Source organism: Pogoniulus pusillus, chromosome 10 (assembly GCF_015220805.1).
Source record: "Pogoniulus pusillus isolate bPogPus1 chromosome 10, bPogPus1.pri, whole genome shotgun sequence".
In the NCBI taxonomy this organism is placed as follows: Eukaryota; Metazoa; Chordata; class Aves; order Piciformes; family Lybiidae; genus Pogoniulus; species Pogoniulus pusillus.
In genome coordinates this window covers 24656441-24728529 of record NC_087273.1, presented here as the reverse complement: position 1 = coordinate 24728529, position 72089 = coordinate 24656441, and the positions used below count along the sequence as shown (strand labels likewise).

General features: G+C 41.2%; 1 non-coding gene across 1 annotated transcript; it reads left to right on the top strand.

The window, feature by feature from the left end:
• Window positions 1–39203: 39203 nt before the first annotated feature.
• Window positions 39204–39276, top strand: TRNAK-CUU (transfer RNA lysine (anticodon CUU)). Its single transcript has one exon. It is a non-coding gene; the product is annotated as a tRNA-Lys (tRNA).
• Window positions 39277–72089: the final 32813 nt, after the last annotated feature.

Genomic DNA, 72089 nt, shown 5'->3' with positions numbered 1-72089 from the left:
GTAGCCAGGTGGGGGTTGGTCTCTTCTGCCAGGCAACCAGCAACGGAAGAAGGGGACACAGTCTCAAGTTGTGCCAAGGGAGGTCTAGGCTGGATGTTAGGAGGAAGTTCTTGCCAGAGAGAGTGATTTGCCATTGGGATGGGCTGCCCAGGGAGGTGGTGGAATTGCCGTCCCTGGAGGTGTTCAAGCAAAGTTTGGATGGGGCACTTAGTGCCGTGGTGTAGTTGATTGGCTAGGGCAGGATGCTAGGTTGGACTGGATGGTCATGGAGGTCTCTTCCAACCTGGCTGACTCTATGACATCTGAGAATATATATGCATGTGTGCGCATGTGCTTATGCCTATTTGTGTATGTAATCCTCTGGTCTTGAATCTGATGCCTTCCAAATATTTACAATTTACTTTCACAATACCTCTGTGAGTCAGATGTTGTTCTGTACAATTTTTACAGGAGCAAATCAAAATGCAGCAAATCAGAGAAGTCACCTTCAAGCTGATAACAAGGCTGTGAGTCTTGTGATTCCCACATCCCTTCTATTAAAAGTAACACTTCAGTAATGGCAAGACAGACAGGAAAGTTCCTCTAGAGAGGATTTTGCAGTGTTGTGGTTTTTAAAATCTCTAGTCCTCCTATGAGAAACTGCAGTTTGGGGTTAGGCCCACAGCCACAGCACTCACAGAAACAGACTAATGATATCTGTAATCCATAGACAGCCTGAGTCTAAGGATAATTCATTACTTTCTCTGTGACTCCTCTGCTTGGAGAAGACTACTGGAAAATATATTACCAACCTTGCAGCAAATGCCTCTGTTTGTTATGAGTTTCAGAAATTAGACTTGTGATTTCTCCCTCCCCCATTCCAGAAAAAGGGGAGTTTTCTCCAGGGGGGTCATCAGATTGAAATCACCTTGACACCTCCCTCCAGGGAAGTGCGTGTGCTCCTTTCTGACCACAAGTTACCTTTCTGCTATTGCTCCTGCTCAGTTGCTGTTCTGGCTGCCCCTTTTATCCACCACCAACAGCTTTCCTGATTTCAGGTATAATTTCTTTGATAAATGCTCCATGATTTCTGATCTCCGTTTTGCAAGCACAGTATGGAGATAATTCTGCCTTGCACTGCAGATACTACAGCAGCTTTCAAGTTCACTACTCCCTTTAAAAGAGATCACTTGTCTGTAGAGCTGGCCCTAAGGACAAGTAAACTAAGTGCTTTCCTGAGGATCCTGATTTTGGAGGAAAGGGAGGACTTGCATAAGCTGCTGCACACTGCCTGTTAAAATCAATCACCATTAGGCATGCCAGAGGAGCCAAGGTTTCCAGATTTTTGAGCCTTACAACTTTTTGAAGTCTGTGCCTCCTATGAAGTAGGAAGCCTAATTTGGCCCTGAAGCACAGCAGACACAGCCACAAGACACTGAAGGAAGTACATGCTCACAGGCACTTGCAGGCAGCCCAGGCAAATGTTGTAGTGAGACAGCTACAGGACAAGAACAATAGGGAGAAGAATCAAGCCTCTAACCCACAGGGCAGGCCCTATTTGTTGTGTGGAGACACAGACAAAGGTGGGATCACTCTCAGCAGTGACACAGAGAAGCTGCAGTGGGATGCCCAGGTGGATTACTTGTTCTATTTTGAGCACAGGGGCTGCTCCATTTGCTTTGTTTCTGACCTGAAGTACGTCTGCTAAACCATCACATTCCCAACTCCACATGCTGATCTGAGGAGGTTTGATGAGGAAGACTGAGTTAAAAAAGTAGATGGCCTGTGAGGCTGATTTATTTCTGCTAAAGCAGACCACCAGATCCTCTGAAGCTGTCTCAATTACCTCTATGTAAAGGCTGTTATTCTTCTCCTACAAGTAGTAGTCATGTTTGAGTGGCCCGATTTGTGCAGATTTGGCCTGCCTTGTCCACTTAAAAGATCATTAATCACCACTCCAGTTTATAAATCAAGGAGGCCAAGTTGCTGAGAGCAATTGAAAGGCTGAGGCTCCACCGAAGTACTTAGCCAATTCCCAGATCCAGGCTTAGCATTTCTTTCTCCCTGCCTCTAGTAGTCAGACAATTCATCATCCTTCTGCTATTGAGGCAGAACGAGCCTGACAGGGGAATGCCTGAAAGCTAATCAATATGATCATGCTGAGGATGAGAGTGTGTCACAATTTATTTTGGTTTCAAAGCCTTTTAAATAAACACTTTAAGATTTGGTGTTTGGAATTTGTGTAAGACAAAACCAAAAGAGAAAGTGCAAACCAAACCCAAGATGCAGCAACAGAGGTAAAAGATGATGCTGCAGATACCCTTTTTGCAATAGCTACCATTGAAGAGGAATAAAAATGTCAGGCAAGGAATAGGACTGTTATGATTGTGGATTATTAGTTTTGGGTACTACAGTCACATAGGATCACTTTTCTTTTACAACAGTGTCAAGTGCAATTGGCAAGCCAGAAGTCAGAAGGAGGTCTGCTTCTATACACATCAGCCTGTACTGTGCTTGCATGAGGACTAATGGGGTTACAACAGAAAATTGATCCACTCTATAGTGAGGGAACTCAAAGAGAAGGTTTCTTTTCCCATTCCAAGATAAGTTACTTTCACATATTTTGAGCACAGCCTTTTTTTTTTTTTTTTTTTTTTTTTTGAGAAAACATAAATTGTTCACTGTAGAGAAGCAAGCCTGAGTGACAACTGTAAGTGGAATAGACAGTTTCCATTACCCCCTCACACTTGCTATAGAATAATTTGCAAAGGCTGGGTAAATTGTGTTTTAAGAAGTGTAATGACGTGTAATAATTTCCTGTCAGCATGTCAGTTACAAGCAGAGTGAGTTGGAGAACTTTGGGATAGGAGATGGAAAGAATTGAGGGCAGTGGAGAGGGAAGACAGAAAGAAGAAATAGGAAGGTGTTTTGGGATCCCTGGCTTCAGAAACAAATCAAAGCATAATTGTGAAAACAAAACAAAACAAAACCAAGGAAAAAACAACCTCCTGAAAAAAAATCAACACAGGTGGAGTGCTAGATAAAAGCAAAAGCTGTACAGCAACCCACCCAGATACTAATTCCCATTTGCTTTCCCATTAATCTTGCATAAAGATTCCAGGTCAAAGGTCCAGCTACGGGGAGTATTAAGCGATTTAGTAGGACAGGAAATGGCTCAGAAATCAGAAAATGGATGATCAGGAAGATTTCCTTTTCTTGGGCTGTGAAAGGCATCTATATCGTAATGTAGACAAAACATTTCTACTCTCATGTCCCTCCCTGATGAGTGGAAAAAAAAGACAACTTTTTTTTTTTTTTTTGAAAAGGGGAGGAGGGAAAGAAAAATATTTGGAATGTATTTGACTGCCTACATTTGTCTGTGAAAATCATGCACAGTGTAGAAGAGATCAGTAAATGCCATGGCTTATAGATCAATCTAAGATGAATGAGTCAGTCATTTTCACACACAGTTTCACTCCTCCTTATTTTTAAGAGAATATTGTGTGAGATTTTATGATTTTATTTTGTTTTACTCTACTGGAAATTCCATCAGGAGGATAATATTTGCTTTAATGCAGCCATGGCTAAATCAAAATTCCACTCTGCATTGTACACATATGCACCTAGAGTTAGTCTACTTCAGTACTTTCAGTTTTAAATATGCCTCACAAAGGTTTCTGTACATCAAATGTCGAATCCACTGGTTAAACTAGAATATTTGCCTCTGGACATGCAGAAAGGTAAACAAATCCTTTGTTTTAAGGCACAACACTTTGTAAAACTGATATTTAAATGCTCTGGGTTTGGTGGGCTTAGTTTGGCCTTTTTTTGGTCCACAGAAAATGAACAGCTATTACCTCCAAGTAGGTTTAAATGGAGACTTTACATGATTTTTTTTTTTTTCCCTAAGGTTTAAGAAGGTGCAAGAGTAGCAGTATCTTGGCACCAGGTGTGGAACCACTCAGCACATTGCTGAATGCTGACCGAAAGGAAGGAGCTGATGTCTCTTAATTTTGTGACAGTGCATTTATCTCCACTAAGTTTGAAACCAATTGCATTGGAATAGCTGTGTTATGCATGCCAGGCAATTAGAAGTCCATGATAATTCTTCTTTGTCTCCAAGCTGCACCATTGAAGAAGAATCTGTGGTGTCCCTTTCTCTTCTTCTATTCAACAAGTATCATCTTGAAATAAAATTTCAATACAACATAGACACAAAATAATTAGCACTTTCCTCATGCCACACAACAGCAAATCAAAACGTAAAACAGACGTGACCCTGTAAGCGTTATCTCTCAAGACAAAGTTCCAGTGAGGAACAGCTTTTATCTGAGGGCCTGTTCTCCCAGAATCATTTTTTTTTTTTAGTCCAATTCTATAGAATTATATCAATAATAAATTGATTACTTAACCCAAATTTCCTTTAAAGTGCTACAATACAAAGCTATACGTACAGTTAGGAGTAAGACATGTACTTTAAACCTCCAGAGTTAGCCATCATAGAATCATATAGAATCATAGAATCAACCAGGTTGAAGGAGACCTCCAAGATCATCCAGTCCAACCTAGCATCCTGCCCTATCCAGTCAACTAGACCATGGCACTAAGTGCCTCATCCAGGCTTTTCTTGAACACCTCCAGGGATGGTGGCTCCACTACCTCCCTGGGCAGCCCATTCCAATGCCAATCACTCTCTCTGTGAAGAACTTCCTCCTAACATCCAGCCTATACCTCCCTTGGCACAACTTGAGACTGTGTCCCCTTCTTCTGTTGATGGCTGCCTGGCAGAAAAGACCAACCCCCACCTGGCTACAACCTCTCTTCAGGTAATTTAGACAGTAATGAAGTCACCCCTGAGCCTCCTCTTCTGCAGGCTGCACACCTCCAGCTCCCTCAGCGTCTCCTCACAGGGCTGTGTTCCAGCCCCCTCACCAGCTTTGTCATCATATTCTACTGAGGAACAATTCTGGTGTCTGAGTTCAGAAGCAACCAAAATTAACTACTAGTCAAATGCAATGATAAATGGGAGAGTTGTCTTGTAGTGAGGTGTGCACGCAGGGGATATCTAAAGGAGCCAGGGATCTAGTTTACTTCTGTAAGCAGCTTCACCAAAGAGGTGGTGATTCACTGCAAACTGGTTTCCTGTCCCTCCTTTGAAAAGGCGTTGACAATCTAAAAAGGGTACAGCAAGTAGCCATAGAAATGATCCGTGTGCTGTAGAAAATGCCACATGGCAAGACATTGAAGGAAATCAAACTGTTTAGCTAATCAGAAGAAAGAAAAAAGAACTTGAGTATAGTTGCCTAAGCATTCTCTGGAAAGAAAAAACGTTATGGACTAAAGTGCTTTCCCATCTAAACAGAATTTGTCTATCTACTTCAGACAGAATCTGAAGAAGACAGAAAAGATCATATTAGTGCTAAAGTACATGCTTTTATAGCACCAGTAACCACTAAGGGAAGTGGTGGATTCTCCACTACTTAGTATACTCAAAGCATTGTCTGAAAGTCTGCCTGGCAGATATGCTTTCATCAGACATAAATCATGAGGTCTAGAAAAAAAAGCTATATGATCTAATGGCTCTTTCCAGCCCTTAGATCACATGTAGTTATAAAATATGTTATAGGTTAACATTTAACTAATAGCTTTGAGACCTTCTTTGGTTTCTCATAATTTATTAGGTGTTTTAAAATAGTTAGTGAGTATCATGACCTGTCTCTCTTTTCCCTAAGAGTCTGGGGTCAGCTCAGAAGTATTTCTCTTTACTTTTAAGAGTAGTTTTATAGGCAGCTATAGTCATGCTGTTCACATATGGTCATACTGAACTGAGGAGGAAATCACAGTACAAGTCCAAACATGGAGAAAGTAGTAAGTTTCTATTGTTTGTAATTCCAGAATTTTCCTTCATTGGATGTTGCCATAATTACTATTGTGACTCTTGTTGATGAAAAGCTCAATGTAATCTGGCAGTGTGTGTGCGCAACCCAGACAGCAACCGTGTGCTGGGCTGCAGCAAGGGCAGTGTGGCCAGCAGGGCAAGGGAGGGGATTCTGCCCCTTTACTCAGCTCTCCTGAGACTCCACCTGGAGTGCTGTGTGCAGTTCTGGAGCCCCCAACACAAGAAGGACATGGAACTGTTGGAGGAAGGTCAGAGGAGGCCACAAAGATGATTAGAGGGCTGCAGCAGCTCTGTTATGAGGACAGGCTACAAGAGTTCTTCAGCCTAGAGAAGAGGAGGTTTTGAGGAGACCTTGGACTAGCCTTTCAGTATGTGAGGGGGGCATACAGGAAGGCTGGGGAGGGACTATTTAATAGGTCTTGTAATGACAGGATTAGGAGTAATGGGTTTAAAGCAGAAGAGAGGAGATTTAAACTGGATGTCAGGAAGAAGTTCTTTACAGTGAGGGCGGTGAGACACTGGCATAGGTTGCCCAGGAAGGTTGTGGCTGCTCCCTCTCTGGAGGTGTTCAAGGCCAGGTTGGATGAGACCTTGAGTGACCTGTTCTAGTGGGAGGTGTCCCTGCCTATGACAGGGGTTTGGAACTGGATGAACTTTGAAGACCATCCAACCTAAACCATTCTATGATTCTATGAGTTTGTGGCTATAACTAGAATTTATCATGTGCTAGGCACTCTTCAGATACAAAGGAAAGCACAAACCCTTTCTGGAATTGCATATTAACCATTATTGTGTTTCATACTGCTCTGGTCTGCAAGGATATCTGAAGAAGGAAACTTTAAAATATTTTCACCTTAATCTGTTGGAAGTAATCACTGTTTGCCAAAGAGAGATAAACCAAATCCTTCTCTTCCATAAAGATCACTTTCACCACACATAGAAATAAGGAGCATGCAATCTTGACAGATAAGCTGATCCTTGCCTTTGTTACAGAGTAAGCTAGGACACATGGTGTGCACTGGTCTGTGAATTGCCCTAGACTGACAGGAAACCAGCAGATGCTTGTCAGGACCTACACTGATACTTTCACCCTTTCATGATGGCTTGGGGCATGACCACAGTTCAGGCAAGGCACTGCTTTGTCCCTAGACATAGGGTGACCGGCAGCAGAGCTGGAGTTCAGAATTGCAGGCTTTGTCCCTCCAGCACAAGCATAATTCCTTCTACAGCCACCTCTATTTTAACACAGGTAACCTCAACTTGGCCAGCCCATCTGGGTTAGCTAAATCTACCAGAAAGTTGGAATGGCTGAGGTCTGTTGTGACTCTCTGAAGAGACTTTACTCCTGTAGAGTCATCAGCAACTGTATCTCTCAATGTCATGTGGACCTTCATTCAGCATGAATTTCCCAGTTGTGGAAATACCACTGGCAAGATTCATATACTACTCACATTGATCTCCTAGCCTTTTAAGAGTGACTGTGTCACATGCCAGGAGAATGGTGGATATTAGGACTAGCTGCTATACTGATTTTGTGGCATCCATTTTGTTTACATCTCAGGGTCTGCTGAAGGGAGAAGATCAATGCCTTACTTCATCAGCACGCATTTGCCTCAAAAAAAGACAGGATTCCAGTTCACATCAGAAAAAAAAACACAAAGTGCTATTTTCTCCCCTGGGTCACATAGACATTTTAAACAAACAAGAACCAGACCTGCTCTGCAGCAAGATCCAACATTCCTGCATGGTGAAGATGAAAGGTTAGTTCAAGTTAGCAAATGAATCACATAGGACAGAGCTCAGAGATAAAAACTCTGGACTGCTGATAGGAGGATCAGTGAAGTCTGCTGTGCCATGGCCACTCTGTGTGAAGGTGATGACCACTCATGGATCATAGAGCATCCAGAACAAAGGGCATGATAAAGGACAGCTATTTTATACCATCTGTACGCTTATGAGGGGAATCCTCAACTCAGCTCCTGATGTACAAGTCTTGGGCATAAATTGAGCTCTCTGCACAGTTCCTGCAGGCATATCTGCAGAGTAGAAAGTCCATACTCACACAAGACATCAAAGTCTTGTCTGTTTCTTTCTACACATTCACTTTCCCTGAGATCCAAATGAGTTCCTCATTTCTTCCTTGGTACCAGGTACAATACATCACCCTGCCTCTGCTTTGTTCTCCTTGTCCAGTACCTGTGAGATTCCCACAGGACCAGAAGGCTTATTTGTGGAGGATAAACTTCAAAGGTCAGGGAGAAGGGTCACAAAAATTACCTCTCAAACTTTAGAGTAAAATTCTCACTATCTGTGCGTGATACCTCTTGTATTTCTGCTCTCCTACTGCCATGTCTTTGAGCAGTCTGATAATTTAGTTAATGACTTATTTAACTCTTCAGTTGTACAAAAGCCAGTTCTAACAAGATGTAGGCCATTTCAGCCACATAGAATCGTAGAATCATAGAATCAACCAGGTTGGAAGAGACCTCCAAGATCATCCAGGCCAACCTAGCACCCAGCCCTATCCAATCAACTAGACCATGGCACTAAGTGCTTCATCCAGGCTTTTCTTGAAGACCCCCAGGGACGGTGCCTCCACCACCTCCCTGGGCAGCCCATTCCAATGGGAAATCACTCTCTCTGTGAAGAACTTCTTCCTAATATCCAGCCTATACCTACCCTGGCAGTGGAGGCCACGTGTGTTTTCCTTCAGTGTGCTTTAGCAAAAATCCACTACAGCTAGAAGTCCCTGTGACAGCATTTAAGTTTGTATAGTTGTGATGGTTTGGGTGTTCTCCACCCCCCCACACTTTAGAAATCACCCGGACTAGACTCAGCTGTCTCTGGAAATTGAATGAAGCTTATTATTTACAGCTGGCACAATACACAAGCAGATATTTACAGTATATACAGTTATAGACAGAAATAGACAAGGTAAAAGGTAATACAGAAACACAACTCCCCTCCCAGAAACCTGAGTACCCAGGAGGGGCTCCCAACCACCCCTGCACCTTCCCCCTGCCCCTCTCAACCTTACCCCAGTCCCAAGGAAGAATAGAGGTTCGGCCAAGAGGTTAAGAAGCAAAGTGGGTTAGCCCAAAATGGAGGGTGTGTTGGAGAGATGCAGCTCCCCTGGTGGCCCGAGCAAGAGTGAAAATGGTGCCGAGTGTGTTATCAAATGTTTTTGTTTCTTGTTCCCATACATCTCAGCAAGACTGTGAGCAAAGCAGACATCACCACTGTTTTGATTGCACAGCCTATGATCTAGTCCTTCTCACCAAAACATTCTAGCTAGCTTCAAACTAGCACAACAGTAACATCTGCACCCTTGCTCAGCCTTCCCAAGGAACTGTACCCCGACACCAATGTATGCAGCTGTAAGTGAAAACCTAGGTTAGACTCGCTGTTGAAAATGCCCATGTAGAAAAGGAGCTCTTTGAAAATGGTTTAATTCTCCTCTGCTGTGCTTCACACTATGCTCTCACCTAAGAATTTTCAACTGATTGTCAGCATGGTTTGCTAGTGAGATTACCCTAACCACTGCAGGATGCTTCTGCTGACTTGTAATTGCCTGCACCAAATCCACCCCTCGGATGACTGCATATGCAGACACTGCTGGCCTCATTTGATAGTGTCCAAGGTCAGTTCTGCCTGAACGTCTCACAGCTATACTATTTTAAAAACTCTGTGTAAAGGTAGATTTTCACTCTGAATTTCAGAGCCTATGCAAAAAGTACAATGAACTCCTGAGCTGCAGGCACTCCAGACATGTTACAAGGATAGAAATGGTTTCTAAATGCAGTGAAAACTCTGAAAGCTCTATTATTCATGATGACACTGATTATTTGCCCCCATGCCTCACTGGCAAATTCAGCCACTGTTTTCAGATGAGATATCATACTTTGTCCACAGACAGCCCTAAAGGTAGGAATTAATTATTAAATACTCATTGATGATAATTACCTGATAACTTTATTGACCAAAACCAAAAAGGAATGTGTAACATATACCAAATCTGCTCTCCAAAATGAATCCTCTGAAAAAAAAAAATGTCTATTTTGAAACAAAAAATCAGAATTCTTATTTAAACCTCCTTTAGAAACGTCATTGTCAAAGCCTCCAGAATCATGCCCTAAAAACACAAAATAGGAGCATATATTTCAATCCAAATGTTTTTCTTATCTTCATTAAATAAAATCTAGAAAATAGAACAATAATTGGAATCCACTACTGAGGATCATATTGAAACTGAATGTCCCTGCATACATTTATATTTAGATTTAGTTTGTATATTCTTGTCTCATTCAATAGTCACCTTTTCAGAAGGTGTCTGACTTGAGAATCGTCAAACTGAGTGGGCTCTTATGCTTACAAAACCCAGATAATACTTACCCCCCAAAAAACCCCAGCTTTTTCCATTATAGTACATTAATACTCATTACTAATTCATTACTTGCAGTTGGCAGTTGTTTTTAATTCTATTGATTAGTTTTCTACAGTTTTAGAAGATAAACTGTTCAAGGAAGTACTACCACTCCTCTTCTGATTCTTTCTGGTTATAACTCCAAGGGGGAGAATGAGCAGACAATTTAGGGGATCACAAAAAGAATAACTGACTACATATTTGCCCTCTCAGGGTATATCTGTGGATAGTACTCCAGTACCTGCATATACACACTCTGTTTTTTTAATTAATTTTTACATATATATATTTATATATAACACATATGAAAATATAAATAAACAGACAAGAGGTGTGGCAGGTGTCATTGAAGGCTAATAGGCCTGAAACATGTCCTGGTTTGGCCCACCCTTCTGCTGATGGGGGAAGCAAGGGCAGGAGGAAAGCAAAGGCTTAGGCCGTTATGTCCCCTCCTAAAGTGATAAACAGGTACCCACAGGTGTTTATGCACTTGTGAGTGGCTTGCCCAAATAAGGCTAAGCAAGCCCTGGTTTCACCTAATATGGTCAGTCTGACAAAGTGCCATTCTGATTGGTGACTCTCTGTGGACAAAGAAGCCATCACACTTAGGCAAATAACACTACTTGGAAACTTAAGTGCTTCAAGTTTACCAGGAGAAGGCATTAAGTGCCTCACAACGTGGCAAGAAGTGTCACCGACGTCATGCTCTCTGCCTATCTGCAAGAGATCCTGCCTGCACCTCTGCAAACCTTTGTGCCAAGTCTGGAGTCCAAGAAGAACCAGGATCAGGTCAGAGATTGTCTGCCTTTTTCCCAGTACCCTGTTAGTACCTGGGAGGATCTAAAAGTCCCTCAGTGGCTATTAAGACTCCAACAGAAACTCCCTTCAAGTGTTTGGGTACTGTCTGGAAACTGTAGTTAGCCCTGGGAATCTGGAGATAATACTTTGTAAGGAAATATTCATAGGCCTCTAACTGAATTCTGCTATGGCTTCTGCCTTAGCAGAAAGGAGCCTCTTGCATCTCCCTTGAAGGTAAGTAGCATATTGGCCACAAGACTCTCTTTCCTAAATAGTTAAGGTTTGATATAGTATTGTCAGTTATTTCTTAAGTGTTCTAGATTCCCTGTTTATTTCCCTCTGTGTAATACTTTCCATGACTGTGCAAAGAACCTAGTATTATTGAAAATTGTAGTGTATGGTGAGATTGCTAAAGCTCAAAATTAATAAATTATATTACTTTTGGAATAGATCCTGCCCAATACCGTTACATCAGGGGAAAAACACCACAAATATAGAGGAGTATTTGTGACTGATTTATGAGAACTGACATTTTAGTATTCATTTAGACATTTAACAGAGAAAGGTGTCTCAGAATTCCAGAAAAATACCACTCTCACATTTTAACAAAGCTTTAATCTTCTTATCTTTCAAGAAGGTAAATCCTCCCCCAAAATGGGCTTGAAGACCAAAATTAGAATCACTAATTCATCTGGGTGTATCTACACCTTTATGAAATTAGATGGCAGTGAGAATTAGGGGTATGGTTAAATAGTCTAGTCTGGTGTTCTCCTAAATCTTGCAATGAGACTGTGTCTGCACCATCAGCATGTCTCAGTCCCCTTGTGACTACAGGGTACCAATCATTCTCACTCTATTACTTTTATTCTGTGCCCAGATTCAAGCAGAGCATCAAAATCATCTCCTCCTAAGAGGAAACTCAGTAGGATTGAAAGGACAGTTTTCTATGAGATCTGCTTCTTACAGACTTACTTATATCACAGTGTCAGGCATGGCAGTGTTTGAATCAACATAAACTAGTGTCACTTTTAAAGAAGATCTGATTCTAGTGGGCAATCAAGGACTTGGGTGGAAAATCAAAGCAGCATTTCAGGGTGGCCTACAGGGTCACTGGAGAGGGATTTTTTACAAAAACATGTAGTGATAAGACAAAATAATGTCTTCAAATTGGAAGAATCTAGACTTAAGTTAGAAATTAGGAAGAATCTGGATTTCCGTTAAAAACTAGGAAGAAATTCTTTACCATGAGGGTAGTAAGATGCTGGAACAGGTTGTTCAGAGAAGTTATGGGAGGTTTGAAACCTGGAAGTGTTCAAAGCCAAGCTGGATGACACAGTTAGTACTCTGGTCAAGTAAGATGTGTCCTTGTCCATGGCAGAGAGTCAGAAGTAGATGATCTTCAAGGTCCCTTCCAAACTAAATCATTCTTGACTCATGCAGGCAGCATAATATCGTACTGTATTAATGAACTTTCCACTGCCAAAGGAGCAGCATGGTAGCCATTGTGCCTTTTACAAGTCCAGAAGCCATGGTGAAGCATGAAATCTCATCCATCACCCTCCCTTCCACAGAGTTGTACAGTCCACAAAAGCTGAAGTCCCTCCTGACTTGTGAAACGAGTCACACAAACACGTGTATGTACTGAAAAGACTTTGAATATCGCTACACGATCGGAACTGCAGCAGACATCCTTACCCAAGACTGGCTACCTACCAACTGGTGGATTTTCAGATGCAGGTGGCTGGTCATTAACAGCAGAGAGCTATTATTCTCTCATTCCTAAGTTCTGGATCCACTACTGGTTGTCTGTGAATACAAAATGGCCACACTAACATGTGGGTATCTCTTCTCTCAACAAAGAGATGATTCCTCAGAGTCCTAGCACTGACCACATCCCTTGCTAATACCACAGAACTGTAATATATAGCTCATAGTCTTACAGAGTGAAGCACAAACTTCCCCAGGATGGTGACATCTATGCACACAGTGGAGGCACCTGAATAGCACTGCTGCTATGCCTTCTCAAGCATAAGCAGAGACAGTAAGAACTTGGTAGACTCAGAAGACAGCATACTGTCTCAGAAAGACTTCACACATTTCACCTATGGTTTCCTAAGTTGGAGGCCTCTTCATGTGATCATAAGCTATGTATGAAGCAGAGCACAATAGACAGATTTGTGGGACAGTAAATACAAGGTCATAGAGGATAAATAGTGAGCTACTCGCTGGGGGTAAGATCGGTTCACCTGTGCCTCCCTTGAACAACAATGATGTGAACAGCATCCCAATCCAGCTGGCCTGAAAGTCAGATGTTACACCCTGACACAAGTCACATGATTGTACAGAGGTATCTTTGTCTCAATTTTGGCTTGATAGCCCCAGGCACAACTGAAAGTTCTTTCACTACCTGTTCTTTAAAAGCACATGAAAAAAAAGCACATGCCTTAACATGAGAGACATTGCAAGAAGGTTGTGGGGGATGTGGAGTAAGAAATTACCACATTTATTCTGGAAGTGGGCCATCCATCCATTTCTCCAGGAAAGTAATGCTTACTACAAGTATAATCTCTGTAACTGAATCATTATGTTGTCTAGGTTTTTCCTTTATTTCTTACTGTTTCGTTCAATACTTTGCCCTTGACATTACATCTTTCCAAGCCTGTTTCACTGAATAGCCTTTAGACAGGTCTGGTACTCTTTTAAATACCAGATTGAAAACCAACTCAGATAACAGATAGAAATAATATATAATGGCAAGAGAACAGAATTAGCAGACAAAACAGTATCTAGAAGAGAAACAATTAATCAGTATTGGTAGAAATCTCCTGTAATGATGAATAATTCAATATATAACCGGTAAGAGTATCACTAGTCTGTATCACTATAGATTTGGTTCAACTGAGAAAATCACTATGTAAATAGAAAGAGCATAGAAGCACTCCAAGGCTCCAGTAACAATGGGAAATCCTTTATTTAAATGATGGAATTAACATCAGCCTGAGGCTTTCCTGTGAATTTCTGATGTAAAGCTGCAATTTGCATATCTGTGAGTATGAATGATACAGATTATCACATATAAATAAAGATCTCCATAGCGCTCTGAATTTTTACTACACGAACCTGTAAGTAATAATGTACTGCCTATTTTTGTTTTTTTTTTTTCTCTATTTAAAGAAACATTACAAGCCTAACATACAAGTGCAATTTGAATCAGTGTTGTGCTACAAACAGGTATGAGGCAGTCTCTGCATGGTGGACCTGGAGCACAGCTGGGAAGAGACAAAACCAGTTCAGTCCAAGCTGGGAGTGTCTGGCTGCACAGACTGCCTTTCCCTAATTTCCCCTTATTAGTACGTTGTGGGGTAAGGAAAAGAACAGCCCTGGCCTCTATGAAACTCTAAGAAACAGGAAGCTGGAACTTTTCAAAAGCCCAGCTGCATGATTGGCAGCACAGGAAACATCAAGAGAAGCCTGTGGGCTAACCAACAAGCAGAGGGCTAACTAACAAGCAGAAGCCTTAGGTGAGGAGAGAAGAGAGACATAGCTACATAACTAGATCCAACTCTGACTGGGGGTCTTTCAAGCATCAGCATTAGATGCCATCTTCCTCCTTTGGCATCATCTGACACATACAAAGGAGTGACACAAGGCAGAAAAATGCCTCCAAGTACCTACTATATAACTCTTGGCCATGAGTATATAAAAAAAATACGTATGACTCATTACATAGATTGTTTGCAATATACAAATGCTATGGGCAAACCCTGGGTGTTAGGGGATTTCATCTCCTCTGCAGAGTACTATGGAACTTTTTGTCCTTCCCATGTGTCCTTCTCCCAAACCAGGAGCTTGTAATAATAAGATCTATTAATTTGAGAACACTGCATATCATATCAACATCTCACATCTCTCTCTGCATCTCACATCTTCTTATGTGAGGAGAAAAGAGAGCCATCACAGGTAGGTAACTAGCAATGTTAACTATATGTCACAGCCATTTGCTTCAATCTTTTGTCTGGAGTGGCAGCATTCCAATAATGAAGAATTAACACTGACCTGAAAGATAGCTCCCAATACCTGACAGACAGTAATGACTCTTACTCCACTCTCACCTAGAATCTGATTTGGTAGCAATATTTACACCCACCCTAGTTACATAGATTGGTTGCAATATAGAAATGCTATGGGCAAACCCTGGGTGCTAGGAGATTTCATCTCCTTTGCAGAATACCACAGAATTTTTTGTCCCCTTCCCATGTACCTTTCTCCCAAACCAGGAGCTTGTAATAAAAAATATCACTTAATTCAAGAACACTCTGCATCTCACATCATCATACAGTAAAACAAACATTTAATGGAGTGAAATACTGATAAGGAATGATGGAGTTGATGAGCTGTCCTCAGCAGAGGGAGAGGTGCTGTGAAAGCACACAGAAACAATACTGGGAATTGTAAATATATTTTTAAGAAAATAGTTCAACTCTGCCTTAAAACCTCATGACATTCACTGAAAAAATGGCATTCTTTCCCCTCCTCTCCTCAAAAGTCTTTAAGGAACATTCACAAAATTATATGTGCACCTCCATGATAGTAAGACTGGAGCTTACAAAAGTTTCTTTCATGCATATTGGCAATTATTAATTCAGTTGTTTAATTACTGACACAGGTTACTTTTTCAAAAGTATGAATAATAACTGAAATTTTCACAAAAATTTCCATGATGTTGTCTGTCTCATGCTTGCTCTGTATCTGGGTGACTGTTACACTCAAAGCACCTCTGAGATGACAGAAAAATATTTCAAGGATGAATATTTGTACCTTTTTATATTTCTAGAAGGTAGGGACTCCTAGAAAGTCTCATGAAACTTTTTTCTTCTCACAAATACTTTTGCACACAATGTTAAGTTCCAGCAAAATAGAAGAGCTAACTGTTTCAGTTTTCATATGAATACTAAAGTCCATTTTGAAATATTAAAAAACAAACCAAACAAAACAGAAAGTTCCAAATACCTTCAAACAAGAGCAAGCAAGAAAAGCAATGAAGGTTTGTAGTGAGTTAAAAGGTCACAGACCCCATATTAGCACTGCTTCAATGCACAGCTCACCAGTCTCACCTGGACTGCTGGGCTGTTAACGCGGTCATGGCGAATGGAGATGCAGGGAGAAGTACTGGAATGAGCAACAGATGAAAACCAAAAGTTGAATGCTTAGTTGCAAGTCTTCATTCTTGAAAAAGAGTCTGGGAGGTCAGCCAAAATAAATGAAAGAAACAAGAAGAAAGCTGGAGAAGGTTTAAATGGGCAAAGAGGAAGTGTGTCAATACAAGGGTTTGAAGGTGACTGTGCAGAAGCAGAAGTGTAAGTGAAATAGCTTATTTTGATGTGACAACGTTTTTTTATAGATTTAAGGCAATAACATAAGTGTTGCTGGAAGATTTCTGATAAGCAATTTAAGAAGTCCCAAATGTCTGAACAACAGTTACATAATGAAGGGCATCAAAGGGATTCAAAGATGTTAAACTGGGAGGAAAGCAAGCAGCACTGTTTATAGGAATAAACCTTGAGAAGGGAGAAATAGAGGGAGCATTTGAAACAGCAGTTTCAGGTTTTAGTTTCCCACATCAGTGAACACAGACTGCAGCAGTGCCAAATAATCTCAGAATAATCAAGAGAAAATTAAGACAGAGAGAAAAAAGAGAGAGAAAAGTTATGAGTGCTTAGGCATAGCAGTTTTTTAACTTTGAAGCTTGAGGATTTTTATCAAGGGGGGAAAAAAAATTGTTACAGAGGTAGCCAGAAATGAGCTTTACAAAGGCTTGATGGCATAACTAAAAGCCGACAGAACAAGGAAGACAAAGCAAGTTACAGGGAAGAAATTTGGGGCAGTAGCTGCAAACATCTATATGGTGAGGTTAAGAGGCATAATAATGAAAAACTATCAAAAGTTTTTAGAGGTCAGAGGGATATAATTCCATGACAGTGGAGACAAATAGCCAGAATACTAAATAATGCAGCACATAAAGTGATTAATGGCACAAATGCTTTTAACAAGTTTGAGATAGTAATTGATACCTTGCAAAAGACTACACCTAAGAAACAAGATTATTTAGTCATTCTTGTTTCATTAATTTAATTTCATGCAAGGACCAGGAATTATGCAGTTGTACATGCAAAAAAAAACCCAACCTTTTTTCCTTCTTTTTTTGTGATTATAAGATGAAAAATGCAGAGTTATTTCTGCCTGTAGTTTATGAAGCAGCTGTTGACAGCGCATTCTGAGGCTGAGAGAGGTTTCCTGGGATAAATCAAAGCCCATCACATGCTATGTGGTATTTCCACTGTGTCCTTGATTATCTAAGAGCACAGCAAGTAATCAAGAGTATCTTTCCAGCTCAGCAGAAGCTATTTCCACTTACTTTCTCAGAAAAAGAGGCTCCACTTCTGCTGAAGTCTCTGCTGTAGCTGGAAAAATTGAAGGCTTTCTATTTTCCCCCAGGAGCTATGTATCTTGTGTCCATCAGTAACCTAGCACATTACCAGCTACAGAAGTTTTTATGGGTTATGGGAATCTGTTTTTCTTCTTCCCCTTCACTTGCAAAACACAGGATTTTATATTGCTAGTCACAGATTGAATCTACATTACATTCCACTGCTAAAATCCCTTTGTAAACACACTCTACTGTCAAGTGGCTGTGGGTGCAGCTATCAGTGTTGGAGGTGGCAGCTCTGCAAGGAATTGTGGGGTACTCAAGAAAAGCAGCTCTTTGTTGATGGAGTGGTTCTGTTGCCAGTGCTTTTACTGTCTGGGCAGAGCTTACCAGGATGAAACAGAGTGAGGCAACTCCTTGCCACCGCTGTGCGCTGGCTTCGCAAATAAGCTTCCCACACCCATTAGAGAAGAAGTGTAGCTCCTGCTCATGGGCAGCTTCTTTCTTTAGTTGTGAGCTTTTGCTACAGATCACATTAGTGGCATTTGAAAGCCCTCCTTCCTACCCAGTCTTCCCTGGGTAGGGAACGATGTGTATTCATCTCCTTTGGCATCTCCTCTGTTGGAACTGGAAAGGGCATCTAACATGAGACTGCAAACTGGCTAAATATCACTAGGCATACAAACTTCAGCCAGGAAATGCCTAACCGCTGGAGACACAGAGCAGTAGCAAAACATTCCTAGAAACTTGCTCCTCCACTGCAATTTCCCAATCTTTAACTCTCCAGTCATACTGCAGTTCTTCTCCTATTTTTTCCCCATGTGTTGAGAAAGGCCTGTGTTAGAAATACCACCTTATACACATCATCATAAGCATAGTTAGTTGAAGTTTTGTGTTGGCCAACTTATCATTTCGAGAAGAAGCATTACATGGGGTAGTACTTCCCAATATTTAATAAATAAAGGGAAAAAAAAAAACAAACAAGCAACAAATTAAGTTTTCCCATGAAAGCTACTTAATATAAAGAGTGCCATCTGCTGGCACGATTGAAATGAGGCATTGTTCATGGGTGTAGATGTTCAATAAAGTTTTGTTATGGCCCGTTAAGGGCACATTTCAACTCTAAGCTCTTTCACACTTTTAGTTTTATTTATTCATGGCACTGCCTTTACAGAGTAAAAGGGCAGCCAAGCACAGTGGTGTAGGCAGCTCTCATTGTGTGAATATGGAGGGGAAAGGCAGCGTCCATTAATTCACATCATTATATTCAAAGTGTATCTTTTATTGTTTGGGGATTTTTGAGTCTATTTTGTTGTGGGTTCTTTTTTAATATTAACACTTTTTTTTAAGCAATCGTTTTAGAGAACCTGTACATTAAAAATAAGAGATTTTCTAAAATATTGTGGGTGAGACTTAAAAATACCTACTTGATAATACACTTTGTGCCAAATGTGTTTGTATAACTGTCAAGCAGCTTCACAAATCCACCTTGGAGAGGTCTCAGGTTTATAAGGATATTACTGATAAAATACTGCTGCATGTCTGCTTGGTCTTGTAAATTTTCAACAAAAGTGAGTAGCTCAGTCTTCTTGACTCCTAAAATGCTATTTAAATATTCATTTGTTAAAAAATTACCTCCTCCATAACCAGGATATGAAGAAAGTTCCCTGCAGTTGGCAGTGAAGTGTTGCCAGTGTCCTAGATCTTGGACTATGCAAACAATGAGCTGAACAGTGAGAAAAACTAGACAGGAGGAGGAGGTTGAAGGAAAGCAGTAGACAGTGTGTCACCTTGCTGAACATTCTCTCTAAAACCAAAATTAAACTAACATTGTCCTTTGCTAGGACAGTGGCTGCTTACTGAAGAAGTCTACTTTCCATTTGGGTCTTACCATTATTAGCAACATTTGCACTTCAGGATATACTGGAGAAGCAGAACAAAAATCTTAGAAAGATCTCATTCAGTGCAGGGACAATAGATAATTTTATTATTCAAAGACATTGGAATTAAAGTTTTGATTTGCAGCATGTTCAGAACAAAAGGTTCTTTAATGTTGTCCTCAAAGAAATAACCATTCAGATTGCAGCTCACTCACATTCCCTCCTCTTCCCTCTTTAAAGGGCACTATGTGACAAAAACTACCAGACCAGCTCCTGAATAGTTAATCTCCTTCCATATATTTTTTCTAGTGATAACAGCTATTTCACTATGCTTTCTTATAATGTTGTTTCACATCTGACTCTTTGTTTGACTTCCTCTGCTTTGTTGTACAGTTCCTATGAATTATTGAGGCAGTTTCCAGGTGATTCTTGCTATCCAAATTAAGCACTTCTATTTTTAACCACCCACTTCACTATTATCCTCATAGTATTTCCTTTCTCTTTACTGTTCATTCTTTTATCAGTCAGGTTAGCAAAAATGTAAGGCTACTTTGACAGATACTTAAGCAGGCAATCGTCTCAAACTTTACACTGGCACTTTCACCAGTCTTGATCATATTTGTTATCTTCACAAACATTTGCCCGGTAGGTCTAGAAAATAAAAGAATTTTATAAAGATCTTTGAACATCTTTTCCCATATAGCACAACCCTCTTTGAACCACTCATGTAAGATTTTTACTCTTATAGTCAAATGGTGGAATGACAGCAAAATGATTCTTCCCTAGCCTCTTCAGAATTGCTTTTGCACTCATGCCGACTGCTTACAGCATTATGCTTGGACAGGTCCCGCACTAGACTGTTTCCTAGATAGACTCTGGTGGCCAGTCTCTTCCTATTTCTTATCAAACAAAGCATCTTTCAGAGCGACTTGAGGTTCCCATGAAACTCTGACCTCCTTGTTTCCATTTTGCTATCTGCCTATCTGTTCTCTACAGCCATTGGCCCCTGCTGTTACCATTTACTCAATCTCATCTTGCGTGCTGCTCAGTACTCTGTCTCTAGCTGTTGCACCTCATCACTCCTTCCACAGAATAGACTCCTTCCATAGATTTCGTTCACATACTGATATTTTCCTCTGCCTTGTCATCATTTTCATATACTTCTAGAGATCTCCTTTTCATCTGAGGATCTGCCAATCAACCCACCTGCATCTCAAGCTATATTCATGTTCTTTCCTTTCATCTGATCTGTCATCCTCAAATGCGTTTCTGTATTCAAACCTCATTTCTATCTGCATTTTAGCCACTCACATTTTTTCCCCTCCTCTGAACATTATGAGATGACCCTTCATGCATATATAAATTCTGTCAGAAATTCAGTGAAGGGTAACATACACCTTATAGCTTCTGCATCCAGTCATCTTCATAGTTTCTGCCATATTTTGGTCTTCTCCACTGGTGCCCAAGTTGCTGAAGTCTTTCTTCCTTACCCTGGGTTAAAATCAAACGAACCATCTGCATACCAGGGAACTCTCCAAAATCCATCTTTTACTAGAGTCTTACCAACCTCCAGTTGCTTTGATTCTGACACCTTCCTACCTACATTGGCCCACCACTTCATTTAGGGTTAACTATGATCAAAGGCCATGATCAAAGACTTCCTCTTTGTACTGTTTAAACTAAGCCATATGGCTTTCAACACAGCTTATCTAGTCTTGTTTGAACTGGTTGTTCACTTCCATGCACAGCAATCGCTCCCAATCGCAGTAAGAAATCCATGTGGATTTTCTGATGTACTTATGCCAAAGCTCACATTACAGTTACCCCAAGCAGAGAAGCTGCCTGATGCTTTGGAAGCCTGAAACAGTATTTCACAACTCCCCTCTCATCCAGCAGTAAATGCCTGGCAGGACGTGGGCATGTTTTGCCCACGTGGGGGGCTTGTACTTTTTCTAGAGTAAAACATAAAAGCAGAGTCCATGCAAGAGCAGAAGTACAGGGTGATGCTGCCAGCCTACAACTTCCCTATGCAGATGCTGATATTGATAAATGGCTCTCTCAGCCCAGCCTCACTGAGCTACTGACTGTGGACTACTCTGATGTGCCCAACAATTTTCACTAATTATTGTACATCAGCATCTGGACGTTACTAATTCTCCCTTCACCTCCAAATACAAATTTGAACAAAAATCTAGATTTGAACTTAACTTTCCAGAAGTAGAAGATAAAAAAAATGTCTTTTGCTTTACTTCAAAATGCCTACAAGCATTTCAGTTGCAATGTAAAAGCCCTTTAGGAAAAAACAACCCATGCTTATTGTTATCCGACACTACAGTATATTATAATAACAGGAAGGCCATATCTGCAAAAAATCAAGAGTGAGAAATAGGACTAGAAACACATCTCTTGATGAACTTCAAATGTTTTTTACATCTAAAACCAAGATTCTTGAGTGACTGAATCAGAAATCATTGCCAAGCTGAGTGCAGATTCCATGGTCCTTCCTTAGTTTTGACTATGCAACACTGCCATTTTTTTGTCTGAAGGTCAAAGTGTTATACTTGACTTCTCCTGGAGTTTCATTTTATAGTAATGTGTTAATTATCTGGCTCATCTTTACCATTTTTATAATGAAAACATAGTCTTCAGAAAATACTAATGCATCAACACAGCTTCCAGAACTCAGGCAGTATGAACGCTAATACATTGCAGCTAAAACTTGGTCTCAAGAATCAAAATAAAATGTTTATAAATGCCATATATTAGACTGCTTGGTTTGTTATAAGGTAATACAGAAAAGCTTGCATCTAGTCATCCGTGGTTGTTAAATAAGATTCTTTGTGACTTGCAAAAAAAACAGAACACAATGAAGAATTATCAGTGCATTCTTGACGGAAGTCATCTACATGTGTTTATTTAATAAACAGAAGATGGCTTTATTATACACATTTGATTTCCATATGCAATCGTCTCCTTATCTGTCACTTGTATCTAAGCAGGGTGCTTTATACAAATCTGAAAATGAAAAATTCAGAGCAGGGCACAGGAAACTCATTTAGTGTCGAGTGCAGTCAAAATCAAGATTTCTTTATTTGTAGTAACAACGCTGTTAAATCAGAAAATTACTCTCCTTTTCTGCATGTCCTTCTTCCTTTACAATTCAGTTGTTTGATCATAAATTGTCGAGTGCAATGACTTGTCTCCTCCACTTTCCACACTGGTCGAGACAGATTAAAAACGCCGGCATACCACCAACCAGTCTCAGCATACCATTAGCATATATATGAGATTTGAGACATTTTCTAATATTCTCCAGCAGAACTCATCTGTCAGCCAGGTGATGAATTATAAAAACTCTTAGCTTGTTTAGAAAAGGGGGAGAGTGAGAGAGAGAGAGACAGAGACAGAGACAGAAGAGGAAAACACTGTCCCACCTTTCTTTTTCATTTTACCCATCCGCCCTTGCAGGTAGTCACATAAATAAACCCTAATCTCAATTAAAGATAGATAATGTGAAAGACTTTAAGATGCAAACAACAGAGCACAATTAAAAGCTAATGGAAGTGGACAGAATTATGAAGCGGTCACTGAAATACATAAATAATTTTAAACATGTTTATTCCCATCTGATATTAACAAAGATTCATAAGGTGCATTACAACAGCCATATGCAAGGATAAAACATCACAAGGACTGCATAGAAAACACTGTGATAATAAATATGGTGAATTCATGCAACTCAGGGAGGGTTGGGGTGTTTGTGATCATTCCTGAGTTCAACAGATTTTCATGCACATTCTGAAAACTTCATAGATTCTGCTTAAAAAAAATATTATTCCTTATTTGCATTTCATTAACCTGCTTGAGTTTTTCTCCTGACTGGAAGGTGGGAAGTGAACAATGATATCTTGTAACCTAAATGAACAAACCTATATACCCTGTGAGTGGGAAACCATAAATACATGATGTCACAAATAATGAGTACCCTTTCAAATATGTCAGTAGGTCATAACAGCTTGTGAGTGTATTTGAAAAGTATCAAATTGTTACATAAATGCTTTATGTTAAAGAAGAGTCAGTATTTGTTGTGATAATGTACACAATTATCAACTCCTGGTAGCATTTGTAGCACCTGACACTAACTAAAAACAAACAAATTATATTTCACATAGACTGTTGGAAAATATTAAAAGATATATACACAGATTTTTCCATAGAAAAGAATTCTCAGAAACAAAACCGTTCACAAGATCTAGGAAGATTTGGCAAATACAATTTTAAAACTGAGGAAGGAGATTTACTTTTGTTAAATGCAATTTTATTTCACACCAACATTTCTAATGTGGTAATTTCTGAGTATGCCAAAAGAGATTTGTTTCTATACTTTGCAGTGGGAGGAGAGGGAAAATAATCTTACATGACTTTTGTTTGCAAAATGTTATTTTTGTTTAAAACTTAACCTATTTAGAGAAAAAAGGACAAAACCAAAGCAACTGAATGTGAGACAAAGCACTTACATTTCATGTGAGTTATACTAAAAAATACAACAAACAAAACAACATCATAATATGATCAAAGTATCTAACTCTGCAACTATGACAAAGGCTACTTAAAAGTCTACTTAATTTGCAATTTCGTTGATGCACAAATAAGTGAAATAATGCATGCTTTAACTTGGTTTTTACTCATAAGAAGTTTTGAACTTATAGGATCCTACTCATCAAGTTGGTATCAACTATGGACTAAAGACATTTTTTCATTTTTTTAGTTTGGAATATTTATAGGAAATAGAATCTTAGGATCAAGCAGGATGAAAGAGACCTCTGAGATCATCCAGTCCGTTCTATCACTCAGCCCTATCCAGTCAACTAAACCATGGTATTTAGTCTTTTCTTAAACATCTCCAGGGACGGTGACTCCACCACTTCCTTGGGCAGCCCATTCCAATGCCAATCACTCTCTCTGTGAAGAACTTCCTCCTAATATCCATCTTATACCTCCCCTGGCACAACTTGAGACTGTGTCCCCTCATTCTGTGGCTGGTTGTCTGGAAGAAGAGACCAAGCCCCACCTGGCTACAGCCTCCCTTCAGGTAGTCATAGACAGCAATGAGGTCACCCCTGAGCCTCCTCTTCTCCAAGCTAAATACCCCCAGCTCAATCAGTGTCTCCTCACACGGCTGTATTCCAGGCCCCTCACCAGCTTTGTCACCTTTCTCTGGACAGGTTCCAGTACCTCATCATCCCTCTTGAACTGAGGGGTCCAGAAGTGAACACAGTACTCAAGATGTGGCCTGAGCAGTGCCCAATAACCAGTGCATGGTGTTACTGTATCACCTACTTTTACTGAAGTCGTAGCAAAGTAACTGTGGTATGAACATCCAATTGCTTCCTTGCTGATTTACACTGAATATATTCAGTGAAAATAGTAGCACAAGAAACATTACACCGAGGCAGTTCCTTCTGATTTCCATTTGGTTTGGGGTTAAAATAAGGCCCTTTGAGATTCTGAAAATTCTCCTTAAACACTGAAGAGTGTTCTAGGACTAAAAAAGATAGCACTGGAAATAAAGACAGATGTTCTTGAAAGACTGGAAAGACAGCCTTGTAGATTTAAATGATCCAGATAAGCTGCAAGCTGAAACTTTCCAAGATTTGCCAGCAAAACCTAACAATAAAAATCTGGTTAATATTAAAAGCAGACATAATTTTCCAACATAATCCTAAATGGATTTGTTGTATCTCATTTTCTTAAGCAGTTTCAGTAAAGAAGTGGAATGAGAAAAGAAAAAGTAGCATGCTTTTATTGCCTTCATTAAAAAAAAGATGGGGGAAAAAACCCAATCCAGTCCTCATATGGTATTTATAATCAATTATAATTATCAATAGAATATGGACTATAGTGAAACTAAACAAGAATATGAAATCTAAACTGAGATAAAATATTTTTTTTAAACTCAGGCCCATCTGCTGGCCAAAGCTGAAACAAGTCTCACATTTATTTTTAAGTAAGTTTGAGTTCAGCTGTGAATCAGGAGTTACACAGGCAGAAGTTACAGACATCACATAACAGTTAATACAAAAAAGAAGCTACCTTTTGCTTTCAGTGTGTGTAATATGTACTTAGTAGCTCATTCTTTAAAAAACAAGTTTAACCCAGTATGCTAGTTTGAAGCAAGCTGGAATGTTTTGGTGAGAAAAACTAGATGATAGGCTGTGAAAGGAAAACAGTGGTGATGTCTGCTTCCCTCAGAGTCTCACTGAAGAAGAAAGTAAACATTAGATAACACTCTTGCCATTTTGTCTTCACTTTCTGGCTGGCTTCTGACTGAGCTGCATCTCCCTAACCTCTCCTGCCACTCACCTTTGCTTCTTAACCTCTTGGCTGAACTTCTATTCTTCCTTAGCACTGGGGTAAGGTTGAGAGGGGCAGGGGGGAGGTTCAGGGGTGGTTGAGAGCCCCTCCTGGGGACTCAGGTTTCTGGGAGGGGAGTTGTGTTTCTGTATTGTTTTTACCTTGTATATTTCTGTCTATAGCTGTATATATTGTAAATATCTGCTTGTATATTGTGCTAGCTGTAAATAGCTAGCTTCATTTATATTCCCAGAGTCTGTCTGAGTCTAGCTGGGTATTTCTAAAAGTGTGGGGGGGCGGGGTACATCCAAACCACCACACCCAGTCAAGAAAATGGTTAATTCCTCACTGGTCTGTTCTAGTATTCTCAGCTGTACAGAGCAAGAAGTAGAGAATAAAGGCAGTTTTGGCTTAGGATATAATATGAAGCAAGATTATTATCTAAAGAAAATTTTACATCGATGCAAGATTCTGAAAGGAAAAAATATCACAGAAACAATGCTATTGGCACATTGATAAATGGCATGCCTACTTAACTGGGATCACTGCCAAGGGACAGATCCAGATTCATGCAAGGTTTCAGTACCCTTTAGCAGTACCAGCAGATAAAAGTGGCAAGTAGTTTATTTTGCGATGTTTGCAGATCTCTCCATATGTGGAACGGCAGGATAAATGTCCTTTAGTCATGCCATTATTGATCATTCTGGCATTAGGCTTACCAAGTCAAAGTCATCTCAATATAGGTTTTATGCATGTTGTAATTGATTTTAAAATTCTGGGTATTTACCTGGATGTTGTTCAAAATAATTTACATAATCTCAATACATTGGAAATCAATATATCATAAACAAAACATTTGTTAAACATGGGTAGGTACATTTCAAATGTATCTATATCAATGCAAAGGCACACACTTCCACTGCTAATACAGCACGTTTACCCCATGGCCACAACAACTCACAGACACAGCAGTATTTTATCTGAGCTTCCCACTAAAGCCTTGAACTCAAGACCACATTCAAAAGCTGGCCAGCTTCAGTAATTCTGAGGAAACCCTAAAGAAAGCTGTTCTCTGCTTAGATGTTTTTCCATTTGGGAAGATTATTGACCCAGATCCTCTCTAACCTATAACTATTTCCCACCTGGAACAGTTTAGAGAAGGAAAAATGCATATTTAAGACCAGTTGTCTTCACAAGAAATTTATGCTCTTAGTAGGCAACAGGAAGAGACCGAATTCAGTCAAAATCTCTTTAAAACTGCCTTTTCATAGTAAATTATTAAAAAATAACCAACTGCATTAGAATTTGATGAATCAAATTCTCTTTTCTTTGTGAGGTCTTTTGTTGATGGATATTATCACTAATTTTATCTACCCTTTCTTTGTTGTTTTTGTTTGTTTGTTCCTTTGGCCACTTAACAAACAGTATTTTATAGCACAAACAGATCTCCCCACTTCACTTCCCAAGCGAACACTGTAACCACTAGGCTGGAAAAGGTCTCTCTCAGACTGCTCTATGCACAGCAGTGCAGATTTCATTGTAGAAGATACTGATTTGACATCTCTCAGATAGCTGGAGCTGTCTCAGACTTCTCAGTAATGCCAGCAAAGTTGAATTTTGCCTTCTGAACACTAGTATGGGTGCAGGACACTCTTGCCATGAATAAGGAAGCTGCAGTGACAAAGAGTAGCATTGGGCTGAGGAGAGGCAGGGAGCTCACAGCTCCTCTTCTGTCCACATTTATAAGAGACATAGCAGCACTGCCTGGGTACAGATTTCCTCCAGAAGCAGTGTCTATTCCACATGTTCTTACCTGTTCTGTAGTAGCAGCAAGAGCAGCAGCCAGCCCAGTTACAGTCAAGCTACTCTGCATGCTTTGCCTCTTTCTTAAGCTAGCCCTGTCAGCAACAAAGGCCTTTCAACTCGATGTGATGACTTGAGCAAGTTCAGAAAGTGCTCTGCTAAATATGCACTTCTCCAGCCAAATTTCCAATGAAGTTATTAGCTTTCCCTGTGTTTTCAGAAAAATCCCATGCCAGCAGTTACCATCCAGTCTCCAAATCTGGACTCAGATTTTTGAAGGACTTAGATTTTGACAGAACTTCTACTTCCTTGCTTTCAGATGGTCTAAACTGCTCTGACTGATCAAGTCAGGGATAATCTTGGATGCATACAAGAAGTTGAGATGCCTGGGAGTCAACATGCAGCAGGTAAGCCAAAGTTTACAATCTGTTTGGATTCACAGACTTAAACTCATTGTAATTCTCTCTTTAGAAGCCTATGTCCATTTGCACCAAGTTTTACATAAACCTCATCACTTGCAGTGATGCAGTTAGCACTAAACAGCAGACCAATGAGCACTTGTACTTCCACCCACAGGTCTAATATACTCACTTTATGCAGCAGGAACAGCAGGTCACAAGATGCTCACACAACGAAATACACTCCCATGTAAGCTTTTTCTGATAAATCTGACTACACAGTCTGCTCACCAAACATGCTTGTGCAATGAAGTGTGGCTTAGGTTAAAATGATGGTACCATGAAGAGTCAATAATCAGAACCATATAACCTGAAAAAACATAGTATCACAGAATCAACAGAACATTAAGGCTTGGAAGGGATCTTGAAAGGTCTACTCTAACCCTCCTGTCAGGGAAGGAACACCTACAGCGGCTCACACAGGAACACATCCAGGCAGGTTTTGAATGTCTCCAGAAAAGGAGAGTCCACAACTCCTCTGGGTAGCCCATGCAGAGTTTTATCACCCTCACGCTGAAAGTTTTTCCTTATGTTCACATGGAACCTCCTATGCTCCAGCTTGCACCCATCACCCTGTGTCTTCCCACTGGACATCACCGAGCAGAGCCTGACTCCGTCTTCCTGACAGTCACCCTTCACGTTATAAACATTAACGAACTCACCTCTCAGTCTCCTCCTCTCCAAGCTAAAGAGATTCAGCTCCCCCAGCCTTTCCTTATAAGGGAGATGTTCCACTCCCTTAAAGATCTTTGTAGCTCTGTGTTGGATTCCTTCAAGCAGGTCCCTGTCCTTCTTGAACTTAGAGGTCCAAACTGGACACAAAATGCCAGATGTGGCCTTGCCAGGACAGAGTAGAGGGAAAGGAGAACCTCTCTTGACCCACTAACCATTCTGCTTCTAATACACCCCAGGATACCACTGGCCTTCTTGGCCACAAGGGCACATAGTATGACCCACTTCAACTGAGTAGTGTAGTGTGAAATCTATTAAAAACTCAGTCTTGCTCCTGCCTGCATGCTATTTACATAAGACTAACACTCTGCAAAAGTATTTCCAAAAGTCACATTTTGAGAAAAGGCTGAAACTTTTTGTACATACTACTGCACCCAAAAGACTGCACATCATCCTGCACTGAAAAATACAGGAATACCAAGCTACACAAGCTACAATGGGAGTTAATTTGAGTCTGGGGGTTGATATTTTTTCAGGTTTCTGTTATAATAATAAACTTGAAAGGGTACAAAATAGAAAGCTAACACCTAATTGTTTAAATTACTGCATATTTTGTTCCATCAGATGCATTTAATCAGAACTATAGAACTGCTTCAACCTATTAAGATCTAGAATACAAAATAACTTTCTTGGTTAAAAACAAAATTTATTATGTTTAGTCTTCTAACGCTATATGAACTACTTCAAGTATTTTCAAAACTTACAGATAACTAAGTATGGGAAAGTAATGCCTATTAAAAATAGGCTGTCATTTCTAGCTAAACCTTGAATCAGTCTCTAGATAGAACAGGACTCTGAAGCCTTCAGACTTCGGAAAAGAATAGCCCTGTAATTCAAATGGAACAGAGCCTGGGGAGTCAAGACATTACAGAAGAGCAATACCATTAGGCTAAAAGCACTAAATTAAGGGCTGACTTCAGGGATGAGAGGTAAAGCAAGTGAGATTGGAAAGTGAGCTAAATTGTTAGATTTGGGCAGAGATGTGAGCAGTAGAAAGCACAAAAGCACAACAGGAGATGAGGACAAACAGCAGAGACACTAACATGTGTATATCCCCACCTGGAGTACTGTGTGCAATTCTGGAGCCCCAGCACAAGAAGGACATGGAACTGTTAGAGCAAGTCCAGAGGAGGGCCACAAAGATGGTCAGAGGGCTGGAGCAACTCTACTGTGAGGACAAGCTACAAGAGTTGGGTCTCTTCAGCCTAGAGAAGAGAAGGCTTTGAGGAACCTTATAGTGGCCTTCCAGTGTCTGAAGAAGACCTACAGGAAAGCTGGGGAGGGACTATTTACAAGGTCTTGTAATGACAGGTTGTGGAGTAATGAATTTAAAGTGGCAGAGGGGAGATTTAAACTGGACATTAGGAAGAAGTTCTTTCCAGTGAGGGTGGTGAGACACTGGCACAGGTTGCCCAGGGAGGTTGTGGCTGCTCCCCCCCTGGAGGTGTTCAAGGCCAGGTGGGATGAGGCCTTGAGCAACCTGTTCCAGTGGGAGGTGTCCCTGCTGTGGAGGTTTAGGCTCTTACCCGCCCCCCCACATTTTTAAATTTGCCCCAGCTAACTCAGATGTACTCTGAGAATATAAATGAAGCTATTTATTTACAGCTAGCACAATATACAAGCATATATTTACAGTATAGACAGTTATATACAGAAATATACAAAGGATAAACAATACAGAAACACAACTCCCCTCCCAGAAACCTGAGTCCCCAGGAGGGGCTCTCAACCACCCCAGCACCTCCCCCTGCCCCTCTCAACCTTACCCCAATCCTGAGAAAGAACAGAGGTGCAGCCAAGAGGTTAAGAAGGAAGGTTAGTGGCAGTGAGGTTAAGGAGATGTGGCTCGGTCTGAAGGCAAAAGCAAAGTGAGAACAAAATGGAGAATGTTATCTAATGTTTTCTTCTTGTTCCCAGAGCTCTCAGAGAGACTGATGAGGGAAGGAGACACAACCATTGTTTTCCTTTTTCAGCCAATTATCTAGTTCTTTTCACCAAAACATTCTAGCCTGCTTCAAACTAGCACACCTGCCTATGGCAGGTGTTGGAACTGGATGATCTTTGAGGTCCCTTCCAAACTAATCCATTCTATTATTCTATGATTCTATGATTCCTTGGTCCTAGCATCCTGTCCAGAGAATCAGGACCAACAAGCACTGCCTCATTTTGTCTTTTTTAAACTAATGTGCCTAATGTATTGGGGATTTGCAAATGCTAACAAAAGATTTTTTTCCTTCATAAGCTGAAGATTCACAGATTCCCACTAAAGATATGGTTTTTAAAAAGGTTGTGTTGCTCAATTCCAATGCTATATGAGGCATTATACTTCCACACGGAGAGGATTGGATCACAGGACCACAAGGTGTTAGGGCTTGGAAGTGACCCAAAGAGATCATCCAGTACAACCCCCCCTGCCAGAGCAGGACCATGCAATCTAGCTCAGGTCACAAAGGAGCACATCCAGACAGACCTTGAAAGGTTCCAGAGAAAGAGACTACATAACCTTTCTGGGCAGCCTCTGCCAGTGCTCTACTACCCTTACAGTAGAGAAGTTCGCCCTTGTGTTTAGGTGGACCCTCCTGTGCTGCAGCTTGCACCCATTGCTCCTTGCCCTATCACAAGGAGCAAGTGAGCAGAGCCTGTCTCCCCTCTTCCTGACCACCAGCTCTCAGGTATTTATAAACATTTATCAAATCCCCTCTCAGTCTTCTCTTCTCCAGACTAAAAAGCAAAAGCTCCATGTCCCTCAGCCTCTCCTCATCAGGCAGTGCTCCAGTCCCTTCACCATCCTTGTAGCCATCCATTGGACTCTCTCAAGTAGATCCCTGTTCCTCTTGAACTGGGGAGTCCAGAAGTGGACATAACATTCCTAAGCATTTGTAAAAACATTTGACAGCAGGATCATTCTGGATTTTAATTGTTAACTTCTGCCATTTTCTATCCTATCTGGCTTATTTTCCTATGCAAAAAGATGACTTTAAAGAGTCCCAACTACTCTAAGTGAGGGGATGTTGATCAGGATAGCTACTGAATTCTCATACTGAGCATTTTCATGCCTATATAAGGTCAAAATGTGGTTGAATATGACAGATGTGCTAGGAAAAGTTCTAGTTCTGACTCATGTAATTTGATACATGTGCATTTTTTATGTTAAAACTGTGCTTTAAGATGAAGATCATGATTCTACCTGAAGTGAGATGAAGGCTCAGTGAACCTCTGGCAAATGGCAGTTTTCCAATGCTACGTCCATGGGTGCCCACAATAAACTCATATCTCCATTTCAGATGACAAGAGTTTCCTAAGAACCTAGACAGTTATGCAAATGCTTTTTTTAGCTAACACACATCTTAATCTGTGATGGAACTGAAAGATGGTTGGCAATACATGTAACTGTCTCCATTCCACTGTGCTGTGGTGTGATCTCCAAATTGTAACTCTTCATTATGCTGCAATTACATTAATCAGTGATTACAGTTCATTCCCAATGTAGTAGTTTATTATTTGAGCCTCATGTGTATCCTTTTCAGAAATCCACATGCTTGGAATAATAATGCCATCTGGAAGGGTAAAAATCTCTTTCTTAGGAAGAGAAGGCATAAAGCCATGTGGTGGGTTGACCCTTACTAGACACCAAGTGCCCATCAAAGCTGCTCTATCACTCACCCTCCTCAGCTGAACAGGGAAGAAAAAAAACATAGCAAAGGGTTCATGGGTCAAAATAAGGACGGGGGAAATCACACAACAACTACTGCTACAGGGAAAATGGACTGTACTTAAGGAAGTTGATTTATTGTCAATCAAATCAGTGTAACATAACAAATCCAAATTTGAAAACACCTTTCCTCCATTCCTCTCTTCTTTAGGTGCTCAAAGTCATTCCTGATTTCTCTACCTCCTCCCCACCTCAGGTGGCACAGAGGTTGTGGTCAGCTCCTCCCATGTTATTTCTTTCACTCCTTCCTAAGGGGAACAACTCCTCAAACTCTTCCTCTGTTCCAGTGTGGTGTTCCTTCTATGCCAGTGGGATGTATTATGCAAAACTAATAATCTGTATTAATTTTGATATCCAGATGAGGATGGTTAATTACTATAAAAACTGTTTATTAACATTAAATCTCACCAGAAAACTTATTCACGAGGTTTGAAATGCACTATTTGGAAATTTATACACACAGGGAACAGGAAAACTAGAGCATTTATTTCTTAAAGTGACAACTGCAAACATTATACTGATCTGGAAGAGAAGGTTCTTGCAACCAAATACTGCTTGTGGTCAATATACTGCTTGCTCACTAGATGGATTCAAGGAGCTTCTTTCTGCTTATGGCAGAAGACAATGGTGAATTACAAGAAGCTTTAAGTATTTACTCATAAATATTAATCTCCCAACTAACAGGGCTAGCTACAGCTTCAGACAGTACCCAAATGCTTTCAGGGAATTCTGTTACTGTCTTGTCAGCCACTGAGACTTCTGATTTTTCCCAGGCTTCACAGGGTGAGGAAGGAGGCAGACAATCTCTGACCTTGTACCTTAGCTCCTCTGGATGATCTGTGTATCCAGGACTTCCTATCTTAGCAGGAGACATTCAGGTGTAGGCAGGATGTCTTGTGATGTGCAGTCTTAGCACAATGTCACTCTGGCTGTGCAGGCCAATTAAATAGAGGCATTTAGAGCCTGTTTCTGGTAAACTTGAGGCAGTGTAGTTTCCAGACAATTCAGCAGAGCTAGTTTATAGCTTTAACATAATGCTGCAGAAGGCAATGCAGAATCACACCCAGAAACAGAGAGCAAGAGAAGCAGCAGGCAATGTCTGACACAAATATAATAACAGAGCAAATTGCATAACCTGCTCAACTCTTTTATCAATACAGCCCAAGACTAATGTGCCTTTGGACATAGAATGGCATTTAGCTAAGCTTGACTATATTAGGTGAAGACATAGGCTTGCTTTACTCAATTTTGGGAAAAGCATAGGCCTTACATAAGGCAGGCATGAGCTAAGTGTGTGTACCTTGTTTACCACAAGATGTAAACAAGTCTGGGCAGGCCAGAGTCCTTAGACTCAGTGGCTCCAGGTTCTTTGTGCTCTTTCCCACGGTTGCTTCTGCCCACAGCAGAAGGAAGGAGAGCAGAAAACCATGTCTGGGCAAGCCAGGACATGTATAAGCCTATTTTTGGCCTATCAGGCCTACCACAACAGCCAGACAGTCCTCCACAAACTTTTCCCACGTGAGTCCTTCCCAGGGGCTGTAATTCTTCATGAATCACCCTAGAATGAGGAAATGGCCTCAAATTGCATCAGCAAAGGTTTAGGTTGGATATTCGGAGGAAGTTCTTTACTGAGCGGGTGGTCAGGCACTGGAACAGGCTGCCCAGGGAGGTGGTGGAGTTGCCATCCCTGGAGGTGTTTAAAAAGAGTAGATGTGGTGCTTGAGGCTATGGTCTAGTGATGAAGAATGCTGGGATGAAGGTTGGTCTGGATGATCCTGGTGGTCCTTTCCAACCATAGCGATTCCTAGTGATTAGATGTTGTGCTGAGGGTTTTGGTTTAGTCAAGGACTTGTTAGTGTGAAACTAATGATTGGACTCCATGATCTTCAAGGTCTTTTCCAATCTAAGAAATTCTGTGATTCTGTAATGTGACCTTCCCATGGAGTAAAGTCCTTTGGAAACAGACTGCTCCAGCCTGGCTTCCACATGGGGGCCCCACAGCATCACAACTCTCTTTGAGCATTCATCTGCTCTAACATGGGGGTCCTCTACGGGCTACAGGTGGATCTGGTCCACCATAACCTCCATGGGCTATAGGGGTACAGCCTGCCTCACCACGGTTCTCACCATGGTTCTATCTCAAGCAGTTCCATGATTCTCTTGAACTAGGGAGCCCAGTTCTGAACACAGTACTCCAGATATGACCTCATCAGGGCAGAATAGGGGGGCAGGAGAACCTCTCTCAACCTACTAGTGTGATGGTTTGGGGGTTACCCCGCCCCCCCACACTTTTGAATTTTGCCCCAGCTAACTCAGACGGCCTCTGGGAATATAGATGAAGCAATTTATTTACAGCTAGCAGAATTTACAAGCAGCTATTTACAATATATACAGTTAGATACAATTATATACAGAAATATACAAAGGATAAACAATACAAAAGCACAACTCCCCTCCCAGAAACCTGAGTCCCCAGGAGGGGCTCTCAAACCACCCCAACACCTCCCCCCGGCCCTCTCAACCTTACCCCAGTTCTCAGGAAGAAAAGAGGTGCAGCCAAGAGGTTAGGGAGCAAGGTTAGTAGGAGCAGGGTTAATGAGATGTGACCAGGTCTAAGGCCAAAGCAAGAGTGAGAAACAAAAATGGAGAAAAAGTCTTTCTTCTTCCCAGAGCTCTCAGCGAGACTGTGAGAGAAGTTGACATCAATTGTTTTCATTTCACTGCCCGTTATCTAGTTCTGTTACCAAAACATTCCAGCTTGCTTCAAACTAGCACAATCCACCCCTTGTCTACTTCGCTCAAAGTATCGCTGAGAATTTTCCAATCTAATCTAAACCAATATTTACACTAAAACAATATATACAAGTTCAGTTCACACTTCAATCAGATGTAGGTGATTCAAAAGCTCAGAACAGGGACTCCCAGGTGATGTTGGGTTCGTGCTCACGTACTGTAGATTTCTATCGTAGATTCTCTCAGTGTTGGGCGCCGATGTTACCTAGAACAGAAAACTCCTAACAGCTTGGATTTAAACTCTCTCAGCTAAGGTTAAATTTCTCTGTGGAATACACTGGATTTCACCATTCTCCTGCATTACCCAGTATGTATGACCAGGACCTTCAGCAGATACCACCCCTCGGACAGGTTTCCCTTCGCCCGAAGGAGAAAATACCCAAACAGTTTTCCCTAACAGATTCTTCTCACGTACAACAGGAACTTTATCACCGTCTACTGTTTGGACCAAATCTGATTGTGCAGGTCCTGCTCTGTTTACTGAACCTCTACTATTTACCAACCAGGTAGCTTGTGCTAAATGTTTGTCCCAGTTTTTTAGAGTTCCACCCCCCATGGCTTTTAGGGTGGTTTTCAGCAAACCATTGTAGCGTTCAATCTTCCCTGAAGCTGGTGCATAGTAGGGTATGTGATAGATCCATTCAATACCATGCTCTTTGGCCCAGTTTTTCACAAGATTGTTCTTGAAATGAGTACCATTGTCTGACTCAATTCTTTCTGGAGTTCCATGTCTCCACAAGATCTGTCTCTCCAAACCAACAATGGTGTTACGTGCAGTAGCATGTGGAACTGGATAGGTTTCCAACCATCCAGTGCTGGCTTCTACCATCGTTAGCACATACTGCTTGCCAGAACGAGATCTAGGTAAAGTGATGTAGTCAATCTGCCAGGCTTCACCATACCTGTACTTTGACCATCTATCACCATACCATAAGGGTTTGATTCGCTTAGCCTGCTTAATAGCAGCACAAATGTCACAGTCATAGATGACTTGGGTGATAGCGTCCATGGACAAGTCAATTGACCTATCACGAGCCCATCGGTATGTTCCATCTCTGCCTTGATGTCCAGATGAGTCATGGGCCCACCGAGCTAAGAACAGCTCACCTCGGTGTTTCCAATCAAGGTCAATGTCAAGTTCAGAGTTGGTATCAACTTGAGCAATCTTAGCAGCTTGATCTGCCTTCTGGTTATGTTGATGTTCCTCATTGGCTCTGCTCTTAGGCATGTGTGCATCTACGTGCCGCACCTTCACTGGAATTTTCTCCAGCCGTGCATCAATGTCCTGCCATAGATCAGCACACCAAATAGGCTTTCCTTTCCTCTGCCAACCATTCTTCTTCCAGTCCTTCAGCCAACCCCATAGAGCATTGGCTACCATCCACGAGTCGGTGTAGAGGTAAAGGATAGGCCAATTCTCACATTCAGCCACATCAAGAGCAAGTTGAACAGCTTTTACCTCAGCAAACTGACTGGATTCTCCTTCGCCATCTTTCGTTTCAGTAACTCTCCTGGTTGGACTCCAAACCGCTGACTTCCATCTTCGCTTGTTCCCAACAAGACGACAGGAACCATCTGTGAACAAAGCATAGTTCTTTTCCTGATCAGAGAGATCACCATAGGGAGGAGCTTCCTCAGCACGAGTTATTTTCTCCTCTGGAGGTTTGGAACAGTCTGTGCCTTCCAGCCAGTTGGTGATCACCTCCACCAGACCAGGTCGATCAAGATTACCCATTCGTGCTCGTTGGGTTATCAAAGCCATCCATTTAGACCAGGTTGCATCTGTGGCATGATGCGGTGATGAACCTTTGCCCTTGAACATCCAATTAAGAACTGGCAGTCTAGGAGCTAAAAGCAATTGTGATTCAGTTCCAATCACTTCAGAAGCTGCTTTCACTCCCTCATAGGCTGCTAGAATCTCTTTCTCAGTTGCAGTGTAATTTGTCTCTGAACCTCTGTAACAACGTCCCCAGAAACCAAGTGGACGACCACGTGTCTCATTTGGAGCTCTCTGCCAAAGACTCCAAGTTGGACCATTTTCACTGGCAGCCGTGTACAGAATGTTCTTAATGTCCGGACCAGATCTTACAGGACCCAAGCCCACTGCATGGACTACTTCTCTCTTGATCTGATCAAAGGCTGCTTGTTGTTCAGGTCCCCACTCGAAATTGTTTCTCTTACGAGTCACATCATGCAGAGGTTTGACAATCTGACTGAAACCAGGAATGTGTAGTCTCCAAAATCCCACCACACCAAGAAAAGAAAGTGTGTCCTTCTTACTGGTGGGAACTGCCATGGTAGAGACTTTGTTGATCACATCCTGAGGAATGTAACGGCGACCATCCTGCCACCGCACTCCCAGAAACTGAATTTCCTTGGCAGGTCCTTTGACCTTGTCTCTCTTAATGGCAAAACCTGCTTGCAATAGAATGTCAATGATTTTATTACCTTTCTCGAAGACTTCCTCAGCAGTTTGGCCCCACACAATGATGTCGTCGATGTACTGGATGTGCTCTGGAGCTTTACCTTTCTCCAGTGCATTGTGGATGACTGAGTGACAGATGGTTGAGCTGTGTTTCCACCCCTGAGGCAAACGATTGAACTGGTACTGGATTCCTCTCCAGGTGAATGCAAACTGAGGCCTGCACTCCTTTGCTATGGGAATAGAGAAGAAAGCATTAGCAATGTCTATGGTTGCATACCATTTAGCCTCCTTTGATTCCAGCTCGTACTGGAGTTCCAGCATGTCTGGCACAGCTGCACTCATGGGTGGCGTCACCTCGTTGAGGGCACGAAAGTCAACTGTCAGTCTCCAGTCGCCCGTAGGTTTGCGCACAGGCCAGATGGGACTGTTGAAAGGTGAATGAGCTTTCTCGATGACAGCCTGACTCTCCAGTTGACGAATCAGCTGATGAATGGGCAACAAAGAGTCACGGTTAGTTCTGTACTGCCTATGATGAACAGTTCGAGTTGCAATTGGCACTTCCAGGTCCTCTATGTCATGATGTCCCACAACTGCAGATTCATCTGAAAGTTCAGGTCTAACAGACAATTTCAATTTATCATCCTCAATCTCTACAGATGCTATTCCGAAAGCCCATTTATGACCCTTAGGATCTTTGAAACAACCTTGTCTCAAAAAGTCAATTCCCAAAATGCAAGGCGCATCAGGACCAGTTACAATAGTATGTGTCTTCCACTCTTTACCAGTTAAACTGATCTCAGCCTGTACGTTAGTTAACTCTTGAGATCCACCAGTGATTCCAAAAATAGATATGGACTCTGTCCCTTTGCAATTAGATGTCAATAAAGTACACTGAGCACCTGTGTCAACTAAAGCCCTGTATTTCCGAACTCTTGAACTGCCAGGCCACCTAATGAATACATTCCAATAGATTCGGTTCTCTCCACTATCCCTTTCCTCCTCCTGGCTGGAGGCAGGGCACCCCTAATGCTGAACATGGCATGTAGGGTGTACACAATGATTGGTGGTGTTGTGAGAGGAACTGCAACTGTTGGAACAATTGCAGTTGCTCTCAGGAGCTGAAGAAGTGACAGCTACTTTCCTGGCATTATTGCCTCTGTTTCTGCCACTCTGCAGATCCCTGACCCTCTTTGAAAGAGCTGAAGTAGGTTTACCATCCCATTTGTTCATGTTCTCACCGTATGTGTCACGCAGAAGTATCCACAGTGACGCACGTGATTGCTGCTGTCTGGGTGGAATTTGTCTCCTCCTAGGCTGGAATTGCCTTGCAGGAGGTGGGCGTCTGTTCCTGACTGCAGAAACATGCACCCATTCAGATGATGCAGGAATGGTATCCTTTACCAGATTGGAAATTGAGGTTGTAAGGTCCTCCTTCAGTTCTTTCATGGTATTCTTAATCTCTGTGGTCATAGTTTGTATGGCAGAGACTAAACCAGAATGTGACAAGCTGTCCTCAATCTGCCCGGCTAGCTCAGTCGGTAGAGCACGAGACTCTTAATCTCAGGGTCGTGGGTTCGAGCCCCACGTTGGGCGCCAATTAAAAATGTGATGGTTTGGGGGTTACCCTGCCCCCCACACTTTTGAATTTTGCCCCAGCTAACTCAGACGGACCCTGGGAATATAGATGAAGCAATTTATTTACAGCTAGCAGAATTTACAAGCAGCTCTTTACAATATATACAGTTAGATACAATTATATACAGAAATATACAAAGGATAAACAATACAAAAGCACAACTCCCCTCCCAGAAACCTGAGTCCCCAGGAGGGGCTCTCAAACCACCCCAACACCTCCCCCCGGCCCCTCTCAACCTTACCCCAGTTCTCAGGAAGAAAAGAGGTGCAGCCAAGAGGTTAGGGAGCAAGGTTAGTAGGAGCAGGGTTAATGAGATGTGACCAGGTCTAAGGCCAAAGCAAGAGTGAGAAACAAAAATGGAGAAAAAGTCTTTCTTCTTCCCAGAGCTCTCAGCGAGACTGTGAGAGAAGTTGACATCAATTGTTTTCATTTCACTGCCCATTATCTAGTTCTGTTACCAAAACATTCCAGCTTGCTTCAAACTAGCACAACTAGCCACAGGCCTTCTGGTACACCCCAGAATGGCATTGACCCTCCTGGCCATGGTCACATTGCTGGCTCATGGTCAACCTCCCATCAATTAGGACCCTCAAATCCTTTTCCCCTTCACTGCCTTCCAACAGGTCAGTCCATGACTTATGCTGATACCTGGCACAATGGAATCTTCCAGCAGCTTGTTACAGAAACCACTCTTTTACACACTCTCTACCACCACTTTGTCATTCAAATCCATCAGGGGCAACAGATCTCAAGACTACCAAAGACCTCTGATCTCTGCAGGTCTATTTTCTATGAGTAAATGCTAAAGAAGAAGAACAAATCATTACATTAGTAAAGAAAATGTTGATAAAATTAATTTCAAGAGTAACATCTCTTTGGACAGATCTGCATTTAGCCATTTGACTCAGTTTGCTTCTTCATAATGCACCCCAAAATGGAAAGCATGGTGGGACAAATGCTTCAGTGATGGCTGTAGTAGTCATTGCTTACCTTCAGCAGGATCCAGTCCAGTACCTAATATCACAATTTAGCTACACAAATCATTAAGTAATATCACCTAAATGTCATATGACCTTTATGAACTTAATAGCAGTGAGCCTAAATTATATAATGCGGTGGTTTGAGTGTTCCCTGCCCCCCCACACTTAGGAAATCTTCCAGACTAGACTCAGCCGGCTCTGGAAATTGAATGAAGCTTATTATTTACAGCTTAGCAGAACATACAAGCATTTACAACACACACAGTTATATACAGAAATATACAAGGTAAAAGGTAATACAGAAACACAACAGCCCTCCCAGAAACCTGAGTCCCCAGGAGAGGCTCCCAACCACCCTGTCACCTTCTCCCACCCCTCAACCTTATCCCAGATGTTGCCTTGTGCCCCAAGGAAGAATAGAGAGTCAGGCAGAGGGGTTAGGAAGCAAGCGGATTAATCAGAGAGACAGAGGGTGAAGTTAGACGGGAAAATGTAGCCCAGATCTCAGGCAGCACTCAAACACCTGAATCCACAAGAGTTTATACTCTTGTTCTTATACATCTCAGCAAGCTTATGAGTGAAGTAGACATCACCATTGTTTCTCTTTCACAGCCTGTGATCTAATCCTTCTCACTAAAACATTCTAGCTAGCTTCAAACTAGCACATATATGTAATTAATCATTAAAATCAATTAAATGTATTATTTCCAAAGGTACACTTTGGAAATACACATACAAAGTGTTATACCCTTTATAACAGCTTTCTGGTATATTATATATATAAGTCACTAAAATTGCACCTCATATCACCTATTAGTTTTACCTCTGACAAAGAGAAATCTGTAGGATGGCCAGATTGATGGTATGTACAAAGTCCTGTCCTGTGCTGTCACAGACAATCTTACAGGGTCAAGAATATGGCCTGAAGGAAGAATATGGGGTTTTGTACCATGTATCTATCCAATCAATATGCAATATTTTATCTTTTTTCTATCATAATAAATTAAGTAATAGAAAATTTCACTTGGTAAGTGAAATGCTCTGAAGACTGACACTAGACTATATATGGTACAATCTCACTCTCCCTCACATCTCAAATGTGAAACTTTCTCATAAAAAAATGTTCTGTGACTATGGAACTGTATCTGCATTCTACCCTTTCCTAGCCCATTAAGGTGACTGATAGACTTCGGATTACAGTGCCTTGAAAAAAATTACTTTCAGTATAAAAGGGAAAAAAAAAGACATTCAGTGTAAAGAAAAGAAGAAAAGGGGGAAAACTCCTGTTTCAGTAAAAACAGAAGGGAACAGAGGCTTTGGAACAAGTGCTTGCCAATAGAAGGATTTCATGCTTTGGTTAATTAAAGGAACAAAGGAAAAACAGTGCAGTAGGCTGTATCCTACATAACAGCTTCTACTAATAAAAAGTAATAGACAATTTCCTGCATTCAATTCTTTTGAATACTATTATACAAGGTAATAGAGTTTTGGAAATGGAAGTCCCAGCAGCCTGTCAGAAAGAGCTTTCTTCCACTTTTTTTTATTAAATGACTAAGTGCAGCAGTCTGTGTCCTATCTCTCCTTCTTGCATCTATTGGATTGTATTATTTTACATTTTGATTGAAATGATGTCACCAGCAGATAAAAGCCTGGCCCAGGCATTGTAATTGAATCAGCCTGAGTTGTTTATTCTAGTGATCTACAGTGATGCTTCCCTAACACAGAATACATAAAAGATCCCTTCTTGTTAAACATGCTACAGATTAGATCTATATTTTTAGAAGAAGGAGGAATCAAACTGGGGGGTCGAGAGAGTAAGACCTGGAGTTAGGGGAGAAATTAGGAAAAAAGAGATGAGAACAGACACCATCTGCAAAACTTTCCATGTGTGACCGAAAGTTTAAATAAATAAATTTCACATGGCATCAGCACCAGATGCAAACAGAATTGATTGACAACATTTAAATGACAGTTAATGGGAACTTGTACATATTTTGGAAGGTTTTTCACGTGCATTTTCTCAAGCAGAAGGTTTTGCAAGTTTCGACGTCAAAATAGTGCTTGTCTTGAAAGAAGAATTATTTCAAAGTGCTATTTACTGCTATTAAAAACACAGTGTGTTGGATAATTAAATTCTTGTTATTGACGTGTTCCATTTTCAGTTAACACATTTTACATTTAATAGACTAAAACAGCATCTGAATTGAATGTACTAAGCATATCCTGTGTAATTGGTGTTACTGAGAATTGAGAATTACCTTTTACAAAATACGAAGCAACAGATAAAGGCCAAAAAAAAACCAAAACAACAAAACAACAACTATCAGAACCTTTCACTTGGCAAATTCTGACAATATCTACCTTTTTTTTTTTTTTAATATAAGTCTGTATTTTATGATAAGTGCCAGGTGGCTTGTTTGGTTTGGTTTGGTTTTTTGGTTGGTTGGTTGGGATTTTTTTTGTCAGGGTACCCCCCTCCCCTCAGTGAAATAAAGGGAAAATTTTGCAGTAGTCTCTGTGATGTGCACTTCTTACCACAGAACTTCTTCAAAAGCATTTTTGGTGCTGGTGGTAAGTCTTTGTTGTTTGTTTGGGATTTGTTTTACTTCTGGGTCTTCCCTCAAAATGAAGTACATTCATAGAAGATTTAGTAGTAATGCCAGGATTAAAATAAGCTAAGCTCATCAGGCAATTCACTGAAATGTTTCTCATGTGAAACCTGTATGTTGAATTGCTCTCTTGCTACGAGTTTATTTAGTGTGTTAGCTAAAATGTTGCATGAGGAGGAAATAAAGGCATAATTTGAGAAAGTGGGGAGTTTTTAATCATTTTTTTTTCTTTTAGCACAAACCATAGAACCATAGAACCATAAAATCAACCAGGTTGGAAGAGACCTCCAAGATCATCCAGTCCAACCTAGCACCCAGCCCTAACCAAGCAACTAGACCATGGCACTAAGTGCCTCATCCAGTCTTTTCTTGAAGACCCCCAGGGACGGTGCCTCCACCACCTCCCTGGGCAGCCCATTCCAATGGGAAATCAAACAACTACAATTAATAAAGTATTACCCTGGCTATTCAATAAAATAATGAAAAGCTTAATTCAGGGGAATGTTTTTAACCTGATTTTTTTAGTATGTGCAAAAGCTGTAACAAGACTATTTTCCACAAGGTTTTTCTAAAGGAGAACAGAAATATGTCTACCACTCTATATACACCTTTATTTCGTTAATTCCTGAATATTCACTACAATGTATAAATTACAAATCTTTTCCCATATCATTTGCAGTCTCTTTAGCACTCCTAATATCTGTATCACAATATTCACTCTTTATAATTGCCGATACCTAACAAATAGACCTCCAAGACCTTCAGATTTCAGTAATTACTTTATTGTCCTGAAGGTATCATTATTTGAAAGCTTTTGTTAAATGCATTTTTTAATAGTTCTAGTCAGTGATTAACTCAGAGCTGGGAAGCTACAAGGTGTGCTAGCTACATATACAATGTATTTGTTCAGGTCCTATTTTAATGACTCCATTTTGACTTAAGTTACCCTTCATATGGCTTTGATGGCTTTTCCAGTTACCTTGGTTTTCAAAGCTGCTACTCACTTTGGAAGCAGTCATTCCATTAAAACTAAACTGACACTAATACATTAATTCAGATCCATCATTAAGAATTATAAACCAAAGGTCTTTGGGGTTGTTTTAATATACAAATAACATCACAACTGGCCTTGTAACATAGAGACAAACGATTCTCTGGCCACACAGAGAAATCCAGGCTCACCAAAACACCAATCCATATTCAGTCCTGAGAGCTGCTTAAATGTAATTTGCATTACAGAGGTTGCACAGTTGGTCTCCGGGGGGCGGGGGGGGGGGGGGGGGGGAGAAAGAAAGAAAAGTAAGCAATGTTGATTTAGCCTCCCTTCAATACTCTCCAGCAGCTGCCTCAGGGAATAGCACTCAGAGGAACATCCCAATATGCCATGCTTTTTCTCACCATCACATTACTTTCTTGTTAAAGCATAAGTGGTTGGTACAGGCAAATTGATTTCAACACAGGAAAATCATTGTGAACATGATCCAGTATCCAGTCCCCCTAAACATAAACAGAGATTTATTTATAATTCAAATACACAGAATTAACTTTTTAATGGTATTTTTCATTATTTTTTGAGTCTGTTGTGAATTCCTTTGATGCTTAGATGTCTGGCATATATCCTAACATCATCACTGACATTCCCTATTTTAAAGGGAGTTAACGCCAGCAGAAAGCTGTGAAGAAAAAGAAAGAAAAGCCTATATTTCCACTTATTATTTGTAGTCAGCCTCTTATGAAAGTCTTTTCCTGTGAGATTTGCAGCCATGAGCGTATTTGATAGATCAGTTTTAGACATTTGCAAGCTTATAAAAACACAAAATAAACTTCCAAACCTACTAAAGCTTGTAACAAGAAATGTAAGCTGGCAAAACATAATGCCAACAAGTGAAAACACTACTATAAGTACCATAACAAAGGCAAGTGCCAAACAGTGATGCATGTGTCAAATGTGATGCAAAATCAAGTTTTCAAATATGAGATGGATGATGCATGTGTGTTTGCTTAAGTAATGGTATTTTAGGAGACACTCAAATGCTAGTGCTAATGAAGTTTAAGATGGAAAAAACCATGATGGACTCCACACCTTGCCTTCCTTCAGTGCTCTAAGCATATGAGTCACCTGTATAATCAACAGGATCACACCGGAGAGTAATTGGTTGGATATTTTGGGTGGGAATGCCAAAAGTGAGGTTCAGAAGAGCAAGGGTTTCAGATTAAGTAGTGTGCTTATAAATCGGATGTACGGCAAGACACCTCACAACATTCAGAGTGATGTAAGGATAGGCATGCTTTTATTCAGTGCTGAGTGACAAGGGAGGGTTGCTCTTCTGAAGCCCTTGCACACCTACACCTTGTTCAGGTGAAAGACTTAAGCTACAAAATCATACGTATTCAGGACACTAATAGCGTTAGTGCAATCTGTTCTGGGAATAGGTGGAGTTATTACAAGCAGCTCCTGGAACTTATTTCCATAACATCCCACCTCTTCACACATGCTCATTGCCACCTGGTGGTTTTCTTTTGCGGTCTTTTTGATGAGGGCTCGACATCTTCCTCGCTCTGACCTCTCTACCTTTCGTCCATCTGGCATCAGCTGTGGGTCACATTCTTGGCCAAAGTTTCTGATGTTCCCATCTTTGAATAGAGTATTCTTCTTCTCCATAGGAGTGTTTCTGGACCCTTTCATGCTTAAACCACCTTTGTGTTTACCGGATTGATGATGTGTCATACAGTTAATGGTTTACCTAGATTGCTACAGACTATATTTTCTATTCCCCTTTTCCCATATGAAATCCTGAAAAAAAAAGTTTCACTTTCTCTCTTTAACTCAAGCAGGAACCAGAAATGAGTATGCAGCATGTACTGGTAGATACAATACTAGTATTTCAGCTCCTTAATCACAGAAACAGGCTTGAATACAAAAACTACGAAGAGCATCAAAATGCTGACATTTCAAGTACAATCCTGTCTCTAACCAAGGTATATAATACAGAAGGAAACTGGGATTGGTGATAAGAAATGGCAATTTCCTTGATCAGTTTTCTTGTTTTGGATAGAAACAATATCTTATAACCTAAATTCAACTCTTACCAAAACATTTTGAATAGGAGACCAGATTTTCAAGAATGCTGTGCCCCAGTAAACTCCTCTGAAGTCAATTATTTAGAAAGCTCATTGAGAAACTCAAAATACTGCCCCCTTTTGAAAATTCTGATCCAGACAATTAGTAACTGTCATGTATGAACAGGTCCTCTTGCTTTTTCTCAGAACTGATGCTTCACCTGTGTTTTACCTTTTTCTTCTCAAAATAATTAGTCCTATGGAGCTATGCAGCTCCTTCATAAAAATCAAACAAAACCAAACAATTGTGCTACATTCTTCCCGCTAAGGAATGACAAAAATATCAGCAAAACTGTAGGCATTAGTCTTAGAATTTAAGGAGTTATTATACACTAAAACAAAGGTAGAGATCTGAATAATTCCTTAGCTGCATATATATGCATATATATACACATTCCCATATAGAACAGAAAAGTATAGAGTGCAATGTCCTGCTCTATTTCTGAAAGAGGCTAAAGATTAATTAATTGCACTGTACAAAACACAACTGCTTAATAAAATATGCTGCAGCCAAAGGAGAGCTTTGTGTTTGTGTAGCATATATTTTCATCCACAGAAGTGTGAATATATAAAAAAGAAAAAAGTTTGCATGTCATCCAGTTCCATCTTTGCATGTACTTGCTCTTTATCTCTAAAGAAGCATACATTCCATATGAGAGAAGGGGTTGCCATGGTATCTGCACTTAAAAAAACTGAATAGCAGATCTAAAAGAAGCATAAAATCTATTTAACAAGTTACTCTGGCCCACAAGGATGCAGCCTATGCACCTTTTTCTATATAAATTTTAGGGTTTTTTTAAGAAGATTGTAAATTTTTTAATCACAGAGCTAAATATGTTACTTGTTCTCATCAACTTACAAATCATTTGGGTGTGCACATGGAAAATATACTTTTTTATTTTCTCTTTAAAAAACATTAAAAAAAGATAATAAAGAAATAACTCTTAGAAATTATCTTGTTGAGAACAAAAAAAGAAACTTAGAAAGGAAGGCTGGACTAGATAATCCTTAAGGTCCCTTCCAACCTGCTATTCTATGAACATAATACAGAAATAAAATGCTGACATATAATCAGAGATAAAAATAAGCCTTACTCAACAATTCATTGGTTTATGAAGTTCTTATTCTAAAGAAAAGAAGTTTCAATAATCACACTGTTATCTTGAAAATGGGCATATACCTTTTTTCTTTCTTTTTTTTGTTTTTGTTACTCTGAGGAGAAGGCTTCAGAAGTGTAACTCCTCACAGCCACAAAACAGTCTTTCACAGTTTTAGTGCCCAGTCTGCAGAAGAGGACAGGTAGTTTTGGCAACTGTAGCAACACAGTTTCATAGGCAAATTAGAGAAGTTGTATTTCTCCTCTTCCTATTTTTAAAAGAAAATAGAGAAATATGAATGGAAGAGTAGGATGGGTGGAAGATGACAGTTTGTTCCAAAACTACACCCTCTCAGATTCTCTGCAGACTAAGTTACCGTCTACATGTTGACTAAACCCCAGACAGAATCATTACCTCTGCCCAAACACCCTCCTTGGCAGAGCATAGCCTTTGGGAAAGGGTCAAGGTTACCTAGCAACTACTAAGAGCTAGTGCCCTTTTATAAATGAAACCTTTCATAGGAGGCACTGGTATCATCTCACATCACAAAAGGATTGACTATTTTCTGCACAAAGTACACTAGGAATTTTATATTCCATTTCATTGAGTTCACCTGTCAAATGATGCCCAACAAAATCATGGCTGAACCTGGAAATTCTTCTAAGGACCGTGAAATACATTTTCCTGCTTGACAAACCTGATCTCCATTTACAACAAGATAACCTGCTTAGTGGATGAAGGAAAGGCTATGGATGTTATCTACCTGGACTTCAGTAAAGCATTTGACACCATCTTCCTCAGCATCCTCCTGGAGAAATGACTGCTCATAGCTTGAATGTGGGGACAACTCACTGGGTTAAATAAAATGTCTGGATGTCCTGGCCCAGGGAGTTGTGGTGAACAGAGTTAAATCCTGTTCTCAGCCAGTCACTAGTTGTGTTACCCAAAACTCAGTATTCACAGAATCACAGAATAGTAGGGGTTGGAAAAGATCTCTGAAGATCACTCAGTTCAAGCCCCCTGCTAGATCAAGATAACCTAGAATAAATCACACAGGAACAGATCCAGGCAGATTTTGAATGCCTCCAGAGATGGAGACCCCACAATCCCTTGGCAGCCTGTCCAGGTGCTCTGCCAGTCACACTGATTAATTTTTCCCCCTATGTCTATGTGGAACCTCCTGTGTTCCAGCTTGTGTCTATTTTCACTTGTCTTGTCACTGGACACCACTGTGAAGAGTTTGGCTCCATCCTTCTGACTCCCTCCCTTTAGATATTTACAAGAATTAATGACATCCCACAATCAGTCTCCTCCAGGCTAAACAGACGCAGTTCTATCAGCCTCTTTTCCTAAGGCAGATATTCCAACTCCTTAATCATCTTAGTGGCTCTCTGCGAATTCTTTCCAGTTATTCCTTGTCTTTCTTCAGATGGAGAGTCCAGAATTTGATGCAGTATTCTAGATGAGGCCTCACCAGGACAGAGTAGAGGGGGAGAAGAGCCTCCCTCTACCTGCTGGCCACAGCCCTCTTAATCCATCCCAAGATGCCATTGGCCTTCTTGACCACAAGGGTTCATCATAGGCTCATGGTCCCAGGGCTGCTCTCCAGCAGTCCAGTCCTCCACCTGTACTAATACATGTGGTCATTGTTTCTTAGAGGCAGGACTCTGCATTTGCCCTCACTGAATTTCATTAGATTTCTTCTGCTCTCTCCCCAGTCCATGCCATGCTGAATTGCAGCACAGATTCCTGGTGTGTCACAGACTCCTCCCAGTTTTCTATCACTCACAGACTTGCTGAGGTTGCACAGCCCTGTTTTGCTGACCACTGGTGAATACGTTCAACATGACTGGACCCAGAACTGCCTCCTGGTGAACACCACTAGCTACAGACCTCCAACTAGACTGCCTCATTGGCTACAACCCTATGAGAGTTGCCCTTCATTCAGTTCTCAATCCACCCTACCGTCCAATCATTCTACCTATATTTCTTAAGATTGGCTCTGATATTAGGAAGAAGTTCTTCACAGAGAGAGTGATTTCCCATTGGAATGGGCTGCCCAGGGAGGTGGTGGAGGCACCGTCCCTGGGGGTCTTCAAGAAAAGCCTGGATGAGGCACTTAGTGCCATGGTCTAGTTGATTGGATAGGGCTGGGTGCTAGGTTGGACTGGATGATCTTGGAGGTCTCTTCCAACCTGGTTGATTCTATGATTCTATGATTTGGGGCAGCTCTCTGTAATATCTTTATCAATGATCTGGACAAGGTGATTGAGTGCACCATGGGTAATTTTGCAGATGACACATAGTTGGGTGGGAGTGTTGATCTGCTTGAGGATAAGCAGGCTCTACAGAAGGACTTGAACAAGCTGCATGGATGGCTTGAAGTAAATTGTATGAGATTAAATGATGTCAAGTGCCATATCTTGTACTTCAGTCATAATAAACCCATGCAACAGGCTCGGAGGTGAGTGGCTGGAAAGCCACCCAGCAGAGAAAGACCTGGGGGTGTAGATCGACAGCCAGCTGAATATCAGTCAGACGTGTGCTCATGTCCTGTTTTTTCCAAAAATGACAGAAATTAAACTCTCAAATGAAGTGCAGAGAAAACAGAATTATATTTGGAAAGAGAGATGCAGGAAGAAATTACAAAGCAGGTACAACATCCATAGCAACCCCTTTACATTTTCCCCCCAAACTCTAGTAAATCTATAATGCGCAGTGCTCCAATCCTCCCCCCCTCCACCACCTCTGCCATCCATAGGCCTAAACACAAGCCTCTGGAGGCTCCAAAACAGGCCTACTCCTTACATGTTTGTCCTGACAAAAGCAGATCCTACCCAAGACAGGGCTGGAGGAGGAGGAAAGGAGAGCAAGCTGGCCTCACCATGAGTTAATAAAGAGACAGCAGAATTATAGGATTGGATAATTTTCTAGTTCCTAGAGGATTTTTAACCCCATAGTTCCCAAACTGGGACAGCTCAGGTGGCCAAGAAGGCAAACAGCATCCTGGCCTCTATCAGTGCTGTGGAGGGCCTGCAGGCCCAAAAAATGGGTTTATTTATGCCTTGCCCTGCCTGGACATGTTTCTCTGCCTGCACCAGAGGTAAACACTTCAAATGAGCACAAAGGGGGACAACAGACCTGATGCCATAAAGTCTGGCCTGCCCAGGACCCCTGATTGTGTAAGCTCCCACACACCCAGCTTGTGCCTGCCTAGTGTAAGGCCCATGATTCCCATATTTGGAAGGTCCAGGCTTGTGGCTTTTGCCTATTATGGTAAGGTTTGGCTGACTGCCAACCTGATTGGTCATTCGAGTGGCCAAAGGGCCATTGATCTCAGCCCACATTTAATAAATAGGGGTACACAGGTAAACAATGTGCTTGCTCCCCCACATTGCTTGCCTGCCTGCATGCTCACTTGCAGAGCAAACTTATGCCTGCCTTTACGGAGCACAGATTCCCGTGCAGCCATGCATCCTATCACACGCCCACTGCCTTACGATTACCTGCTGTGCGCCATTGCAACAAGTTGCCAGGAGCAGACCCACTTGTCTGCACATGATCAGCCTGAGTAGCCAGCGTCAGACCGTGCTCAGACTGCATGGCATTGTATCTCCTCTGCACCTGAGATCCTGCCTAATTATCCCTGGAGAGAGCATCCAGAAGAAACCAGCAGCACAAGGTTAGAGACTATTTCCCCAGAAGCCGGAGGATTCCAGCCTCAAAGTCCACAGGCAGAGACCCTGAAGAATTGGACACTTGTATAGGCTGTGACGTAGCCCTGGAGGGTGATTACTGATTAAGCAGAAATTGTGAGTAAATGCTTTGTTGCCTCTTTAATTTCTATTGCCTCTGCCATAGAGCAGAAAGAGTTTTCAGCCCACCTGTTGGGAAGTGGTATATGACCCCAAGCGGCATTAAGCCGCCGGGAAAATCTCTCTGTTTAATAGTTTGAATGTATGCTAGTTGTTATAATAGTTAATGTTTGATATATTCCCATAATGTCCTCCATAACCGTGTAGAACAAATATTAATATTAAAAGTTCAATGGATGGGGGTGGCGAGAGTTCAAAATAGTGAAATTAATAAATATATATTTATATAAAATAGTATCTTGCACCAATTAATTTCTCCCCTCCGCCACAATCGGCGTAGGTGGCAGAATACCCCTCTGCGACAATCAGGAATAGTGTACCAAGCAGGCCCAGGGAAGTCATTGTCCTTCTATTCTCAGCACCTTGAGTACTATGTTCAGTTTTAAGCCACTCACTACAAGAACAGCATTGAGGTGCTGTAGAAGGGCAAGGAAGCTCATAAAAGGTCTAGAGCACAAGACTTATGAGTAGTGGCTGAAGGAACTGGGATTGTTTACTCAGAAGATGAGCAGGCTGGAGGAGACCTCACTGATTTCTACAACTACCTGAAAGGACATTGCAGTGAAGTGCGTGTTGCCATCTTTTCCTCATGTGCTAGTTTGAGCCCAGCTAGAATGTTTTGGTGAGAAGAACTAGATTATAGGTTGTGGAAGGAAAACAAGGCCGATGTCTACCTCACTCTTTGGCTTACTGAGATGTATAAGAACAAGAATCAAAACACAGATAAGGCACTACTCCTTCTGGGGAGCTCGGAGCTGCATCTCTCTCTCTAACCTCAGCCTCTGTTTCTCTGACTAATCCACTTCACTTCCTAACCTCCTTCAGAGAGATTAAGATGAAATAAAAACATTCTTCTGAATTTAGGTGAGAAGCTGAGTTAACTGTTCTGCTTCTTATATCTTGCTGAGTAGCAAAGATTTGCTTACAGTCCTGAAAGACAAATCCATGTCTTCAACACTTCATGTGGAAAATGAAGAAAGTGCAATTAACATCCACCCTCTAGAACATCACCACACCTATACAATACTTAAATTATTCTACTGGATTTTGTTATGAATTATGCAAAATTAATAATTTATATTAATTCCGACATCCAGGCAAAGATTGTTAATAACTATGAACATTTTTTATTGACATTAAATCTCACCAGAAAACTTATTTACAAGGTTCTAAATGCACGGTTTGGATATTTATACACACAGGGAACAGGCCACTCAGAACACTTTAAGAAATAACTAGCTAATACAAACATCAAATTTAAAACTGGAAAGAGGTTCTTGTGGTCAGTTATATCCCTTGTCCTCTAGAGACTCAAGAGGCTTCTTTCTGATACTAAAGCAGAAGGCACAACAGAATCTAGTTACAGAATTTCTTACAAAGAGACTTTGAATATTTACTCACAAAATACTATCAGACAGTACCCAAACACTCGAAAGGAGCTGTCAGTGTCCTGAAAGTCGTTGCAGGCAAAGTAGAGCATAATGTGTCAGGACACAGCAGGCAAAATACAGAGCAGGCATGTGACAAAAGCCTGTTTATTGATTGCCTGAATGAAGTGGCCCCGTTGGTCACACAAACTCACTAATCAGAATGGCACCTTGCCAAACCTGACCATATTAGGTGAAGTCAGGAGCTTGTTTTCCTTTATTTGGGAAAAAACAAGTCTGGGCAAGTCTTGGACCCTCAAAGTGGGTGTCTCCATGGCTTTTGTCTTCTCCCTGTGCTCCACCTTGCAAAGGGAAGAGGACCATGGGATCATGCTTGAGCATGCCAGGAGATGTACTAGGTCCATTCTGGCTTTCTATGTCAGTTTTATATTCAATTTCTTAAGCCAAGAGCTCCCAGACACTCTCTGTCTGCAGTCTGTAACTCAATTTATGGTACAAAGTCTTGTCCAGTTATTCTGTAGCCAGCAGTAAAACTTACTTGACATTTAATCCCAGCTATACCTTTGTGGGAAAATTGTCAAGTTGGCTAAATAAAAAGTTAAGATCTTTTCATGACATGAGTTCAAAACAACAGGTTTACCTCTACATCTTAGTCTCTTGCAAAAGAAGTATCTACATAATAGTAAAAATGTATTTTAGACAGAAAAGCAAATTTTATCAGTTTTGCACACTCCATTTTACACTCAGTGTCCTTTCCCAGCAAAATGCAGCTAAACATCGGGGTCCATAACCATTCTGCAGGATGGCCAATGTCTGGCTTGACAACAGATGAGTACTTGCCATCTATTCAGCAAACACACTGCTGCACACCAATTGTTGTTCACTCTACTACTTGCCTACCAAATGGATAATGGTCAAACAGCTGAAGGCATATGCAGACAAGAAGGACCTTTGAAACGTAAGAAAGAAAAAAGTGCAGGACACCCATCTTTAGGAAGCCACATTTCACCAGAACTGCTGTTTATGGAACAAACTGATAGACTTACAGAAAGAGAGGACGCAGTCTCAAGTTGTGCCAGGGGAGGTATAGGCTTGATATTAGGTGGAAGTTCTTCACAGAGAGAGTGATTGGCATTGGAATGGGCTGCCCAGGGAGGTGGTGAAGTCAGCATCCCTGGAGGTGTTCAAGAAAAGCTTAGATGAGGCATTTAGTGCCATGGTCTAGTTGATTGGATAGAGCTGGGTGATAGGTTGGACTGGATGGCCTCGGAGGTCTCTTCCAACCTGGTTGATTCTATGGTTCTATGAATTCTGTACCTTTTTTTTTTTTTTTTTCATTTTAAGGAAATGTAGAAACATTACCTGAACCCATGACTTCAATAATACACATAAATGCAACCCTTCTGCCTCAAAACAAGGCAAACTCATGATGAAATTTGTATAAGATGTCAACCCTGACTGACATGGCATGAAAGCAGTGCAATCTTCTAGAAAAGGAAATGCCTTTGACTTAAATGGCATTTCATATTTTATTTTCCATGTTGTTCTTAGTCTAATATTTTATTTTAATTTTTTATTACTTTGGGCTCAGCTGCTGCATTAATACCCTCAGCTTGCTACAAAATTAGACAAAAATATTTTGTATCCAGTAAAGCATTAAGTATTTCAAATTGCTCCATCCAACACACTCTACGAACAATACTTTTGTCAGGAAGGGACTGTCCATTTGACTGGTGTATTATGTTCCTCTTCAAGTGCCTTAGCCTTCATTGATTCTCAATGGCTTAATTAATTTTAGGTTATCTGCATTCCTCATCACCACCCTGCAGGAAAAAAAATGTATGGAGTACCAGTGGAACTGTCATAACTAATGTCAGGATTTTCTTCTTAAGAGGTTTGATAAATTGTCTAAATATATATGTGCTTTGAGTTACAGGACTCATTAAAAAATAATCCTGTTTTAAGGCTGAGAACCATAATTAGATCAGGATTCGTGTCTGTCAAGTTGCCTTTTTTATATCACTAGATTAAGAGTTTAATACATAATACATGATAGACCCCAGGCCTTCTCCAGAGTCATTTTGGGTTGGATCCATGAAGGAGGTAAGCGTAGAATTTATTTCAGCTAATCTTCCAGGCCTATAGTGTAGTCATCAACATCTGCACTACTAGTACATTCACTTTTTATAACCAATGGATGAATGAAAAGGCACATTTCAAGTAGAGACCTCCCTATCCAAAAGGAGATGCTTCAGTTCTGGTGCACTCACTGGCTATGAAGGGGCATGGAAGACCAAATCTGAAGTTAGATGCAAGCAGCCTCATCCAAAGGGCTCTGCAGGTGACTCTCTGGGGATTATAGGTAACTGCTTTTGTCTTGAAACAAAAGCCTTCTTGTAAGTCTAGCAGGAATCAAATACCTTTTACATATTTCATATACTGGTTGGGTTCTTGTTTGGTAAGCCTTCAGGCATACCAGGTGAAGCCTAGCTCAAAGTCATCAACTGAAGCATATCACAGGTCCTAATTTTGCTGCTTTTTCAAAAGGAAGTATAAAGAAATTTCCAGAAGATGAAACTCAATTAACTTTTTAAAAAATGTCTTAGAGAAACAGACTGTATATTGCACATAAACATTTATATACACATACATTCATACACACACATGCATACCTATAGAAATGTGACATAAGCCAGTAAATGAATGTTACAGCACAGAATCAAAAGCTAGAAATAGCAGAATTAAGCTTATAAAACTAAGTCATTTTGGAAGTGCTTTAAGTACTATTTGGATAGAATCATAGAATCAGTCAGGGTTGGAAGGGACCACAAGGACCATCTAGTTCCAACTCCCCTGCCATGGGCAGGGACACCTCACACTACATCAGGCTGTCTAGAGCCTCATGAAGCCCTGCCTTAAACACCTCCAGGGATGGGGCTTCCACCACTTCCCTGGGCAACTTTTTCCAGGGTCTCACCACTCTCATGGTAAAGAACTTCTTCCTAACATCCAGTCTTAATCTACCCGTTTCTATCTTTGTTCCATTCCTGCCAATCCAATCACTACCTGACATCCTAAAAAGTCCCTCCCCAGCTTCCTTGTAGGCCCCCTTAAGATATTCAAAGGTTACAATAAGGTCACCTCGGAGCCTTCTCCTCTTCAGACTGAACAGCCTCAACTTTTGCAGTGTCTCCTCATAGGAGAGATGCTTCAGCCCTCTGATCATCTTCGTGGCCCTTCTCTGGACATGTTCCAGTACATTCATATTCCTTGTGTAATAGGGGCTCCAGAACTGGGTGTAATACTCCGGGTAGGGTCTCTCCATGTCTTCTAATCTTTTAATGAAGTCCTAGGTCAAAAGAATTTGGTGGTATTTTCATTAACTTAATTTGTTTGAAGTGATTTATTACTAAATATCTTAGTTGTTCTAAATTTGCAATATGCTTTTACTTTTTTCTCTGCCTGCTTACTTCTCTGTAGTTTTGGTTTGTGCTGCTATTTTATCACTCTCCCACCTCATTGTTGTGACTTCTATCTTATTCTGCATCCTTCCACTTTGTGGGCTGGACAAACTGAAGTAACCAAAACAAAATTGAGAACAGAAAAAAAAATAATTAAAAGTATGTATCACAACCTACTACTTTAAACTATTTATTGTGAAAATTATGATTATGCATTATAAACTTTTTGTGTAGAGGTATAACATCTCATAAATGTCTCTTAACATTTTTTGTGTAGAGATATAACATCTCATGAATGTCGCTCAACACTGGAAAGGAACAAAAGACTACTGAGCTGCTAAAATACCATTGTGAACACTGTGAGCCTGCTGTTTTGTTGTGAGAGCTCACATCCTAATTGTACCATTTTTCTTTTTTTCTTTATTTAAGAGTCTTTTTTTTATCACAGTGTGGACTGGACAGAAACATTCCTTTGGATCCCATGAGTAAATAATGAAAACATAAAAACTATGGATTTTTCCCCTATCAAGCAGGTTAATAGTTTAATTGTATACGGTTACTCTTACATTAAAAGCTGCATACCTGGCAAGCTTTATCGGGTAACAGGGACTTTTAAATGTGCCAATGTTTCTACAGAAGTAACGTGGGTCAATTGCAAAAGGGATAACCATAATGATTAAATCATTAAAATTTTGTCTATGCTTCACAGAGCATAGAGAAAATTAACTTCCCACCAACCTCATTTTTCTGCTGAACATGAAATAATGATTTTCTGCCAGTATAATTACAAAGCTAACATCTGATAGAGTCAGCATCCAGGGGGGATTATCACATGCATGAGTATTAGACCTCATTACCAGCTTGACTGCAAAATTATTACATCTTGTAATTGGATGGTGAGATTTATATACAGATTGGCTGGGTTCTCTGTAAGATTGTAATTACAAGCTTCGTTGGTTCGCTACTTATCACACGGTGCAGGAGGAGGCAAAAACAAGCAGAGGAAAGACCATTTCATTAAGCCATAACCCTATCAAGGGAGGAGCACTGTAACATCCCTGTATTTATTAGGCCAAACAGAGCTGTTTGCAGAAGGGGAGGCCATTTATTACCGCCTGACAAATGGGATTTCATTTATTTAACCTCGGTGATCTATTTCAGTAAAATGTACAAACGAGCCATCCATTTTATGATTCTGGAGTCAACGCCTCAATTATCTAAAGGCTAACTGACTGTTAAAGCACCCATCTGCTAGGATGAATTCATTGATTTAATTTGCTTCATGTTACTGAATGATTCTTAGCAGACAGGGAGGGGAAGGCAGGGGAAGGAAGGGAAGGGGGCGGCTTGTGGTTTAGGAGAATGCACCAGAGTGATTCAGCATCCTGGGGTCTGTCTGCATGTGTGCACGCACGGGCCTGTGGCTTTTTTAATCCTTCAGCAGAATAGAAGGCGGCGATCAATAGCAGCTTAAATTTTATGAGACAAGGAGTTAAGTTGTTCAGCTTGAGCCAAAACACCTTTGTTCCGCCATAACAAGTAATCTCTGTGGCAGAATTAATATTGACAAGCTGGCTTCTTTGTAGCTAATTTTGTGGGTGTCTGAGCCAATCAGGAGCTGTGCAGTAATAGAGTTGTTATTAGAGTTCATTATAAAAGCTGTGGATCAATGGCTACACTGGGAGGGAGAGGACATGCTGCAGCAGAATGCATATGTATGCTCAAGGAAATGAAATCCTTTTAATGCCCTTGTAATAATTTATTCTATAGTTCTCTTTGACTTTAAAAAAAAAAATCCTTCAAAACCAAAATTTAAAATGTTCCCTTGTGAGGCTTTTAATTTTATCATAGCACTGAAAGTGGTAGAGAGAAGAGACATATTTTAGGGTGGGCAAACTCAGGGAGACCTTGTTACCCTGCTCTGAGTTTTATCAGAACTCAAATTTAGATGAAAAATGCCACCACTCCTGTTTTATCCAAATCATGCAAGCTGGTTTGTTGAAAGTTTAAGCTACTGTGAGCATAGCAGTGACGTCTTTTCAGCCATCCATTTTCTTATGCCTCCCTAAACCATCTGTCTCATTAAATTTGATTTTTAGTTTCTTATTCTTTGATGTCATTTTGTAGACAGCATCTTTATATTGAAGAAGAAGTCACAAATAACATGCTAAGGTTTTTCTCCCATGTTTCTAGGGAGGAGTGACCCGTGTGCTGTGAGTTAGCACTTTCAGCAAGCTGACAAGTTCACAGAACATAGCTCTTTGTAAAAGGTTGCCTCTTTCAGCTGTAAAAGGGTTCTCCTTGATATAAGTGTTCCCAGAGTAATAATCCATTTCTCTTGTGGCAGGCTCCAGCTCATGCTATAATCTTTCCCACAAGCTCCAAATCAGTACAAGAAAGCTGTTTACTGGACAATTTTCCCTGCATCTCAATGTCAAATGATACTGCATTAAAATGTGAGAACACCACAATCTAAGAAAGCCAGGAGGATCAAAGGGAGCCCTCACAGTGAGTTGAGACAAATTAGCATCTTTTGGTCATGGTTTCCTAGATATAATAATATGGCATTTCAGTATCGTAAGTTGTTTGCTTTGCTTCCTCCCTTTATTTCACCATACAAAAATAGCAATTTATTTTTTCCATCTCCTTCTGTTTGTCTCTGCCAAAAAAAAAAAAAAAATTGAATCACTTTCAACAGATGCAATTAAACAGGGTAAGTCCCTTGTGTAGACACTGTTGTTTCAATTCCAGTGGATATCATTAAGTCAATATAAGAGACTCTTCCACAGAAATAAGACCATCAAAGATGAGCATTGTTCTGTCTGATTTTTTTTTTCAATTATCACATTTTTCCCAAGGATTGACAAAAGCAATCACTTTAATTTTCTCATTTCTTTGGGGTTTTTTTCCTCCACACATTTTTTGTTAAGACTTAGGTTTCTGCTATTTAATGCAGTATTAGAAAATATTATGGGAGACAAAACTTGTGAGTGAAAGAAAACTTCCCCTCGGTTTTTCCATCCATCTTTTCTTCCAGTGTCCCTAGAAACTAGCTGAATAATACCTGTAATCAGTGACAGGATATGTTGAAAGTGAGGGAAAAGTTCAAATGCAGACAATGTAGCAAACCAGAAAACTTAGGGAACATAATTTTGTGTTAATCAGAAAGTTTTTAATTGATATCTATTTCTGCAATAAACTTGATTTTTTGGAAATTGAACTGAATACCATGAGTGCAATTTTGTTCAGAGAAAGACTGAAAGAGGAAGCCTGATATTCCCACTTTCCCCAGCAGAAATAAATACGTTTTCCAGCTACCCTTTGCCAGTTTTCTGTTTCTTCGTGGTAGCTTATATGTAATAGTAAAAGAATGTCAACGGAAAGTTACGTGCGGTTTTTATGTTCTGTCACACTGTTCTCTGACATTCAGGGTTCTCCTTCTGAGAAAGGAGCCTCAGCCTTGATGATTTCATTGTTCTTTGCTGTTCATTATCTGTCCAGTAGGGAAAGCCTGTAAAGAAAAAGACAACCTGTCAAGAGAGAATGTTGCGTTTCAGAGGTTGAGAGGACTGTCCACAGAATTAAAACAAGTAAGATAGAACAACAATTATGAGACCAAGTAACACAAGACTTTTCAGCCACATAAAGAAAAAGTAAAGTCAGATCACAATGAGGCTGACAAACAGATTAAGGGCAATTTTGATACGGCTCCCAAATTTAATTTTTACCATTCTTACTGAAAATGTACATAAAATACCATCCCTAAAGGTAAGGGCAAGACAGCCACTGGGAATGCAGAACATAAATTCCCCCACCAAACTATTACTTATTCAATACACATTATTTCTGACAGATCTTTTTAGCACAGTTCTCAAAGTGTTTTGTGATCAGGCCAGCCATGAACTACACAGAAATGACCTATGGAAAGCCCAGTACAGCAACTGCAAAATTAGTATTATGATTTTTAACATGCATCTGCCCTTATCAAGAAGCCAGACCTTCTTGATAATGTTGACCTGACGTTCCTTAGGATACAGTTTCTTTTTGTAGCATCCTTTGGGTCACTTCACGCCAGTGTAATACAAGCACAGAAATAATAACAAATTACAGAATCATAGAATCATTCAGGTTGGAAAAGATCCTTGAGATCATTAGGTCCAACCATTAACCCTACTCTATTACGTTCACCACTAAACCATATCACTAAGTGCCACACGTAAATGATAACTAAACACATCCACGGATGGTGACTCAACCACCTCCCTGGGCAGCCTGTTCCAATGCTTGACTGTGGAAAAACGTTCGGTGGGCCGGCATGGGAAAATGACTCTGCGGTCACCAATATGGTTAGATGGTCAAATCCACTTTATTTCCATGATACAATGACTTATATGCACTTCTAGCAAGAGGCGTGCTCCACCAAGATTGGCTACAGTCAGAGGGTCCAGAGTTACATGTAAGGCGTGCATAGGTTAACTTATCACAACATTCTAATGGTCAGCCTCCATCACCACCCACTCCAGCCCCTTTGGTTATCTAGTCTCTGCCCACTGCAGCTGTGTGTGGGGTGCTCAGCTGTTTACAGCTCGGTTTCCTGGGCTACCAGGGCTCCAAGGACGTTCCCAGCACGGGTTGCTCATGTTTATCAATTCTTGTGTGCTCTGCTAACAAGAATTTCTCCAACACTTGACTACTCTTACAGTGATTTTTTTTTTCCTAATGTCTAGCCTAAACCTGCCCTGGTGCAGCTTGGAGCTGTTCCTTCTTGTTCTATCACTAATTACCTGTAAGAAGACACCAGCACCTACCTTTCTGTCCTTTCAATTAGTTGTAGAGGATGATTAGGTCTGCCCTCAGCCTCCTCTTCCTCAAACTAAATAATTCCAGTTCCCTCAGCCACTCATTCCTCTGGCCCTTCACCAGCTTAGTTGCTCTGCTCCAGTACCTTGATGTCTTTCTTGTATTGAGGTGCCCAAAAACAAACACAGTAGTCAAGGTGTGGCCTCACCAATGCTGAGTACAGGGTGATGAGCTGGACACATTATCTCTAATACAAGCCAGAATGCCATTGGCTTTCTTTGCCACCTGGGCACACTGCTGGCTCACACTCAGGTGCCTGTCAATTAGGGCCTTCACATCCCTTTCTGTCAGACAGCGTTCCAGCCATGCAACCCTGAACCTGTAATGTTGCATGGGGTTGTTGTGGCCCAAGTGCAGGACTAGGCACATGGCCTTGTTGAACCATTGGCCTCAGCCCATTTATCCAATCTAAGTCTCTCTGTAGAGCCTCCCTACCCTCAAGCAGATCAATGCTGCCACCTAACTTGGTGTCATTTGCAAATTTACTAATGGTGCACCCTAGCTCCTCATCAATACCATTGATAGAGATGTTAAACAGAAGAGTCCCTAATAGTGAGCCCTAAGGAACACCACTTCTGACTGCCCACTAGCTGGATTTAATTCTATTGACCACCACTCTTTGTGCCCAATTGTCCAGCCAGCGTTTTATCCAGCAGAGTATATGTTCATCCAAGCCATGAGTACCAGTTTCATGACAATTCCAAGGGAAACAGTGTGAAAGACTTTATGGAAGTCCAGGTGGATATTATTCACAGCCATTAGTTGGGTCATCTTGTCATAGAACGAGATCAAGTTCATCAAGAAGGACTTATCTTTCATAAACCCATGTTGTCTGGGGCTGCTCCCCTGGCTGTCCTCTATATAGTGCATAATTGCACTCAAGATGATCTGTTCCATGACTTTGCCTGGCACCAAGTCCAGACTGACAGACAGTTCCCCAGATCTTCCTTTCAGCCTTTCTTGTAGATGAATGTCGCATTTGCTACTTTCCAGTCCACTCAGACCTCCCCATATAGACTGGACTTCTGGTAAATAATGGAAAGTGGTTTGGTCAGTGCATCTGCCAACTCTTTAGTGCTCTTCAGTGTAACTCACCCACCCCCATAAATTTATATACATCTAAGTGACATAGCATGTCACTGTCCACCTTCTCTTTACTTGTGATGACCTCATCACATTTCTACCAGACTTCTCTTCTTTGAATCACCATTAGTCACTCCTACGTTGCAGTTTTCAAATTCAAAAAATATTTAGTTCTTTTTTCTGTTTAATGAAGCATTCAAGATCTATTTTGTCATGAATCCCTAATCATTGACTTTGAAAGTTACTTCTATACTTCACTGTAACCATTATAATATCTAGTAACATATCTGTGGGTGAAATTTCTCAAGCACTGAGATCAGTCTCTGTGATGGTTTGGGGGTTACCCTGCCCCCCCCCACACTTTTGAATTTGCCCCAGCTAACTCAGACGGACCCTGGGAATATAGATGAAGCAATTTATTTACAGCTAGCAGAATTTACAAGCAGCTATTTACAATATTTACAATTATATACAATTATATACAGAAATATACAAAGGATAAACAATACAAAAGCACAACTCCCCTCCCAGAAACCTGAGTCCCCAGGAGGGGCTCTCAAACCACCCCAACACCTCCCCCCGGCCCTCTCAACCTTACCCCAGTTCTCAGGAAGAAGAGAGGTGCGGCCAAGAGGTTAGGGAGCAAGGTTAGTAGGAGCAGGGTTAATGAGATGTGATTAGGTCTAAGGCAAAAGCAAGAGTGAGAAACAAAAATGGAGAAAGTTTACTTCTTCTTCCCAGAGTTCTCAGCGTGACTGTGAGAGAAGTTGACATCAATTGTTTTCATTTCACTGCCCATTATCTAGTTCTTTTACCAAAACATTCTAGCTTGCTTCAAACTAGCACAGTCTCCAATTCACCTTTATGTCAATGGAGGGAGAGTTTCCCATTGCAGATTCGATGCAGTTGATTTTACTGACATCACTACAATCATTTCAGTGGGCTGCTGCTCTGACTGACTGAATATGCCATAGTAATATTACTATAGCAGCAACTTTAGAACAGCAGACATCTTAGTCCCCAAATGCAAATGGAATTTATTTCTTTAGAGTTTCTGTCTGATCTCTGAAAATACTTTGAACAGCATTAGTGGCAGAGGAAGCTATTCATTAGAACATTTTTTTCAGCCTTATTGCCTGCAATTAACACATTCAATAAGTCACTGAATATAGCAGCGTGCTACATATGCAGCTACTGTAAAAGGAATCTACTTTTCAAGTTTTAAAGCTACTTGTCCTTTCACCTTGTATCTCAAAACAAGCTTGAGGCAGGAATGTATTGCAGTATAAATACATGCCTCAGAGCATGGTATTCTTTAGTAAAATGTGTGTTGTAATGAGATAACTCTGCACCTCTGTATATATAGTTCACCATATACCAAAGGTCTGGATTTATCTCATTATGAAGTCTGTTCAGTCATGTCTTATGGACTAATTCAGTTATTTCTTTATTTACACATTTGCACTATGACTCAACTGTCCATAGACAAACCAATAGACATTCGGTGTCAGTAGGCTGATGTTGAAAGGTCGACTATAAATCTCAGCACAAGTGCAAACTTTTCCACTAACTTTCATGAGAACAGCATAATTGCCAGTGTACTTTTGAAAGACCTACTTTTCTCTTTTATAAACTCACACTCTGTCTAATATACATAAACTTGGATCTGAAGTGTTTCACAAATTAAGTACGTCTGCAACTCAGAAAAGACACTTGTGAGGAAAATAAACCCCAACCAACTAACCAAAAAAAGAACAAACAAGCAAACAAAATATCACAACAAACCAATTAAAAAAAAAACCACACAAAACCAAAGAAACAAAAAAACCCAAACCACAAACAAATTTTTAAAAAAAAACTCAAACACCCCAAAAAAACACCAAAACAAACCAACATCTCACAATCAAACAATGTAGTCATGATAACATGTAATTAAAGATCAGATCCAAAAGCTGTTGACAAGTCTGGTATCTTCTACACACAAATTTTCCCTCCTGTTTTTAGAGATAAATTCCAAACAAATGTTATACCATCGGCACAGTTTTCTTTCTAGGAAGTGTGGGTGGAAAGGTTCTTCAAAGCAGAACTGAGATTAGAAGGAGCTGGGCCAAAAAGATTATAAATGAAGATGTGTGTTGATAGGTCTAAAGAAACTTACTGAGGAGACAGGTTTATTGAATGGGTCTAGGAAGGCATCAATCTGTGAAGTCATAGAGAGTACCAGATTGTTTACACAACTCCATAAAAGCAAAGATAGCAAAAAATTGTGACTGCATGAGATAGAGTCATAGAACACCACAAGTTGGAAGGGACTTTGAAAGAGCACCTGGTTCAACTTTTCCTGGAAAAGGGAATCTAGATGAGATTTTCTAGCACACTATCCAGTCACAATCTGGAAACTTCCAGTGATGAAGACTCTACCACACCCCTGGGAAAGTTGTTTCAGTGATCGATTGTTCTCACTCTGAAATTTTTCTGTCTTAAACCAAGATGAAACCTCTTCTGTTCTCCTCTCTATGTGCCTCCTTGTGAGCCTCCATCCGCTTTGCAGCCACATTTTAAGTACTGGAATAGTGTGATGAGGTTTCTTATGAGTGTCTTCTTCTCCAGGTTGAAAAGATATCACACTCCTTCAGTTTTTCTCCAGATCTTTGACCATCTCTATGGCCCTCCTTTAGTGAAGAGATTGAATATTTTGTTATCAACTACTATGCCTCATAACTAGAAAAAACAGATACAGACAATGCTTGGGAATAACAGAGCAGTAGTTCAAGAGTCACCATTGTACCATCTTGTAACTCAACACCTGCCTAATAATGATTTTTCCAACAGACAGCAAAAACACCCTAGTTAGAACAAGGCAGGAATCAGATTAGGATTCAATTTGCTCTGATAACAAGAGATTCAAAATCCCAAGCCCATTTTCACAAAGATAACCAGAACTTTGGTTGGGCATTTGGACGCTCATAATAATGACAATGACACAATTGTTGGTCCTCAGAGCTACCCATGAATGTGCTTTAATTACTCCAGGTGAGGAAAAGGCTCTGAATACATCATCTGTCAGACTGGCAAAACTACCTGGTTGTTGAGGAAGAAAGGTACTACTCTGGATCTAGCTATTATTAAGAATGTGATTTCTATAATCTAGTAATACCTAAAGATTATTTTCTTCCTTAAGCACATTTACCTACACCTGATTACAAAAACATGATCACCACACTGATTTTAATGTAACAGTAACATTAATTAATCATTTGATAGTACTCTGGTAGAAAACCAGTTTTCTTGATCATGTATGTAAAAATAATAGTTTGAGTTTCTCATACTTGTACTGAATGCTCAAGAGTTCTTGAGACAGAATTTTGTGTAACATATAAAGAGCTCTTTTCTCATTTGCACGAAACCCAAATGAGCAGATTTCAGGCATACACAAGGATAGAAGGGAAATATTTTTGAGTAGAAAACAGCAAATTCAGGTTTCTGCTGCTTTGGCTTTCATCTACAGATCTGTACATTTTTTTCAAACAATAGCTGGTCATTACTTTGGAGATGATGAAAATAGCACAAAACTAACAAAGGGCTGCTCAACCTGGGTATCTTAGCACATTTCCCTGGCTTTATTTTACCCAGTGCAATTTTTCATCAATATCCTTTCTTTGTTGACTGTAAATGCCAATATTAAAATAAATTCATCATGCTAACACTCTCTGAGATCAAGAAAAAAGATAAATCCAAACTACCACTGTTTCTCATTTTAACAAAAAGCCAAAATGCTTGTGTTTCAGCTTTTTGTTTTGTTTTGTTTAAGTCAGATATTTCTAAGCAACAAATTCCTTAAAGATATATTCTACCACTTCTGATTTGTATACAAGCCCTGATAACTGTGATCTCAAAGATCTTCTGAAAATCTGTTTTCCCAAAGATAAATTCCCTTTGGGAAGGCAGCTTTAGCTTCTCCTGGAAGTATAATTTGTGTCCTGTTAACAAAACTGCCAGTTTCAGCCAAACAAAATGAAATTACAATCATAGAATCACAGAACGTCAGGGGCTAGAAGGGACTTTGAAAGCTCATCCAGTTCAACCCCCCTGCCACAGCAGGATCACCTATACCAGATCACACTGGAACACATCCGGGTGGATTTTCAATATCTTTAGAGAGGGGAACTCCACAATCCCCCTGGGCAGCCTGTTCCAGTGTTCGGTCACCCTCACAGGGAAGAAATTCCTCCTCATGTTTAAACTTCCTGTGCCTCAGCTTTCACTCATTGCCCCTTGTCCTGTCATCAGGCATCTCCCAGCAGAGCCTGGCTCCAGCCTCCTGGCACTCACCCTTTACATATTTCTAAACATTGATGGGGTCACCTCTCAGTCTCCTCTTCTCCAAACAGCAGAGCCCCAGCTGCCTCAGTCTCTCCTTGTAAGAGAGATGTTCTACACACTACACTTGATTACATTCCTTTCATCATCTTTGTGGCTCTGCGTTAGACTCTCTCAAGCACTTCTACGTCCTTCTTGAAAAGGGGGCCCAGAACTGGACACAGTACTCCAGATGTGGCCTTACCAGGGCAGAGTAGAGGGGCAGGAGAACCTCTCTTGACCTACTAACCACAGCCCTTCTAATACACCCCGGAATGGCATTGGCCCTCCTGGCCATGAGAGCACAATGGTATTTTTTTGGCTGAATAAAGAAACATAATAATTGTATCACTAAATTATAGCGGTTACTGCGGAGAAGAGCATGGGAACCTATTGCTTCTGGGTCTCAGATAAACACTTATGTCAGCAGTCTGCAGTGCTGTGCTTCCCTGTGTGCATAACAGTATTGAAATCTTTGCTTTGTGCACTGCAGAGCTGCTTCAACAACAGAACAGGGAGCACTCACTCACCTGGGAATATCCTACATCTTACCAGTGAAGGTTCTTCCCTAGAACATGCACTTTACACCTCTTTTCCACTCTTTTACCAGCTCCATGCAGAAAAAGCAATATGAGCCCAGCTTTGCAAGGTCCTAAACCCATGGGCTGCAAAGAAAGTGTATTTTGTCACACTACAAAATATCCACCAACCACTTTGTTTTGCATCTCCTTCTGTCTGTGAGTTATTTCTGTGGGAGAGTGTACATTTCTAGTGAAAAATAAAACAAAATGATATCACACAATTCATTCTCTCTCACACCCACAGTGAATGAAGCCAGTCTTCTAGAGACAGGAGCCTTATTCCCTAAAGACAGACTTTCTGAGGTTTGCTTCTTGTGAAAAGCATTCTTAGCCAATTTTAAGCACTTCACTTTTATCGTGGAGGGTCCATAGGCCCAAAATAGGCTTATACCTGTTTACCTATCAAACGGACACAAAAGACCTGGAACCATAGAGTCTGCCCTGCCCAGGGCCCAGGTCATGTAACACAGTTGTGTAAGCCCACTCGCCTAGCTTATGGCTTACCAGGTGCAAGGCCTGTTCTATTCCCATATTTGGGGGAGCACAGCCTGTGGCCCTTGCCTATTATCACAGTATCACACAATATCACAGTATTATTAGGGTTGGAAGAGACCTCACAGATCATCAAGTCCAACCCTTTACCACAGAGCTCAAGGCTAGACCATGGCACCAAGTGCCACGTCCAATCTTGCCTTGAACAGCTCCAGGGACGGTGACTCCACCACCTCCCTGGGCAGCCCATTCCAGTGTCCAATGACTCTCTCAGTGAAGAACTTTCTCCTCACCTCCAGCCTAAATTTCCCCTGGCGTAGCTTGAGGCTGTGTCCTCTTGTTCTGGCGCTGGCCACCTGAGAGAAGAGAGCAAACTCCTCCTGACCACAACCACCCCTCAGGTAGTTGTAGACAGCAATAAGGTCACCCCTGAGCCTCCTCTTCTCCAGGCTAAACAATCCCAGCTCCCTCAGCCTCTCCTCGTAGGGCTGTGCTCAAGGCCTCTCACCAGCCTCGTTGCCCTTCTCTGGACATGCTCAAGCATTTCGATGTCCCTCCTAAACTGGGGGGTCCAGAACCGAACACAGTACTCAAGGTGTGGTCTAACCAGTGCAGAGTACAGGGGCAGAAGGCTTTGGTTAACTGCCAAGCTGATTGGTCATTCTGGTGGCCAAGTGGCCATTAATCTCAGCCCACATCTGATAAATAGGAGGTACACAGGTAAACAAAGTGCCTGCCTGCTTGCTTGCTTTTGCTTCACTGCTTGCTGCTACTTCTCTATGGAGCTCAGTCACCCATGCAGTCGTGCACCCTATTGCATGCCCACTGCCTCCACTGCTGCAAGTTGCCAGGAGCAGACTCTGGATTGTCTGCATGCAATCGGCCTGTGTGGTCAGTGTGACATCATGCTGAGACTGCACAACATCCTGCCTCTGCATCTGAAGGTCCTGACTAAGAATCCCTGGACATATATACAGTCATTTGTCCAGAAGAAGCCAGGAGAACAAGGTCAGAGACTGTGTTCATGTCTGCATCCTTTCCCCTGAAGCCAGGAGGATTCCAGCCTCACCATCCATGGGCAGAGTCCCCTGAAGATTGGACACTTGTACAGGCTGTGATGTAGCCCCGGAGGGTGATTGATAGTTAATAATAATTTGTGAGTAAACATTTTAATGCCTCTGTAATTCTCTACTGCCTTCTGCCATAGAGCAGAAAGAGCTTGGGCCCACTCACTGGGCAAATGGCATATTGACCCCAGGTGGCATATTGACCATGGGGATTGTCTCTGTTTATTGTTTAAATGTTTGCTAGATAATAATAGTTCTGTTTGGTGTTATTCCTAGAATGTCTTACATAACCATGTAAGAACAAAGATTAATATTAAAATTCAGTGGTTGGGGGTGGCAATAATTCAGAATATTAAAATTAATAAATTACATATTTTTATAAAATATAATCTCGTACCAATTAATTTTTCCCCTCCTCAACAACTTAGTAGGCAAATGATAATGAAAAAAAAGTAACAAAGTATGCATAATACAAAATGGTTGACTAGGAGGAATGGTGCATAAGTAATATTGTCCTGCATTCCTGTGAGGCCAGGACTGAGGCCAGCTGTACTTCAGGATTGTGTTGCAGAGGTGAAATTAATTGATGCGAGATGATATATTCCCAAATTAATATTGTTCATTAATTTTGCTATTCAGAATTCTCTCCGCCCCCAACCATTGCTTTTAATAATATTTTGGCTCTTACACGGTTATGGAAACATTCTATGGATAATATCTACATCTAATATAAACAGCAAAATATATAAACATTAATTGAACTGGAACAGTCTATTCCTGAGGTCAAATTCACTTGCAGCCAATACACCGTTTGCCCAGTAGGTGGGCTCAAGGAGCTCTTTCTTCTCTATAGCAGAAGGCAATAGAGAATTACAAAGAGGCATTGAGCATTTACTCACAGATTATTATCAGTACCCACTCATGGGGGCTAGCCACAGTCCAGACAATGCCCAAATGCTTTCAGGGGATTCTGTCTTGTTGGACATTGAGGCTTGAATCTTCCCAGCTTCTGGGGAAAGGACACAGACAATCTCTGACCTTGTCTCCTGGCTCCTTCTGGATGATCTGCATATATGTCCAGGAATTCTAGGCAGGACCTTCAGGTGCAGAGGCAGATGTCATGCAGTCTCAGCACGATGTCACACTGGCCATGCAGGCTGATCACATGCAGGCATCCAGGGTCTGCTTCTGGTAACTCACAGCAGTGGAGTTCAGCAGGCAAGCAATAAGGCAGTGTGCAAGAGCAGCACGGCTGGGCACAGCAGAGAGAGCAGGCAAAGAGCAGGGAAGCAAAAGCAGGTTGTTCACCTGCCTATCTCCTTTTATCAATGTGGGCTGAGATTAATTGCCCTTTGGACACAGAATAGCCAATCAGGATGGCAGTTAGCCAAACCATGCCATATTAGGCAAAGCCATAGGCTCACTTTTCCCTAATTTGGGAAAAGCACAGGCCTTGCACGAGGCAGGCACAAGCTAAGTGTGTGTACCTTACACCACAGGACCCTGGGCAGGCCAGACTCAGTGGCTCCAGGTCCTTTTGTGTCCGTTTCCTGTGCTTGCCTCTCTGGTGGAGCAGAAAAACATGCCTAGGCGAGGCAGGACATGTATAAGCCTATTTTGGGCCTATCAGGCCTACCACAACAGACTGACACGGTGCTAGTTCACCATCCTTAAGGCACTATGCAAACATCAAACAACATAAAGCAACTACCAGGCCGGGGGGGGGAATTCTTATCTGTCCTACCTTCATAGCTTTCCCCTTTGTATCAGAAATCAATAACCATTATGAATTATGACTATTACATTTTAAAAATTATTATTAATGTTCAAAACCCAGGAAAATTCCCTGAGGTTCTTTGGATTTTCGGTCAACAGGAAGCAATTGCACAGAATTTAACAGTTTAAACAACCAGAACTTGGAAAACAGGAAAGCGAGAACAGGAAGAATTCTAACTACACTTATGGAGTCTTGGCATTCACTCCAGCATATGCACTCGTGGCTCTTTTGGTCCCTGAGTAAGTCTCCTGTATTGAAGACACTTTCAGGCTCGCGATGATGATCCCAGAGTAAAATGGAAAATATTTCAGTCAGTAGGGAAAGATGCTGCTAAGCTGAGAGGTGTGAGCTGCATACATGTGGCTGCCTTTAACGGGCCACAAACGAGGAGAGGGAGGAAGGCTCCATGTAGACGAAGGCTGATGGACAAAGGCTAATGTAGAAAGGCACTGGTTTCTAAGTCATCCCCCTTTATGTACTTCATACAGCATGACACCAAGCTGGGAGCAGGTGTTGATCTGTTGGAAGGTAGGAGAGCCCTGCAGAGGGACATGGACAGGCTGGATGGGTGGGCAGAGGCCAATGGGATGAGATTTAACAAGGCCAAGTGCAGGGTTCTGCACTTCGGCCACAACAACCCCAAGAAGCGCTACAGGCTGGGGACAGAGTGGCTGGAGAGCAGCCAGGTGGAAAGGGACCTGGGGGTACTGGTAGATAGTAGGCTGAAGATGAGGCAGCAGTGTGCCCAGGTGGCCAAGAGAGCCAATGGCATCCTGGCCTGCATCAGGAACAGTGTGGCCAGTAGGACAAGGGAGGTTATTCTTCCCCTGTTCTCAGCACTGGTCAGACCACACCTTGAGTCCTGTGTCCAGTTCTGGGCCACTCAATTCAAGAAGGATGTTGAGGTGCTGGAACATGTCCAGAGAAGGGCAACAAAGCTGGTGAGGGGCCTGGAGCACAAATCCTATGAGGAGAGGTTGAGGGAGCTGGGCCTGTTTAGCCTGGAGAAGAGGAGGCTCAGGGGTGACCTCATTGCTGTCTACAACTACCTGAAGGGGCATTGTAGCCAGGTGGGGGGTGGCCTCTTCTCCCAGGTAACCAGCAATAGAACAAGGGGACACAGTCTCAAGTTGTGCCAGGGTAGGTATAGGCTGGATATTAGGAAGAAGTTCTTCACAGAGAGAGTGATTGGCATTGGAATGGGCTGCCCAGGGAGGTGGTGGAGGCACCGTCCCTGGAGGTGTTCAAGAAAAGCCTGGATGAGGCACTTAGTGCCATGGTCTAGTTGATTGGATAGGGCTGGATGATAGGTTGGCCTGGATGATCTTGGAGGTCTCTTCCAACCTAGTTGATTCTATGATTCTATGATTCTGTTTTGAATATCAAATTGGCCAACAGGCACTAGCACCATTGTTCTGGCCAATGAATTCAAAGCTTTGTGCCTCCTTTGACCAAGTAAGCACAAGACACCTGACATGTGGTGCTAAGCTCCTAGCCCTCAAGGCTTTGCTGGGGCCAAATCCTTATTGTTTGCTCATCTGACTCACTCCCCGACCCACAACAGGAGGAGGACAGCAAGGGTTAAACCGGCCTGGCAGGATTTATGTCCTATCAGGACACACTTCAGAGGAAGGCTCTCCACCCAGCTACCCTCATGGCTGGCACAGCTCTAGCCTGAAGAGACAGCATCTCCATGTCACTTTGGTTCTGAGGAGGCCCTAGTTGCTTCCTGCCTGGGGAGGAGACATTCTATACCACCTCAGGCACCAGTGTGTCCCACTCCATTTCTGAAAACATTTGCTATATAACACACATAGGACACAGAGAAGCCTGAGATGTGACCTCATCAATGTTTATAAATATGTACAGGTGAGTGCCAGGAGGCTGGAGCCAGGCTCTGCTCAGTCATGCCTGATGACAGGACAAGGGGCAATGTGTGGAAGCTGAGGCATAGGAAGTTTCATGTAAACATGAGGAAGAATTTCTTCCCTGTGAGGGTGATAGAACACTGAAACAGGCTG